This window comes from Thermobia domestica, chromosome 1 (genome assembly GCF_964235325.1).
Source record: "Thermobia domestica chromosome 1, izTheDome1.hap1.1, whole genome shotgun sequence".
NCBI lineage: Eukaryota > Metazoa > Arthropoda > Insecta > Zygentoma > Lepismatidae > Thermobia > Thermobia domestica.
The window spans coordinates 344,849,644-344,921,732 of NC_137454.1; the positions used below are offsets into that span (position 1 = coordinate 344,849,644).

At 35.4% G+C, this 72,089-nt stretch overlaps 2 protein-coding genes across 2 annotated transcripts; both read right to left on the bottom strand.

Annotated features, from left to right (window-relative positions):
* Nucleotides 1-4,903: 4,903 nt before the first annotated feature.
* Nucleotides 4,904-14,365, bottom strand: LOC145681435 (uncharacterized). The gene is made up of 2 exons (XM_081753082.1): nt 13,933-14,365; nt 4,904-5,187 (listed from the first exon to the last, which is right to left on the bottom strand). Exons 1-2 carry the CDS (start codon nt 14,363-14,365, stop codon nt 4,904-4,906), a joined length of 717 nt encoding a protein of 238 aa, XP_081609208.1.
* A 40,598-nt stretch (nt 14,366-54,963) lies between these two features.
* Nucleotides 54,964-58,698, bottom strand: LOC145681444 (uncharacterized). Its single transcript, XM_081753090.1, has 2 exons — nt 58,275-58,698; nt 54,964-55,250 (listed from the first exon to the last, which is right to left on the bottom strand). Exons 1-2 carry the CDS (start codon nt 58,696-58,698, stop codon nt 54,964-54,966), a joined length of 711 nt encoding a protein of 236 aa, XP_081609216.1.
* Between the last annotated feature and the right edge of the window lie 13,391 nt (nt 58,699-72,089).

A 72,089-nucleotide genomic window follows, 5' to 3' on the forward strand; every position in this document is an offset into this window, starting at 1 on the left:
TTACCACAACAGACGGCAATTTAATTCCACGGCCACATACGAATTATCTGAATTCAAGCCCAGTACAGAGCCATCTTTCGTGTCACCATCCACAATCAGAAATAAACTTTTGGTACTGTTTATAGCAGATTTATTCTGAAATGAAATGTGTCAACTCCTAATTAAGGTGGATCACTAGGTCTTCTCGGTGCTATGCTAAACGCTGCTTGAATACTGCGGCGTTGCCAGATAGTGTCGTGTGTTTAGTGATGCCAGGTAATAAAGGAAGTAATCATAGCATTATACTTTGATGCTTACTGAAGAAATTAGTTTTCGACCTTATCGCAATTCGCAGTTAAGTTCCACTTCTCGAACTGCAACACTAGAATCCAGGAATTTTCTTATTGTGACTACCACAGAAAACGTACAACTTTGGCAACAACGCATTATGGCGTTCTGCGCAAGTTTCTTCTCAAAATCTATTTCCTTAAATTAAGATTAATATTTAAATAAAATGTGAAACATAACACGAAAAACGATCAAACAATATATCTATTTCGTAATAAGACCGTTACTTTAAAATACTTTACACATACAAATAAACATTTCATAAAAGTGAGCACTTCTAGTAAAATTTAACAGCAAGTGCCATCTTGTGTGCTCATTGTAAAACGAATCAAGTATTTTCTTTTATTTGTTACCTTTTTCGATATCAGAAGACACAACCAAATGAATCAGTGTCTTGTGTTGTAGCTGAAACATACCTTTATCTTATAGTACAATATTTATAATATGTAACATTTCATTACGCAGTAGTTAAGGAAATGAGCTAAAATATATACTGACTTCCTGGTAGTGATCCACCTTAAAGAAAACCTCTTTTTTTGATCATTAGTAGAATGTTTCAGGACAGTTTTAGACGTGCTAAACAATAACTCAAACTTAAAAATGACCAAAGAATGGTTAAATACTAATTTATTTTTATTTATTTATTTATTTTTGCAATTCAAAGGTTGGTTGATTAATTTGAGTTTAACGTACTTTCTCAGCATCGAAGCTATATAAGACGTGGATCTACAATTTAATGGAATTCGAACCATATAAGTAGGGTTGCCAATTTAGCCACTTTGTGGCCAGATCTGGCCATTTTAAGAACCTGGCTAGCCACAAATTTTCAAAAAAGCCACTAGTGGTTTTCCTAGCCATAAGATTTTTGATTCTAGCCATTTCCTAAATTCAGTCATTTTTTCATATATTTTGAATATCAATTTTCTATTTTCTGAAGTTTGATTCATTCCCCAAGTGGTAGAATTCTAAACCCACTGCTATAGAATTGATCCCCTAAAAGGTAGCATTGCTGGATATATTGATTCCTCCCCTCTTATCTTGTTACACACTAGAGAATAAGTTCAAAACCTGTAAGTTACCAGTAGACGTTGAGAAAAATCTTCTGAGAAGTGTAGGAAAAAAAGTCGTTAAAGAAATTCAGAATAGACTTCCTAATTATACATAGACATCCTTAGAAAATGACGCTTTTCAGTATCAGTATCAAACGAGCAAAACAGTCTTTTACTAACTTTGTATTTCACTTTGGGATTTGAAGATAGTATCGATAAAACTGAAAATCAGTGGCGAACATAAATTTTATGAAATGACTAAATAAGTCTTCAACTGAAGAATTTTTGCAAGAAGTAGTAAATCAGTATATAGATGCTTGAGAAGAGTGCATTTTCAGAATTAGTTACTTTGGCTTTCTTTCATACTACGCTTCCATATTCGAAAGCGGAAGTGAAGTATGTATTCAACCACGTGAATATAGAGAAATATAGACTCAGTAACAGGTTGAAAATAAAAACGCTTTCTTCAATTTCAAGAGTGAGATTTGGGATCACCGTGCGAAAAAGTGTTATTTTCTTATGAAATTTTCAAAGAATTTTGCAACTAACTGAAACAACCAAGCAACTAAGACAAAAGAACTTTTACCTCAACCTGAAGAAGATAAAGACGGTGATGACATATATTTCTGTTAGGAGAGGAGCTGTTTTGATTTTATGTTATTATAGGAAAATAATTTATTTAACTTTGCCTCAGCGCGGAAGCTTTTTTTTGGTCCATTTTCATCTATTGATTTTAGCCACATTTTCTAGTTGTATTGGCAACGCTAGACATGAGCTGGAACTAACTAGAACCCTGGTCAATCACGAGGATTATAAACAGGACCTTGTTGGAAATGAATTATAGAACTGAAAGTAAACCTATATTATTTTTTTTTAAAAAAAAGTACTATTACGAAAAAGCAGTAGTTTATTTGCACATTGGAATCTTACAAAAAGCATATCTTTCGGTAACAGTTTCGAAACTAGTGAATAAGAATCTAAGCTAACAAATACACGTTCATTTACGTATTAAATAACGCGAAAATGACTAGATGGTTCATATTTTTATGATTGTATATACAATGAATGTGAGTTCTTTAAATAAACAGTAATAGTTTGTTCTTCGAGAAATGTCCAACGTCGGTTGACAGGCAGTGGTGCTCCAGCGCTTCAGTTGTGCTTTCATTCTGTACAAACATATCCTAAACGTATAACGATAAGTCACCAGTTGAATATTCCTGATTGTAGATGGACTCAAATTACATCAGATGACCTGAAACAAACAAGATAAAACTTTGAAAATAAATAGTTGCTAAATTTATTAATTTTGCTAAGTTTTGGTGTTCGAAAAATGTGCTTGTAACTCAAATGGGATAAGGAAACTTAGATAGTAGCAGAAATTTTGAAAAGATTGATTAGATAACGAAACTTAGATAGTAGCAGAAATTTAGGAAAGGGAAATGAAAAATGAAATCTTTGAGTTTTACGTCCCACGTTTATGCCGCTTAGGCTAAAGGAGACGGTGATGATGATTAATGAATAAAATGGTGCAATGAAGAAAGTGGGAGGAAACGGAAGAACCCCGAGAAAACCCACGCACACGTGTTTGTCAAGCACAAAGTTCACTTGGTAGGGGCTGAAATCGAACCCGGGACCCCAAACACCAGAGGTGAACGCTCTACCACTGAGCCACCGCAGCTCCCCAAATTTAGGAAAGGGATTAGATAACCAAACTTAGTAGCAGAAATTTAGAAAAGGGATTAGATAACCAAACTTCGATAGTAGCAGAAATTTAGAAAAGAGTTATTAGATAGCCAAATTTAGATAGTAGCAGAAATTTAGAGAAGAGTGTTTACGTAATCTAGATTTTAAGAGGAGGGTAATGAGTTTCGGAGGACAGCACGATAGCTTCTTGAAATTGGAATTTGGAAAACAATTTTCTTCTCTTACAAAGGTATTTTTACAAAAGTATTACAATAATAATGTGTGTGCAACTAAACCTTTAACTTAAATATTGGGTTGGTGCTATTGAAATTACTATTTTACGTTTATTAGGAAACCACCCTTTGTAACGTAATCAATGGATGGACGGATATCATGAGTACGATACCACAAACTCCATATATGTTCAGAAAACAGGCTGGGATTACCCATCATTTAGGAACCAGTGTGTTCTTGAAACAAGCTCGTCTGAAAGTGAACCTCGGAGGAAACACACAATTGCGAATGTTTTTCCTTTACAAACTCGAACTGAAACATCCTACCATTATATTTTTAAAAATATATCAATAGGGTTGTTTTAAAAGCTTCCTCTCCGAGAAGGTGTTTTAGCAGGCATGGTAAATATGTTGTGGTTGATCCATCTCATCCTTCTCTATCGAGTGCAAACCATCTTTACTCAACATTACAATACTGAGCTCCATTAAAGTTATTTTAACATTATCTGCAAGTATCCAACAATGGTTAGCAAAGATGATGTTCTCATGTTTAAATAAAACATATAACCCTTTTTGCTCAAAGGATGGTACAGACTCTCCGTAGGTTGCAGTATAGAACCTTTCCTCACTCGGAATCTCGGTCACTTTGCAGAACTTCTGTTCATCGGGCGAGGTAGAGTGTGGTTGAAGAATTCTTTATATCGTTGATATCAGACTTCTACCGTCGTTGTCTAAGCGATGACAAAAATGTGTCACTCCTGCCGGAGACTACTTTGACAAAACAGATATTATAGTTTTCGCAGCTTTTTGGCATTTGAAAGTGATTTATATCAGTCTGTCCTTTAAATCGCATCAACTCAATAGACACTCCAGATATGAATTATTCTTATTAGACATTAATAGTACTGTTTATTATAAAAGTATTAATCACTCTTGACAATAGCGGAATTCCGACAGCTTTATGCATGATCGGTGGGATACTATGTAAGAAATTTTAGGCTACTCAAAGTACTTACGATACAGGCTAAAGATCATTATATATGTCACAACACAAACATAAGCCAAGATTGGTTGTATCAAAGACATGCATGACACTAGATCAAAGAGCGAAATTGACGTAATGAAACATGTAGCGTTTCCAAAGGGGAGTATTTAATACAAGAAACAAGAAGTAAATTAGAAAATTATGCTATGTAGCCTTAACACAACACTTAAGGGAATCGTCACAATACTACACAAGGATCACTCAAGGCTATCTCCGATATTCTCAAGTTTACACTAGATAAAAAGTATTTGAACTTATTTTTTATTATCTCTTTCTCAATAAAAGACCTGAAGCTTTTTACTATGGGAAGGTACAGTCTTTTATATCGGAGAAACATCAAACGGTGTGTAGAAGTGACTATCTACGAATCTATAAATACACAGTTCTTGTGTATGTGGTATCCCTAATATTAATTCTCAACCAGTTCTACTCCAGCTCTTAATTTCCAATTTGCCATTTACCTTTTTGAACCATAAGAAAGAAATTTGTCACTTTTCTCCAGAAATATTGATTAAGGTTAAGAGGCTAGAACCTACTAATACGATATAATTACAATTCACTTACGTTTAGTGACCTTGTACTGATGACGCCCATGCGTTAGGCTCGTTGAAACTCTTCTCGATGTGTCCGTAGCTATCGACGTGTGAGTATGCATATGGTTGCTGGTATCTATTCTGACTGAAGAGCCTCGTTAGTCCATTAATAGCTGCTAATACTAAAGCAACCTTTCCTACCAAGAGACCTTTGAAGGCGAGGAATTTTACAGCCACCAATCCAAGAGTGATCAAAGTGGTGTAGAGGCCGCCGAACAGGAGAAGAGATGCTCCCAATTTCTTCTTTTCGTCACCACCTGGAGAATAAAATAACAAAATTGTTAAATTATGAAGTAACAATGTTCATTTATTTTAATAAACTGGAAACAATAGCTTGAAACCAGACATTAACTGTGCTAAACAATGTAGTTAGAACTATTGTTTCTCCACTTCTTCTATCCAATTTAGTTTGTTCCGCAGACCCTAGGATTTGATATTTAGGAGTCCACCCGGCTTGAGTGTATAATTGGATACAATAAAAAAATTCGTATGAATAAAGACAAGCCAAATGTTAGAACATCTTGCCGGAAAAATGACAGGTTCGCCACACTTCCGAATAAGTGGATTGAATGATTTCGGTATTGTAAGTGATATTTGAAACCTAATCTGAGGTAGGGGGAGCTTGGATTTTAGCTCTTTCCTAGTCTTCAGAAGGCTCTTAGATCCCGAATAGATCCTGTGACGTTGTGATCATACCGTGCGATTCGATACCTTACAGTGTCTGGACATCTATTATCAAAGGAGGATGTAAGCTTGCCTTGCAGCTCCGGGTGCAGTTTCACATGCTGGGTGAATTCCTTCCAACAGTAGATGTAATTGGTAGGTGAAATGGCCTCCAATTGGCCATATCCCATTACTCATCTATGAAAAGCTTTAAACGTAACGTATCTGGAATCTTGAACAAAACAATTACTATTTAGGTCACAACTACGGAGTGAATTTAAACGGTAAGGAACTTTCCTTTGCTATTGAGTACTGAGCCAACTCCATGCGGATAAACGTGCAAAATAAGTTTCCCACCTCCTAAGATCCTGATATATATTACTCTACAAATTGTTTGATGTATGCAAAGGTCTCATTTCCTCACAACTCTTACACATTTCAGGCATGCTCACAGGCGTAACGTATGAACAGTCTCTCTCCTTTTTTAAATATATAGATCCTATTATCCGTATGATACTAGATTGATTGATTCATTGATTGTTTATTCAGCAGCAGTACTCTGAGATATAGTTCTTATGTACTCTCATTGGAACACGAACAAATGTCTCTCAGACTATAACTGAGAACAATATTCATATACCCAGAAGGAAGCTCGTATTATATATCTGTGACGACGAGAACGACAAGAGTATAAAATTCCCCATTGTCTAAATTTCCTTTTTAATCCGTTGGATAAACTTTCTAAAATAAGACAGGTCACTTGGTTACTTAAATTATGGCCCTTAGTTTTTTATATTAAAGATATAAAACTCAGAAGGAGTGAAATCCAAATACTCGTATTGGGGGACCACTGAGCCTCAATCTGAGGCAAAAATCACTAAGTTTTAGTCCTCCTGGAAAACATGGTCATTCTTTTAGCTCTCCTCAAACTTTGTGTTTGTGTCCCTGTCATATTAGATCAAGTTAAAAAGTGATAAAATAGAAGACCACGGAGATACGTCTTTCAGGATTCCTATTTTGATCTGGAGCCACGCAAATTTATGTCTGAGAACATCGTGTTCATAGGTTTTATCGAAATTTTTCCGTATTCTCCTACTTTCCCGTTCCACCAATTATTTGATAATCATTCAGTTTCATTAATGATTCCTCTATTCTACAAGCACCAGCCATAGACTTCGGACGTAAAATTGAAAGAAACTTCAGTGTTTCAAAATGAACCCATCGAACAGAATTATTATTACTGTTATTGTTTACTTCTCACGCTGTGGAACCGAAAATATATACAGGAAGACTAATTAGGTTTTTGTTATTGAACATTCCCGTGATCAGCAGACTAGTTTCCATCAAGAATAACGAGAAGCACTCCGAAATGTATATCCGTGAAATGTCCCTAACATTCCAATGTGCTATGGGCAATTTAATCTCTGAAAATAAAGTTGACTTACCAAAATCAAATTAGATCTAGATAATTAACAAATCATACGTTGGAAAGGATGAGCGAACAAAGATGGCAGAGGACTTGCTTGCTTCTTTTGTCAGGTCAGCAATCTTTCGATTGGGTGACGCAGTTTTCTGTACTTTCCTATCCTAACCTACACATTTTATTCCTATATACTTTTACTTCCCTACATCTTGTATTATTTGGCCCCTATATTTCAGTCGTGGCCCTGCTCTAGGTATTTTTCCTTCTGGTATTCTCTCCATAGCTAATAGGGTTAGTCCTCCATGTACTGCACAATATAATGAATACATTTCTTCTTTTTGAAATATTCTGCAGTATACTTTTTCTCAGGGCCGTAATTTGTGAGGGGCAGAGGGGCAACTGCCTCCCAGAGAAGCTCCCCGCCGTTCGAGAGAGGTCCATTGTAAGACAAAATTTTCTTACTCCATATATGATACGAGCATGAAATTATAAATGAAGTATCAAACAGGTTCACTACATTACATAAACAAAACAGAACACAAAAGGTAAATAAAACAAAATTGAATCATGGGCCTATTTCAGTAAAAAATTTCTACTATTACAGGCACGTAGCCAAGGAAGGTTCCGGGGGGTCAAGACCCCCCCTTCGAGACCAGAAGTGAAAAAAATTAGGGAAGGATAAAACAAAATGAAATGAGAAAAAGAAGGATCAGCGTTAAAAATAAACTACAGGAAGCTTTTGGTTACTCTTTCTTATGAGGAAATTTGTATTACTTGCAATACATACAAACAAAGAAACATCCTATATATAAATATGTAGTTAAAAACCGTGAAACGAGAACCATATTCATACTAACATAAGTAGAAAGTTTACACATTGTAAGTACATCTCGTCCATACGCGGGGGTACGATGGCTCAATGGGTAAGCGCTTATCACTGGCGCATGAGTCGCTGTTTCGATCCCCGGCCAAGTAATTTTGTGGCAGACAACATCGTGTACTTGGGTTTACTCGTGATACTCTCGTTTCTTCCTACATTCTCATTCTACCAATTCTTCCATCATTCTACCAATGCTTTAATTAGTATCCCTTAGCCTAAAGGACATAATCGTGAGATTTTAAAGTGAAATATGTAATTTCATTTTTCGTCGGTACGTCCATTAGGCTTATACCACACGATAACTCTTGAACGGAAGCGAATTTCTGAATTCTTTTCGCTATGGTTAGCTAGAGCTGTTATTTCGGTTGAGTTCGTTAACGGACATCTTAACTAATAACGGGGACTTACGTATTTCCGTTAATTCCACGATAACTCCTGAACGAAAGTGAACTTTTGAATCTTATTTTCTTGCAATAAATAGCTAGAATGACTATCTTGGTTGGGTTAGTTAGCGGAATAAATCCGTTAACATCTTAATGATTAACGGCTACTTACGTAGTTCGTTACTCTACACAATGACTCTTGAACGAAAGCGTCAGCGTCTTCATTTGTAACATTGATTTCAACTGTAGCTATACATATCCCACATAACAAAGGTGATTGAACTTACATATTTTGCCGTTAGATGTCAGCAGCAAACATCCTCCAGCTATTGATATTTACCGGATAAATTTGGAACTACTACTGTGTGAAATTTTTTCCCTGTCTATAAGAGTTTATTACTATTACGTAGTTTTAAAAGAAATCTTTATTATTAGCACATACAGAATTTACAACGTAACTAATCAACCGCCTCACGATTTACTTTATTATGTTTTAATATTAACGTTTAATAACAGTTCTGTTTTTTTGTATTTTATCTCAATAGGAGTTATAATATTTAATGAAATTTAATATTAATTTAATGTGACACGATAATGTCCTTTAAGATAAAGGAGACGGATGATAAACTAAAGTGAATCATTGTGAAATTAATTTTTTGTGCTCTCCCAAAGGAAATCGAATCGCGTACGTGTTAGTCACTAGGCCAGCGGGGAACGGTAGAACATTTTACATTTGGAAACATGGTGAATCCCAAACTACAACTTTGATGGTGCATAATTTGGGAACCAAATGTATACACACAAGAATTCTTCATATGATTTGATTTGATTTTGTTTTTAGCGTCCCTTTCAGCAGCGAGACAATATGAGACGTGAACCTACCATTTAATGTGAAGTTCGAACCACATGAGCTCCTGTCGGGCATCGAAGAAGGTTCTCCCACGCCAAAGGCGCGCATGCTAACTGCTTAGCCAGAAGGGAACTCAAAATATTTCATATGCGTACTAAGCTCAACAAAGTCTACCACTATTTCAAGCAGTGATGACTTAAGCAAATTTCCTTCCGGGGTCACGTACAATACACGGAGGTTGAAAGGATTACTGCGAAAGTATTGATAATAAACCTTGAGACCGATAGGAGACATGTCCCTGAGGAAAGCGGGTACCCATTGGAATAAATAAATGATTCCAAGTTTGTTCATGTCAGAAAATGATATATTTCATTGTAACGTCCAATGATGATGCCCTTTAGATTTAGGGTTGAGTTGAATTGATTTTGCGTTTAACGTCCCTTTCAGCAGCGACGAGACCTACTGATTAACGTGGAATCCGAACCATTTGAGCTCCCGCTGGGAATCGAGCCCGGGTCTCCCACGCCCTTTAGACTTAGGGACACGATGATTAAAGCAAACGAATGATGGAATAATTTGGTGGAATGAGAAAGTGGGAAGAAACGAGAGTGCTCCGAGAAAACCCACGGACACGATATTGCCCACCACAAACTAACTTGGCCGTGGATCGAACCAGGAATCCCACGCTACTAAGATAAGTTATTTACCACTGAGCCACTATACTCCCTTTGGTCACGTGAGATTGTCTCTCATGGGTCTCGTATAATATATACAGTACAACCTTTAGTGAAATTATTTATTACATGGGTCTAGACTAAAGGACGAATATGGGCTTATCGCACAGAAATTCAAACTGGCGTGAAAGCCTTCAAAATAGGATCGTCTTAAAGGATCTGATGCATTAGACGTTTATTTTAATTCATTATCAGGATACATTATAGGTTTAGGCGAGACGAGCTTTACACTAAATATAAAATAATAATAGCCTAAAATTAAGAGCATAATGAAATAATAATAATAATAATAATAATAATAATAATAATAATAATAATAATAATAATAATAATAATAATATTAATAATAATAATAATAATAATAATGGCGAGGGGAAAGGTAGTCGATGTTCCGAACTCAGAAGCAACCGGCGTACAAAACTGTGGAACACAGCCTCTGTTACCCCTTAATACATATTTAAACATTATGAAATCATGAAATGAAATCCTTCAGTTTTAACGTCCCACGATTACTTCGGTTAGGTTAAGGGAGACGATGATTAAAACACTGAATGATGATGGAAGAGTTGGTGAAATAAACTATGGGAAAAAACGGGAGTACCCCGAGAAAACCCATGGAGACGATGTTGTCCACCACAAATTTACTGGGATGGGGATCGAACAAGGAACCCAACGCACCAGAGGTAAGAGGTCTAGCTCTGAGCCACCGTTCCTCCCTATTTAAATAAAGTCAAATAGAAAGTGGAAATAAAATACTACATACAAGGCAAGCTCAGTTGATTCGAACATGTTCCTGGCAATGTTTGGTCAATAAAATTGCGATATCTACTCCTTGGACAATGAGCTACTTGCCTCCAAAATTTCATTTAGATCTGGCCAATAGTGACCGAGAATTAACGTTACACATGTAAGGCAAGATTGTTTCTGGCCGAGCTCGTTCACCAAATATAGAGATCTTTTATTGCTTAGACGATGGGCTAGCTCCCCACCAAATTTGGTTCAGATCCGGCCAGTAGTTACCTAGAAATAAGGTACCACACACACACACACACACAGACACATACCTGGAGTGAAAATAAAAGCTCATTATGCTTAACCATGGAGATAATAATAATACTCTTGTGTTACAATTTCGCAATAATGTATCATGGCCGAAACTGTAATATAAACTTATTTCCCCGGTTTTGATCAGATTTTGATTTTTCACTTATAAGTGACCGTGTCTTTGTCAATCCCGCTATTGTAGCCTATCACAACCTATTTCCTACTGTGACCAAATTTAATATCACCTTGCCGGCGGCCTCTATAATTACTTTGTATTTTGTAATTAGCTTTACGATTATTGTTGCTTATCGTTTATCAAAATAGTGAAATCATACCAAGCTCAGTTTCCACATTAGCCGTCATTTTGTATTGTTTCGATATGCATTTTTTTAAAAAAATATCAATATGCAGAATTCCCTAATTAGTTTTCAAAAATAGATTCTTCATTTATTTAAGTGTGGACTCCCTCGTTCGATCCCCGACCAAATAAGTTTATGGTGGACAACAGTGTCCGAGGGTTCTTTCGAGGTACTTTCGTTTCATTTTACTAATTCTTCTAATTCATTCACTTGCTTTAATCATTGTCTCCCTTAGCGTAAAGGGCATATTCGAGGGACGTTAAGCTGAAAAAGATTTCATTCCGTTTATTTAAAATTTTGTTAAATATTCTTTGCTGTAACAGACAATAAGTATGGAAATTGCAATATTTATCTAAATAAGAAGTTCCAAATAATCTTTTTAAAATATTTTTTTCACTATTAGATCCTAATTACATTCATGTTTTTCACATCCCTTTGCGAGCCTCATGTATTCTTCTGGCTAGCTCCTAAAACTCCCGATCCCCCAGATTGAAAAAACTACTTTTCTGATTCAAAATATTTGATCTTAAAACGAAGAACTCTAGAAAAAAAGCGAGAAACGATTTTTTTAAAGATATATTCAAGCATTCCGGGACGGATGTAATCATAATCTTCCGGTAACCCTCTATTGAATCCAATAGTGGTGGAAATTTTTGACTTTTGCTTTCGACAATGACTATCATAAAGTAAAAACAGTAATACGTACATCGTTAAACGGTTTCTCGATATGAATTTTAGTGTCTCAAGAATAAGTTCAATCGCTCTGATGTTTGTATTGAAATTGAGGATATTGAAAATCTATAAATTCCTGTTCCAATATTGACCCTTGCCCCTCCCCCCCCCCCCAATACAGTAAAAGTGGTAATAGACAGTGAGAAACTGAGTGACAAGAATAGATTCAATTTCACCTTTACTCTTTAGATTCAAATAGGAAATTGCAAAAATCTCTTTTTTTCCGGTATTAATATTGTAATTTCATAGATCGAAAACTGTAAGAAATGTCAAGAAATTATTTTTAATATACAGGATGGCCCAAAAGTAGGTATACACCCCTGCATTGATCAAGTATAACATTCTAGTTCATGTGTTTATTTGATTCGGCTATTCCGAGCTTATGGTATAAGTAAAAAAAGATAATAAAAACAAATAATAAGAAACTAAGTCTATCTGATAGATAACAATAAGGAATGATATAAAATACAATGAACTGATCAGTACGGTACTGTATACCTCCCTTTCAGCCACCCCATGTAGTTTCAGCATCCCAAGTATTGTTGTCCATGAGAGAACAAATATGATAATTCTCGTCTCGTGGGTTTCGAGACGCGAATCGAGAAAAGACGAGAAATTTCATAAGTCTCATGCGCAACACTTATTCACCCAAGTCTCAGATTTGGAACATTGTTTTTATGTTTTGTATCTCATAGTTAAAAAAAAAGAACTGTGTTGATTGATTGACCGTACTAATAATATAAAGAACAATTATTAAACTTTTTGCTTGGGTGTGTTGTAGAACACCCTGTATAACGTAAAAATAACACTTATCATTTCTTATTTCGTAAGCTTACATAAGAGTTACAATAATATACTAATATACTGTTCTTCAACTTAAATAAGAGCTGTATTGTGTAAAGTATAAAAAATATATGTATATTTAAAATTTTATCAGTGATTTTGATCTTTTAAGCCACCACTAAAAAACTGACAGTGTCGTTAACTGATCTTATATGTACTTAGTTTCCACTTAAATTTTGTTCTCAGCACCACGTTTTGCTTTAAAATAACTTTTCCTGAACACTAAATCTCGATATAAATATCTTAACTTCATTTTTGGAGTACCTTGTAGATAGAAAAAAGTGTGACGTTATGGAGCAAATTTTAACTTGAAATTTAGACTTAGTGGGTTAGAAGGAATTTAAGAACCCCATTTCCGTGACTTCTAGAGAAAAAAAGTTAAAATTTGTTGGATAGTACAGTAAATATGGTTTAAATGCTACTAAATCAGATCCTTCCTGAACCTTTTGTGATGTGGAAAGGATTCTGGAAACTCCTCGATTAAATTAAGTTTAAAAAAAAAAAAGAATAAATCTTGCACATACAGATAAATTTACAAAACGGACCTAGACGGGAAGGAATTCAAGGATTGACAATAGACAATATTTTTAAAGAAAATTCGAGACGAGATAGTGGCGGATTTACTTGGAGCCGGGGAGTCTAGGCCCCCCAGTTGCCTGAGTGACAAAAATAACTTAAGCTATTATTTATGTTTTTTGAAAGCTTACTATAAACTCATGATATACATATCATTGTCTGGGTTCCAGCTGCTTCCCAGTTTTCACCTTCTAGATCCGCCCCTGAGACGAGAAAGCCTTATTTCTAGTCTCGTCTCAACGGCAATTATAATCCTAACTTTAGATTAATTTTCTCTTTTACCGTCTATTGAAACCGGAGCTGAGTGCTTTATGACTTCTAGTTATAAAATTTGACTCCAATAGTTTGGAAGACATACGCACTGTCTTACAATGTGAAACGAAAGACACTTTCTACAAAGTTTGGTTTCGTCATAAGAGTTTGATTTCACATTGCACCTCATACTCAGATACAAAAAACTTTATCACGTTCAAATTCGTATAATCACAAGAACACTTAAGTAGTTTAATACTTACGTCCTTCAACTGCATTGTCGTCACTTTCAACGGACACAGAAACCAATCCGTTTTCTTTCGGACTCTTCTTGAGAACAAGACTTCCTCCAGGGAACATATTCAACCTCAGAGACAGGGACCTCATGAACCTGGGGACCATATCAATCAACAAACTAGCCCAGTCTTGGTCAACAATGGCCCTCGCAGTTGCTGTTTCCGTGTCCAAATCGGTATTGTATTCCACAGATACTCCATCAGTCAACCGTAAAGACTTGTATTTCACCAAATGATACATATCAGCAAGTGCTCTTAACTTGATACATTGGGCATCTAAATCTGATAAGCAGTCAATCATTGTTTTCTCGGATATTTCTGGAACTATCTCTTCATGGTTTGCTGATACTAAAGTAAGCACAGCTACAGAAAGAACCACTAATATTCTTGTAGAACACATTGCACCCGAGATGCTTCCTCTGTACCGTAAGAAGAAATGCTTATGAAAATTATTCCGGACGCTCTTTTTATACAGAAAAAAATATCTCAATGATTATAAATTTAATATTAGTTATAAAGAGAATAGTAAAAAAAATGTAACTAGGGCAGACATTAACCTCTTTGTTATTTGTCTACGTGCTACAAAATAAGTTGATTCTTTTGTGCTTGAAATACAGACAGTGTCTGGAATGCAGAACTTCAGCTCAAGTTCATTGCTATATGTCCATAAGTGTGACAGACCATATAATAATGCAAATGATGTTTATTCTATTTAGATAGTAACAAAAAATTCTTTTTTAAAGTATTCATTAAACATTTTACTGATAAACGAAGTGGTTAATCATAAGGAAATATATGTTTGCTCCACTTGCCAGTCATAGATAAATATTAACTTTCCCGCCTAAGTAGGGGGATACATATTTTGTTTGTTGTGGCATGGCGCATCTGAGGTAGAGAATTGATTTTGATGCAAAAGATCTTTGTTCGATCCTGTTCTAAGGTTGATAACATTTTTCTTTTGTTCAAATAAAGGAGATTTTATTACGACATTACGACTATTATGGATGAGTAAAAATGCTTAGATTTAACACATTTTATTACAAAATGCACTTGCTGTAAAAAATGATTGCAGAATATTTAAAACATTGCAGAAAATTTCAATACCTCCATAAGAAAGGAAGAAAGAAACTTTAAAAATTGAAATTTCACCTGCATTTTTCATTAAGAAGTCACAATTTTGGTGCCATTCTTATTAGGAACGGAAGATATGAATTCCCGGATTAAATCAAATCGGAAGACAGAAGAAAGTTTAAGAATTGTGCCAAATACGAAAGTTCCCGCATAAGACATGAAACTTTGCACCCTTACGTAATGTAGACATCATACTTGTGGGATTTATGTGGGTCTTGCATTCATTGAATTTCTCATTCCACTAATTTTTCATCATCCACTTTAATTTTTCTTTCATGTCTTTATCCTATAGGATAAGTGTACAACCATCATCACCATCATAGGCTTTCTGCCATTATTAAGTCACTTGACACAAAATACTTCTTTTTCATGCTATTGTAAACTTCTATTAAACCTAGTTAATTTCTCTAATTTTCTTCACACTCACATTTCGACACTTTCATTCTTTTTTGTTCATTTTTGTCTAGTGGTTATGTTTCTATTATATAGGATATACCTAGGCAATACTCGATACCAAATATTTTATTATAAATCTTTCAATAGGCTCTTTATTCAAGAACCTCCTACATATTTTAATTCTTAAATCCTTCTTTCTAAATTACAGGGTTCGAAAAGAGAACATGACAGGTAAAACATATAGTAGCTCTAATACATTATAATGTTCTTAGATTCTTAAAATAACTGTATCTGAACTAACTTACGTAACTTAAAATTAACTGCCGAGAGAACTTTGATAAAATCATGCAAGTCAAACCATTGACAGTGTAATAATACACTCATACAAAATGTACAAGGATGAACTAAAACCAACATTGCCCCACTACCTGCAGCTTATGCCGGGTAAGGTTTCCATCAAGAGTGCCAAAATCAACGGCATCAGGAAACTTCTGCCTTATGTCCCTGGCGAGCACAAACACTTGTATGAATTGATCATAAATTGTCCTACAGTTCAGCAGGTCGAGCCAGAAGTCCAAGATTGATATTATTTATTTTATTTTATTTGAGAAGAACAAACCTTAACACAATATGCAATACACTGCTTTTAGTAAATTAATATAATCAACAAACATATTTTTTTTCATTTGGAGTTGTTTTTACACCTACTATAGATTTTTAACTGGGCAAGAAACGTCTTAACACAGACTTGTGTATGCAAAGAGCAACAAAATAATCGAAAGATAAAGATTACATGCATACAGGAATTTGTCTATAATTTACGTGCAAGAAGGGCTTCAATTCACAGCGGGGAAAAAAAAAAAATTATTACCATGCGAATACAATAAGCGGGAAAAAAAGTTTCCCTACGCAGCATTCGATTAATGTAACTTTTATCTCCATAAAAAATGGGTTTATTTTGATTTTACAGTTTCAAAACTGCATTTTTTATTTTTCTGAAAACAAGGAACGGACTTGATGTCATACGGACATCCGAAACAAACCTAGCCCATTAGATAAAAATAATAAAGATACGTTGATGCACCCAAAAAAAAAAAAGAAAGAAAAGAAAGAAAAGAAAAGAAAAAAATAGGTGCCATGGACAACGGAGTAAGTCCTTGCGGCCCATTAACCCTTTTAAAATAAAGAAAATCATAGACTCACAGTGAAATAGCTATTTTGTATCAACACTGTTCATTGGAAAGTTATGGTTTATAGTTCATTCTCTTCAGTACGAAACAACATTTCCAAAGGTACTATGTATTGGGGCCCATAACGTACTTAACAGGGAAAATTGGAAGAATGTTGGGAGAATTTCCTCCAGAAATCCCTCCCATCAACTTTGGACCGCTCTGGAGTGCCCGCGGTTAAAAGCACACAATCCAAATGTATCTCGAAAAATACTATTAAGGATAAGAAATGTGTGTATTAAGGTTTATATTGATAGATGGATTAAATATGAGGGAAAAGCTTGTATACTAATACATGCTTTCCCTTCATACTTGTTCTGTCTATCATTACAAAACTTGGCTATAAACCATGATTTTTCAATGAACAGTGTCGATGTAATAGCTATTTCACTGTGAGTCTATGATTTTCTTTACATTAACAGGGTTTCAAGTGATTCTCCTGCTTTTAAGTGATTGTAAAGAATATTTGCTTCGAAGATCGTACTTCTCAAATTTCGGTTATATCCCTGTTTCTTTATATGTTAAAAAGCACACATACTTATTTTAATTATTTTCGATTCCGTTTACATATTGTTTACTATTAGAACCCTATATTATCGCTTCATATTCCACTTCAGACCTTACATAGGCAATGTATAATGTTTTCAGGACATTAATGTTAGAAAAATCACTTCCTAATCTCATCACAAAACTAAGGTTCCCAAAGTTCTCTCCAACTACTCTGTTGACATGAATATCGAATGATAGATTTGACTGCAGAGTGACTCCAAGTACAGTTAAATAAGCCACGTAATTGCAGTTTGATTAATAGTATACACTTTGTGGTTCATTTTGGTGGTGTATGATACTGTTTTTCATTTTTTAATAATATAACATTCAAGTAGTTTCAGCTAATGTTTAGAGATCTTTCAAGTTGAAAACCTCCTAGATTAGACAAGAGTGTAACGCCATCAATTTAGAAAAGTATCAGTGTCACGTGTACAACAGGTGCAGAACTCTGTTTTGTATGGAGTAATATTATCTTATGGTTAATATTGAAATCGAAAATGGTGGTAGATTTCTACCACTTGTAATGGCCCGTTCTGCGTCATTAGAAAATTTTGTCTTTTTCTGCTTTGTGCCTGTTTTATATTAATCTGTACCTCTCTTTCGTTAACACGTTATGTTAGCCGTTACTATCTCCTTGCGTCGTGGTATACTTAATTTTTATCTTCCTGTTGTCTTTGTTATTATTTCCTGTGTTATACTTTATATGTACTAATTTTCTGTTTGTCGTGTTATGTACTACGCATTCTTGTTTTCAGCATACATGCAATCAATTAGTGTTAAAGAATGATTGTTTTGATTATCTATTGTATGTTGGACTTCCAACATATGCTATGCATGACGGAAGTCTTATAGAACGGTTTTGTCTTCCATCCGTCTGCCGACAGGCATCAGAGCAAAAACGGTAATAGATATCGAGATGTGGTTTTTTGCAATCGATTCAGTGTCCCAGGAACAGGTTCCATTTTCTCCGTTACCCTTCTATTGAAATCGGAAGTGGTTCAAATTGGCTATTTCCGGTTTGAATATTTATCGTTGTAGAACGGAAACGGTGACAGATAGCGCGAAGCAGTTTTTTTTTTTTGTTTTTTTGTTGCATGTAATTCAGTGTCTCGAGAGAATATACCATCACAACCCGCAATGCTCTGCCAAAACTGGAAGTGGTTGAAATTTACTTTTTCCAATTTCAATACAGATTTCCATAGAGGGAAAACAGTAACAGATATCGAGATACAGTTTTTTGCAGTTGATTCAGCTTCCCAAAAGTTGATTCTACCTCCTCCCTTAAGCATCTATTCAATCCAAAAGTGGTTCAAATTAACGGTTCCTAGATTCAATCTTTATCACTATAGAACTAAACCAGTAAGGCATAGCGAATAAGGGCTTTCTGATATGGATTCAGCGTTTGAAAAACAGGTTTTATCTTCTATCTTATTAATCTATTTGAAGCAGCAGTTATGGATGTATTACTTCAAGTTTGAGCATTGAGTTCCCATAGTGTGGAAGTCTTCCCTAGTTTCACACTGTAAAACGAAACTCACTTGTTTCTTTTCCTTCGGGAAAATTGTATTAAGATATATAGATTACTGTGAGAATTTTTAAAAGATAAAATAAAGCAAATTCCATATAGAAACCCACTTTTTAAGACATTTTACGTAGAAAATATAATAGAATGGTAGTTTCTTCAACTGAATTCGTCAAACTTAGTCTGAATTCTCCGAATTTAGTTCGAGATGCATGCATTTATGTATACCATTAGCAATAAGTATTTCTACGTCACTACAGTAGCCAGATTCTTTCCAAATTATATACAACGAAGTTAATGATGAATTTTGCCGTGTATAAAGTTGTAAATGAGTCTCTTTTCAAAATGTATAATCTCGTAATTGTCATTATGCTCGTATGCTTTATATATGTGCGTCACCATTACATAAGCCTACATCTGATTCATAATCGTCGCCCTATAGTTTAGATGTGTTTAGTTAATGAACTTTTATGATGGATTTAATATGTAGATACACATTAGATGAATTTACAAAGAATGATGAAGCTTATTATGTACTTGCGACACGTAAACGAACAATATTCAAGAATGATCTGTATTTGTATTGATGTTCTTTGGCTAGTTGATTGTATCAGATAAATGATCTAAAAGGTGTATGTCAGGATAGTCAGAATAAAGGTTCTCAGGATAAGAAGTCATACTAATTTGACATTGTGTTCCTTTGTTTGACTTTGACTGAAACTAATTGTTCCATTATGAAAGAACTTGGGCTTCGTTATTTTACCAATATGATTCACATAGTTAGACGGTGTAACAAAGGGTAGAGTTACCTAATTTTCCGAGGATATATCTAGGATATGAAATTCCTTTAGCCTTAGACAACACGAAACATTTAAATAAAAATTATCTTGATGGTTGACTTACTGTACCTTCGCAAATCGATTTGCGTAAATCGGCGTGTGAAATCTTACACTTCAGGTTTTAGTAGAAATATTAAAATCTATTATCATTTGTAACGTTAAAGACGGAAATGGTTGATCTTCGCCACTTCTTGTTTGAATATAGGGTTAAGAGAGATCATGGTACCTGTTCTTAGAACACTAAATCGATTCCAGAAAGCAGTTTCTCGTTATCTTTCATAGTTTTTCCTGCATATAATCAATATCGATATTGGAAGTTCGGTAAATTCTGGATTTGTAGAAACTTAAGGATGGACATGAAGTGTATCTTTTGGACACTTAATCGATAGAAGAAAACAGCTTCTCTTTCTATATTTACCATTTTTGGTCTATAGTGATCAACGTTAAAATAGAAAATGGTTGATATCTACCATTTTTGACCCGGGTTCGATTCCCGGCGGGAGCTCATGTGGTTCGGATTCCACGTTAATCAGTAGGTCCACGTTTCATATAGCCTCGCTGATGAAAAGGGACGTTAAACTCAAAATCAACTCAACTACCATTTTTGAGCAGGATGACTCAGTGGTAGAGCGCTTACATCTGGTGCGATTATGTCTCTTGTTCGATCTCCTGCAACGTAAGTTTGTAGACAACATTGTGTCCGTTGGTTTTCTCGGGATACTCCTGTTTTCTCCCACGTTCTCATTCCACCAAATCTTCCATTATCATTCAGTTGCTTTAATCATTTGTCTTCCTTAGCCAAGAGGATATAATCGTGCTACGTTAATCTGGAAGACTTGATTTCATTTTCTACCATTTGTATGGATCATCTGCATCAACGAGCTCGATGCCTAATTTTTTGAATCTCTACATCGTGACCAAAATTAATGCTGATCCATCAAGTAGTCTTTTTTTCTTTTATTTATTGACGAACGGAGAAACAAACAGAATAAACAAATAAAGAAGTTTTGGTAAGCGAAACTCTTTAAAAATCCTTCAAAGGTTTTGTGCATTTAAACAAGATTATACCTTTTAAGCATTGCTTTACAACTACTATTACAGTTAAGAGTCTTCATCCCGGCGAAATTAAAATACCGCTAATTTTACAGTAATTATGTGATGTCTTCAAATAGATAGAAGATAATCGAAATGTGGAACAAGAGCGCCCTAGACAATATTATTTTGCGTGAGATACCGTTATCATAAGTCACCTAGTGGCTTTCCGTTTTCAGCTGTTTAGAAACGCGAAAATAAATGCCGATTTTCAAAATGGCTCGAAATCGAAAGCAGATAAGTGAGTCGTGATTACGGTTTCTCATGTAAAATAATGTTGTCTAGGGCGCTCTTGTTCCATATTTTAGATATCACATACTTACTGAAAATTTAGCGGTATTTTAATTTCGCCGGGATGAAGACTCTTAATATAATTAAAATATTAACATGAGTAAATTATACCTACTATTAATAGGTAGTCTCTTATTGGTGTTGAATGTCTATATCTTGTTTTATTTATTTTTGAGTTAATTGATATATGTAGGGTATCATTTTTCTATTTTTCTTTGAAATTAATTGGAATTTTAATCATGTAATTTTGCTGATTTCGTCTTCTATTCTCGTTAAATATCTCTTGTGTTTTCAAAATGATCTTGAATTATAAAGTATATAATTTTAATAGTATGTACGTTTGATTATTAACTATTAAAATCTTAGATAAAAAAAAGAATTTCTATACAAAATAATGGCCATTTAAGTGGATTTGGAGAAGAAATCCATAAAATCATACCAATAAAATATCAGTTTTCAAAGAAAACAGGAAAAAGTATTTCCCCGGATAAACCAATGGACTGAAAACATAAAGGTGACGCAACACAGGTATGCGGCATCGACTGTTAAATTATGCAGAGCACATTCTGAGATCAGTCCATACATTGTAACATACAAAACACAGTCGGTGAACTCTCGGCGTACAAAGCTCTCGGCCGGTAGTTACCGAAAATTAAAGTACCATATTCAACTCGAGCCGAACTTGTCACTGGCCGAGCTCCACTACAAAAATATAGCAGAATCTATTCCTAAGACTACTGATTCCCGAGCTTTTTTCCTAACGACACATTTTATTTCAAGTGTATGACATCGCGATACACTTGTCATATATATATATAGGTATAGGATTTTCTTCAAATTGAAAAGGCTGGGGTGGCAAACACTGAACATTATCCTGCAAACCTCAAAAATGTCTGATTTTGTTTAATTGTAAAAAAAGCTCCCGCACCTACATTGATGCTGTTTTAGCATTAAAAGAAAATTCGTCTTCTTAAACAGTCTGCATTTGGCACTGAATATTCTATACAGTACATTAGTAAAATGGTTTTAAATTTGTGAATTACTGTTAATGAACTTGCTGTTGAGAAATTTGTCACTTTTGCAACTGTGGTGATGCTATTGCATCACTTTCACAGCTCGCTCGGCCACCATATTTGAGCGAGGCACATCCAGCATAGAACGTTCTTTTACCTAGTGGGTGGAAAAACACTTTAAAGCTTTAGGACACTTTAGGTCGGAGATAGCAGCATGCAATTCATTGTATGAGTCCTCTGTATAATGCTAAATTGAAAAACATACCTTTGTCCATCTAGTTGGGATGAAGTCGCAAGTACGTTGTAGCTGATCTCTTCATTTTGGAAGGAGAAAAAAGGCAACCAGCATAGATTGCACGTGAATCCCACCTAGCATTGTTAAGGGAAGATACCTTCTGCCAGTTCAACTGAGGCCAATTGTTCTCCTCGCGGTAGAAATTATACCCTTCATAAAGTTAAAATAAAAACCGGAAATCATTTCTCCATCCTGGGTTTTCACGTGGTGGTATCTTTCCTGTGCCAGAATAGTTTTCTTGTAAGTCCTCGTACCGAGCCAAAACATCTTCAATGAATTGATAGTTGAAACTGGACGACCGTGAGTTTGCTGGGAATACTGAATCCATCCAGTGTCGCAGAACCAGGTCAAGAATATGGTGCTGACATTCTATAAAATGAGGCTAATCGAAACCCATTTGTTTGAAATGTCTTTGGAGTCTAACAACAACACCACTTTTGTGCCCTATATTCAATGCTGTGATGTCAGAAATGATCATTTTAATACTCTTCCATGCATTATATTCATCCAACAAGGCTTGCAGTAAGATATAGATATTCTCGGCGGATCTGCTTTCACAAACCAAAACTCCAAAGCGAAGACTTCTTCCACAATTCTGCGCTTGATAATCTTTTCTTCTTATTCTCGTCCCATCAAAATACAACCGGAATTTCTTTAAGCTGGTTCTTCACTGTTTCAGCTTCCTTGATCATTCGACGCAAAATCCCCGATTGTGAAGGTGTTGGTACATTTATTTCTTCTTCAGCCAAGTTCTGAAAAACTTTCGCTGCTTTTCTTGTGGACAGAGACAGTTTTGACACGAGTTTGGCTGCAGATTTTGTTGCTTGATACTTACATTTCATAGGGGGAGGCTCTTCTGAAAATTCAGAGTCACTACTGACTTTACCTTTTTCAGTATCACTGATACTCACATGTTGCACTTGGCTTGTACACAGACCAATTGAGCTACTTCGCCTTTTCGAATGGATCGTTGATATAGAGGCAACTTTCTCTGTAGTGTATCTGACTCGGCCACCAGATTCAAGTTCTTTTCTATACAATTCTTTGTCTTCACTGCAAAGCCAGTTTCCTTTTTTTTTTTTTTTTTTTTTTTTTTTTTTTTTTTTTTTGTAATATCGAAGACACTAGTGAGAGATTTTTCAAATACCTCAATCCTCCTTTTTACGAACAACTGTATCAGCTTGGCAACTTTTGCTGAAATTTGCTGCATAGTAAGCAAAGGAAAAATCAGCTTCTCCCAAAGTCTTTACAGTTCTTAAGAGATTATCTTTATTCTATCCGACTGCCCTTTCAGTTCATTTCACAACCCCAAATATCCATCAACTATGTCTCCGTTTGTAAGCATTTTACACATTTCACTCATGTTCGTTTTCATTTCAGCTGGGACGGCGTTTTCTATATGTCGCAAAGTTCTGTGTCCACTTTTTTTTTTTTTTTTTTTTTTTCCAGCTGATTCAACTGCTGATTTTGATCTTTTGGTTTTGAATGACATTTTTAATTTAAAAATAGAAGAGATTGCAATTAGAAAGACAATTGAGGGAAGCACTGTTGCAAATACTATAAAAGCAAAGATTACTAAAGTTTTATCACCGGCAAATCAACCTACTAGGTTCGTAACACCAATAAAACTGATTTGCAAAGTGTTTAATGTGCATGGTATAAATTAAAATTTGGAAAGTAACTTGTATCTATGTTGCTTACTTATAACTTACAACAAAATAAAATGTGTTATTTACATAGGAATATGAATTTCTGCGTGTCTGATGGGTTGATGTGCAGACAAAGATCTGTACATTTTGGTTGTAAATATACAATAAATAGATTACATTACCACAATTTATATTATACCAATGTCTATTAAACCTTTCCTAGACGCCAGACTTCTTTCCATTATCATGTTTTGCGATATCTTTTTTTACTTACCTCGCATATGACAATAGATTAGGTGCGGGACGTATATATATATTAAAAATAACATAGTAGTGGAAAGCTATGAGATTATATAAAGAACGACTATATATTACTCAACAATGATGCTTCCGCTAGAGGCACTGACTGGTGCAATCTGTCTTAAAATTGGTTTTGGCTAATTATGAAATGACTCATGATTTTTAAATTTCGTAACTCACTGGTTGGAAACCACTGGGCCAATGTTTGAGGTGGGTCTGCCTTTTTTTCGATTGAAAAAAATGTTACAATTTTGCTAATATGATAGGTTAGGTTTGGCCCAATTCATCTACTTATTAACCAACCACCATCTTACACAATGGGCTTCTTGCATACCAAAAGTTCTTTCAGATTCGGTCAGTAGTTACCGAGAAATAAAGTAACAAACACACACACACACACACACACTTGGAGTGAAATTGTAAGAACCCATACACTTACGTTAGGAGCTAATAATGAGGTTCTCAGGAATAATTATATATAATCAAATATAACAGAATAAAACAGAAGCTGAAGAGATTAGAACCAAAGTGCTCCATATTCACTGGATCTAGGTTAGATAATAGGTATATCGTTTACCAGAAGGCGAAATCATCAGTGTCAAAGTGGGAAGGAAAGAAGGGACGTGGGAGACGAGTCAAGAAGAACATCCACACCAGATGATACAAAACATGAGTACTTCGCTTTTGGCTTCCATGCTATTTACATGGGTGGATACCTTTCCAGATCACAATTAACTCTAGATATTTACTGTATCTTCCTGTTGAATCCTATTGAGTGCCACTAATTATAAATTACTCTTTTATTGCAGCAAGGTTTGATTTAGTTAATCGGCCAATACAGTTAGTACCATAAAGATTTCTTCACTATAGGCGTAATACTAAACTGTTTTTATGACCATGTTTACACAGCATACTTTTTCTGTTCTTTTTTCTCATTACACTTCACTTCACTTTGCCATTAACATGTTTTTTTCTATCGTAGACTCATAACCTCGTTAAACGCTTCATCGTGCCGGTACATCCAACACAATTACTTCACCTGTTAATTTCATAGGAAATGGAATATTATAGTTTCTTGCAATGCAATACGAATTTCTATAGCTTATTTTGAAAACTTCTGATAAAATAATGTCACTCTCCTTTTCCACCCAATAATGTTTTGGTGGGAGAAATTTATTCAAAAAATAAGAAATAGAGGGAATTTCAATCTCTCACTCCGCGGGATTTTGCAAACTACTGTTTGCTGTTTTATTCTGCCTGTAAAATTGTCTTTTATCTGGAAACGTTTCACATGCAGTGTTAAAATGTTGGTTGAAATGCCCGTAAATGAATTTTTACTTACAAAGTTTGGATGTAGCTAGAACTACCAGAACGAATCTCCCCCCCCCCTCACGTAGTTAAATTACTCTTTTTCAAAGAACTAACGATTATGTCACTAACAAAATGTGCTCATGCTTGATAAATTTCTAAGTAATCCATTTGTACTAATATGAGGATGCTCAATCAAATGGAATTAGTTTTAAACTTATCTCTCAATGGAGCCCCGAGAAAAATGACCTCAAATTTGGCGTTTTTGAAGTACAGCTTATGCTAATGGTAAAAGTCCCCACGTTTAAATACATTTCTAATTGGACTTTTTCATACTGATCTGAGGATGCTAAATGCAATGAAAACATGTTCAAACTTATCCGTCCATAAAGTCACGAGAAAAATAACTTCAAAGTTCGAGTCTTTGAGGTGCCTGCTAACTTTGGCCTTAGGAACAGAAGTAGGGATGCGCACGAGACAAGATTTGTGGCTGTCTCGACTCGAAAATGTGTTGTAAAAGTGATGTCTCGACTCGAAAAACGTATATTTTTCTATTGGAAGAGCTGTGTCTCGACTCGAATTTCCTCAGGAAAATTCTGTCTCGACTCGACTCGTGCGCATCCCTAAACAGAAGTACTTTTTCCGCGAGGCTTTCACCCATAATCATAATCATCATCATAGGCAATCTGCCATTACTGTCAAGTCACTTGCCGCAACTGAGATTGTTCTGTGCTCCACGGTATTCCACTAACCTCTACTTCTTCACGTATGATTTTTCTGTTTTAACATCGTCCATCAATTGTAACCTCCTTAGCCCCTTCCCCTCTCTTCCCTTCCATCATACCCTCCAGCACGTCCGCGATTATGCAGTTCCTTCGTAGCCAATGTTCCAATCAGTTTCTTTTCTCAATATTATCTAAAACTATTATTTTCTCCTTTACTATTTTCAACACCTCATTCGTTTCCCGCTCGACCCAGCTAATTCTTCTCATTTTCCTCTACACTTACAATTTCGAAAGCTTCCAGTCATTTTTCATTTTTGTGTAATGTCCATGTTTCTGACTCATACAGAACAATACTCCACACGAAGCATTTTATGACTTTTTCTCAACTCTTTATTCTAGGTCTCACAAAAGACTTTTCTTCCTCCTAAAGGGTTCTTTCGCCATTCATATCTTTGCTTTTATTTTACGTTCACACTTCATATCACTAGTAATAATACCTAAGTATCAAAAAGAACTAATTACCTGTTCTATTTTCTCCCCCTCTTATTTCTATATTCAACAACTTCGTTCCAATCATCAATGGCTTTTGTTTTTCTAATATATATATTTTCATCCCATATTCTTCACAGCCCTTTATCAAGTTTTCTAACATCTTATTGATTTTATTTTCAGATTCCGCCACAAGTGCCATGGACAGATGAATCTAAAATTCAGCATTTTTAAACTTGAATAAATCGCACTTAGAAATTTATTCGTGATTAGGTATTTATTACTAGTAGCATGGTCGTTAGTTCTTTTGTAAGAAATGCCAATTATGCTGCAATTTAGGTTATAGTAATTTCCAACGAAGTGCAATAATAACACCTAGACACACCAGAACTGTTTCAGAGACAATCTTAGCTATGCCAAACAACTACATTCCCAAGGTGATTATACCAAGTAACAAAGGAAGCAAAACCCATTAGGGGTTGGAGTCCCTCCAAAGAGGATGGACATTTTTAACAGTTCTCAAAGTTCCTGTATATGTGTTCTTGTTGGATTAAATAGTAAAATTATTACAATTAGTTAGAAGAGCGTAGAGACAAATGTCTGGGCTGGAGTAAATTGAAAAAGGAAACAGGTAGAGCTCTCACCAAAGGTGCATGGAGTCTCTGTTTCGATCCCAGGTGTGTTAGTTTGTGGTGCCCAACATCGTGTTCATTGTTTTCCTTCAGGCACAGCCATTAGATACTTATTATTCTCTTTTGTTAATAATCCACAATCCCTTCTGCTCTATTGATCAGTGCACGCACCTTTAGTCTACTGGGTAACTGGTTCGATTTCTGGTGGCAAAGCATTTAATTTTGAACGCATTATGGTTGCTCGGATTCTATCTTAAACTGCAGATCCACACCTTATATAGTCTTGATGCTGGAAAAATCTATTAAACTTCAATAAAGAAAAGAGAGACATTAATCACCTGTTGGGACGCTAAAATAACAACTTAAGTATTACATTTATTTTAAGTAAGTTAATTGGTTTCATTATTTTGGCAGAAGTGTATGTGTGTATGTGAGCGGGGAAAGAGAAGGTTGGAAGAGAAGAAGTTGGCTTCTAAAAGAAGTTCTCGGTTAATTATTTTCGAAATCAGAAACCCTATGTAAAGAATTCAGAACTAGACTAGCTTTGTGTCGCTATATTGATAAAACATAACACTTCTGAATGGTCTTCTTGCCCTTAAAACTATAAAATACACATTATTATTACTTTAGTTTCCTGGACAACATGTTTTCAGTCTATCATTATTATTTTTAAATATCGCATTTGAAATGCTAATCCATGTTTGTTTACGACTGTTACTAACATTCTTTAACTGAAGATTTGAACGAAACGTTAATTTCCATATACGTGCTCTATTAAATAGAAGAACTGATTTGAAGAAAGCATTTGACATGGTCTGCTAATTGTATAATTACATAGCATTTCCTGTAGATAATAAAAATATGAGTGCGTTAACTTCTTTTCTTTTTACTTATAATACCATAAATGCTGTCTTGTAATCTATTGTAGAAAGGAAGGAAGTATTTGTTATAAACGTGTATTTACCACATTGTTGACATTAATTTCTGAAGTTTCATGACGTATATTTTTTCATGTTTCTGATAGTTAAGAGGAAAACAGCATTAAAGGAAGTGAGTTTTGTTGCAGATTGTGAGACTGTGATAGACTTTCAAACTATAGAGGTCAAATACTCTAACCAAAAGTTACTCCTTTCATGGTTATATGGTTAATGTACGCGTCCCTGGCGCGGAAGACCCGAGTTTCATTCACGATGGATGCTAAAGTGATTCGGATTCTACGTTAAGCTATACTTACACGCTTCCTTTAACCCTCCGTTATAAAGGTAAAGTCGTGTACCGCCACTGCAAAGGTGGGGTGTATTGCACCCCATCACCTGAAATAGCTTTGGCTATTATTTTAGAACACTTCTTAATGAGTTGGGATATAATATTGCTTTTATATGATTTTACTATTATATTATTGATTTTTTATCTTTATTTGGCTAACCCGTGGTGTCATCTAGTAGTTACAACTGTAAGTAATACTTCTGGGGTATGGTACACCCCACCTTTGCAATGGAAGGTTAATCTCGCCGCCAAGTTCCAAACCAACCCATTAAACTAATTAGAAGTAATAGTGAAAACTCCGCGATGGAATCTACTATTTGTGAGTTGAATCTATCCATATCAATATACATCTATATCTATCTAAGTTATCTGTCTATAATATGCAGGGTGAGTCCAAATTATTTGAAATCATTTTATTTTGAAATCTGAGAGGAAAATGTGAAATTTATTAATGGGGATGGTGATAAAGAGAGAGCTCCAACGCATGAGCTTAGAAATCCAAAGGTGTAATTCTGTCTTGTTTGGTTTGAATATTATGGACACTGAAAATTTGAAAATTTTTATTGTTTCTGACAGAATCTCTTATTCTTGTTAGTGATCTACGATGTCTCTGACAAAAGAACAGAAGATAGAAATCAAATAGTATCCCAAAAATGCAGTTCTAGAGACATTACAGAAGACTACAGTAGACAGCACCCAGACATCCAGTATCGTGTACCACGGTCGCGTACGTGATCACCAAATTCTGAGAAATAGGCATTGTGAAAGAAGGGCACGTAATAGACGATCAAAGTCTGCCACGAATGAGAACACCGCGTCGTCGGTTCTTGGAGAGTTGGGAACACAATACTCGTCGTTTCACTGGAAAGTGGTAATAACCAGTTCTCCATTGCACGGATATTACATACTGATTGCTGGCATACAATAAGCTGCAAATGTAACATGAACTAAAGATAATGACCCAGATCGACTTGTGTGCTTTCCTACACGTAGGTTACTAACTAATAAGAACTGAATCCCTCGTTTACATGTGGCATAATGTCCAGCGATAAGGTTATTTCTGTTTGAATGTGAAGGGGATTATCGGTACTGATGTGACAATAATCCGAAGTAACATAGGCAACACCGGGATCATTGGTGCATTTTTCATCGGTACTACCTTAATACGTTGGGCTCTTCCCCATTATGACGTTGCGTTCATCAATGCCACAACACGCAACTCATGTCAAAGTGGACCGATCACCAAAGTTCCGTGAAATATCCGCGTAGATTACCTGACCTGATACGCCTTGATTTCTATCTGAATTTCATGGTGATGCTGAGGAAAGACATTCAGTACGCACATGACCACATTTCACCTTACGTTCTTTTGGGTGTGCGGTCCTAGTGGATATATCAAAGTTTGCTACCCTAGAGACCTAGAACATGTGCTGTAGCTGAGTGTTAGTACACGATTTTCAAACTTTGTGTCCATAATATACAAACTATATAAAATATGGAGGAAACAGTTACAACATTTGAACTTCTGACGCTACGCCGGTGTTATTTAATATGCAAAAGCTTCCCATCCTATTTTATATTTCGAAATTGCACTCAAAATGGCGGCCATGGTTTTCATGCCTCTGTAATTTGACACTAAATCCATACGAAAGAAACAGTTTCTTGCTTTCTACTGACGCTTTTTGTCAGTGGTAATCAACATTGGTATTGAAAATGGAAATAGTTTTACTATTTTCAGTTTCCATAGAGAGATAAAAGCCTATAACGATGAAACCACCAGTTCATATATTTATATATAACTAAGGCTACTGATTTAGCAAAATCCATTTTTCACACGACATCATGATATTACCTTTTATTATATTATGTGACACATTAAACTTTTACACTCTTTAAAAATTGTATATGCAGTGTACACAAGATGAATCCTTTATTATATATATTAATTCTGCGTTGCTATGACAACTAGAAAAGAAATTACATCTATATTTTTTCTTCATAATCTTCTTATTCCTTTCTAGAGCTGCTTGTGCATAATTTAAAAGTACTTCTGCACACAAATACAAATTAAGATATAATAAAGGGTGATGAAATACAAGTATTGTTATAAGCCTCCTAGGGACTCCTAGAGATTTTTTTTCTAAGAAGGAACCCTAAAACAACCAACCCATAAGGACAGCCGCAAAAGTACTCACACTTTGTTGCACACGAGCACGTAACACTGCATATAATATAATGATTATTTGTTCACACATCCTTATTGACAACAATAAATTAAAGTGAAGTAAATGTAAAGACTAAATGTAAAGAACTGTAAGATTAAACTTAGTCTTACGATAGCAAATTGGTATTAGAAGGCTGTTTTCTGTTAACAATTACGTTTTTTTTTTTTCTGTGTGGGTATCACTTTTGAAACCAAAAGTTGTTAATTTTTACGACGTCCGATTTTAGTAGATGCTTATGGAGGAAATGGCGTAAGTTCTTTGAATATCGAGTCGATATTAAATAAATGTTTCTTATTGTCTTTTACGTTTTTTTTTTTTTTTTTTTTTTTTTTTTTTTTTTTTTTTTTTTAGCGGTCAACACAGAAACTGAAAATTGTAGATTTCTGTAACTTCCTGTTACAATAGAAGAAATAAAGCCGAGATGAACACTACTTTTATTCATATTTTTTTTTTTTTTTTTTTTTTTTAATATTATGTACCTTGTTTCTCGCATTTGTTATATGATGATTAGTGTTAAAACAGGACGTAGCGGTGGATATCATTCACTTCTGGTTTCAGTAGAGTCATAAGAGCAGAGACTGGGGGCATTACAAAGAACAAAAGGTTGAAAATAGGATTGTGCCAGATAGACGCCGGAAGATATGCTACATTCACAATTGTTTTACCTACAAACAAGGACATGTTGTCACGTAGAATAACATGAACTATCGGGGCCGCGGTGGCTCAGTGGTAGAGCATTCACCTCTGGTGCTTGGGGTCCCGGGTTCGATCCCGCAAAGTGAACTTTGTGGTGGACAAACACCGTGTATGTGGGTTTTCTCGAGGTTCTCCCGTTTCCTACCACTTTCTTCCTTCCAACATTTCGTTCATTACTCATAATCAGCGTCTCCTTTAGCCTAACCGGCATAACGTGGAACGTAAAACTCCATTTCATTTCATCTTTAGCATGAACTATAGGATGGCACACTAGAAACTGGGATAATCCATACGATATACCCTGCGAGTACTTGTCACAGTCGTTTGGATTAATGTAGTAAGTCCCATGAGCGCTGCGTCACTATTTTCAAATATTTTGGAATCATAGACATGAAGTTCTGATGAAAATTAAGTTGGATTCCTAAGAAATAAAGGGATGAACTGATGTGAGCACTGACTTTTTTTATTTATATTGAGTGGCAAAGACTGTAAAACGCCAATTGTCCGATAAAGTGCTTTGTGGTTGTCCTATTAACAAAATGAAGTCACAGTCCAGTAAGAAGTTTACTACCCTTCAGAAGGGTGATTACCCAGTTCAGTTTGAATGGCGAGTTGCATAAAAAGGGGGCTGAGGGATCAGCCCATCGTAAGACGACAAAATCGAAAGTATCTAGCCGCTGGGAGATTCCAAAGAAGCGACAGGTGGATGGTGCCAAACATGTTAAAATCCTTGTTGAAGGTCCACTTTCATCATATAATCGATAAGTGTGGCTATTCTTTTGCATATTTGTGACTCGTGGAAGGGTAAAGCGTGAGGAGCGTTTATAATGTGGCCCCCACTAAGAACAGTCATATATCACTTGATAATCATCTTCGCCTTTGGGCACACAGAATAATGGAAAACTATTCTCTTTGATTTCTGGGTGCACTTCTTCCAAGATTCCAGCTTGAGTCACAGCTAAAACTCTCACTGGAGTGTAAGCAAGTTGTGTACTTCGTAATTCTATTGGTGCTGTAGTATGAAGGTTGTGAATAACTTAAAACGCACAATACAAGTCACTGTGAGGTTTAACCAGAGTCCGGGGGCTTTATGCAGAGTCGTTCTGACGCGTGATTAGTGTCATGCTAAAGAGTTCGACTAATATATGTTTTCTGCAGTAGTCATGCCTTTATTATGACGCTAAGCATACGTCAAAATGACTTTGCATAAGGCGACGTGTGACTAGGAAACACTTGCAGTGTTTTGAAAAAAATGTGATTTCAGATTCACTTAGTATATCCTCTTATGATTCACTAGACACTGTTCACTATCACTAGCATTACTATCACTCTGAGTTTCATCCTGATGGGGTGATGCGTCTCCAAAGTGGCTAGTCCTCTAGTAATTCATGTAAAGGTTCATCGAAGGCCAAGTATTGGCGAACGTCAATCCCTGGCTTGTTGGTTAGGTAAAGAAATTGTAATCGCGAATCGTATGGAGGCCATGGCTAGCAGAAGATGTAGATCCTCTATCAAGTCGGGTAGCGGGTTATGGGGCTGTATAGAAGGCTGAACTGAAGTTGTCCTACACTGGGTCCGGATGCACATCTGGAATTGGTAGAGCGGCCCAGAGATCGATGATGTTTTCATCCGGTAGTGGCTGAGGTTGAGGGTTTTGTATTCTTTGTCTTCTTGGGCACCGTCTTCTTGATAGTCTGTAAGGCTGCTGTCCAGGTATAAGATCTTAGTTTGCCCTTGGCTGCAGCTGTGCGCCAATCAATTTGTATGGTAATGACAAGTAACGAATTCTTTCCAAGTAAGAGCTTTTGTCCTCTGGGGTGAGGTTCTCAATGAGAAGAAGCATTTCCAACTCTCGTGCCTCAGCGTAGTCTCGTTTACTAAGAGTATTGAAGTCAAGATGAGATTGCAAGAACGTAATGGATGTTGCGAGGTCGAACGACTGATTTGGTTGACTGATTTGGATTGTTGACCCTGGCATTCGAGCCTGGCGATGGCATCGGCTAAGGCTCGTATTACTTCGATACGATGTAACGTAGTATTTGGATGAGGGAATATCCTCTTGTTCATTTATTGGGCGAGTGATAACGTTAGCAGGTAACATTTCAGTTAAAGTAGAAAACAATTGTATTGGTATGTATAATATACTTCTTATACTCATGCATAACATAGTTTTGAAATTTTTTTAAAAAAATGGAAAGATTCTATCGAGATATACAAGAGTGATTCTGATATGGGAGTTATATTTATAATGCTGGATTGTTGTATTAGACATTTCAACAATGAGAATTGTTTAATTGAAAGTAAGCTTCACATATTTCTAATCATCAAATCTTGATGTAATTTGGGGAGAAGTTTAATGAGCATTTTATCGTTTGTTCTGGCCATTCTACTCTCTTGAACTGTGCTGAGTGAAAAAAAGCTTAGAGCAATAACCAAGTTCCCACAGGAAAAAGAGATAAATGCCAGGGAAATCCATGGATTAAATACTGAAATATGACATCAGTTTTCTCCTCTACTTGTTCTACAGGTTGTAACAAGTATCAGCGATGTTAAACACTGCCAATATCTTTATCATGAGCAATGAAAATCGGTTGAACTAAACCGATTTACCAATATACCGACGCACACTATTAATTTGTTAAAGGAAGAATAGTCTTACCTATTAGCTAAATCTCGTTAGCAAGGCTATCCATTGCTTTGGACTGATTATTTTAACAAAGAAAACACTGACCAAAGCTTAAAACCCACTGTGTTTTAAATTATAATATGTAACGGTTTCGGATATCGGATACAGCAAGGAATTAGAGAAGGAAGAGAAAGAGGGAGAGAAAGAAGAATGAAGAGGATGAGAGTGGAAAATGACAGGGTATAGAAAGTATGGGAGAAGAAACGGAGAAACTGAAGAATTTATTGAAGAAAGGAGGGGTCAGGACTTATAGCAAGAGTGGACAAAATTTATTAAGATCAATAAAGAAGAAGAATAGAAAAGGAACTAAAAATATTAATGAAGAGGAAGAAGGAGTCATCTATAGGGTATGGTGTGAGGACTGCGATTAGGACAGACAGGAAAGAGAATGAAAGAAAGAATAAAACAACATAAAGATGATGTGAGGAGGAAGAAAGATACCAATGCTATATACAAACATGTTAAGGAGACTAGGTAGAGATAAACTGATGAACTGGACAGGGGGCTTACCTATTAATGGATTATGGCAAGGAAGTTTGGATAGCGTAGACAAGAAGAAAATTTTAAAAAAAGCCCTTATAAGAACCAAAAATGGCGGAACGTGATTAGTTGGAAAGTGAACACAGAGACTTACAGGATTGGCTGAAGGCCTCAGGAAATAGAATATTTTTTTTTATAACAATGACTATATATATATGTCTGTTAAAAGAATTTAAACTTTTCATAACAATGACTATATATATATGTCTGTATTTTCATTTATATTCGATAGTGTCTGAAGAAGGATATGTTAGATATCCGAAACCGTTACATATTATAATTTAAAATACAATGGGTTTTAAGCTTTGGTCAGTGTTTCTTTTGCTAAATCTCGTATTCAACAAGTGGAGCGAAAAATATGAATAGTTACAAATATGTCAATCTCAGATCTGTACTAATATACAGTATAACTATTGAGGTTAAATGAAACGTTTTACTTTTAAGATTTCTTTATGAAATGTCTATTATCATATACAAAATATATTTAACAATAGTATATTTAAAACTAGTGACATCTGGCAATATATGAAAATATACATTCAATATTGAATTTCTTGAGCCTACAGATAGTATTGATCCCGTTTAATTAATAAAGAATTAGTACAATTGATTGCTGAAATATCCAAATGGAATACTCCAACTCTCAAACAACAAGTAATATTTGAATATTAACTAATCTTACAAATGATAAATGATCTTTAGCAGATCTATGCGAATCTATGCAAATCTGGACTTAAACGAAATTTAAATAGTAACACTTACCAATAGTTTCTATATGTCAATTAAATATGCTTTACAACTCTCCCTTACAATAGACTCAATTTGATTTAAGAGTGCTTTCACAATGTAACTATGATGTGTGTTTGAAAAATTATTACCACATTCAATTTTCAATACAAAACGTACTCAGATCTTCAGCAATATTTTAAGCCTTCAAGAGGAAGAAACTGCGAAATATACTTCTTCAGCGAAAAAAACTGTATTTTTCAACATTTCAACACATTCAAATTCATTAGGAAACGTATTATTATTAAACGTTAGCACAAACTCACTGTAACACGCCGGTCGACATAAAAGAAAAAATACTAATAATAAATTGGATAACATTTCTAATGCTCCAATTTTCCATTCAAATGTGTACTATTAAGAAATATGCACTGGAAAATCACTGTCAACCTTACAATTTGATGGTTGCTATTTCATTTCCTCTTCAAATACAATATTTAAATATAAAATGGCACAAAGTCCATTTCAATATTTCTTTTATTTATAGAACTTGTCCCTTTTGTACTATATCTTTACTATTACCTTTTGGTATAAACGTCGTTACCCTTTTTGAAGATTTTCTTCTTGGAATGGAAGCCCATTCCACTCGACGTATAACAAATTTAGTACTGTAGTTCGAAATCTTACCGCTAACCATGGGCGGCGATTAAGGGGGGGGGGCAAGAGGGGGCAGTTCCCCCCCACTTTTTTGACGTGACCCCTAATTTATATAGTTTCATTTGGAAATGTAAACAGGGTGTCCACGCAATTTGGAGAAAAAAATCTCTGACTTTTCCCTGACTTTCCATGACGAAAGTTCCAGATTTCCCTGACCCCCTGGATAACTTAAAAATATAGAAAAAAAACATAGTTGGCCATGTTCTCTTTCGCTTCTGTTTTTTTCTTTTTTTCAATTTTCTTTCCAAAGAAATGTTAATTTACAAGCATGTGCATTAGGCCGATATTGATTAGGCCTACCTATTACACAAAATGTAAAGTTACAAACGGAAGTGTACAGTATACAGAGTACTTACGATATGAAAAAAATACACATTATATGCTTATACATTATAATACCAATTACACAGCATTATAATATTGCCTATAGTAATAAACAGTTCATACATGATTTTACTGATTATTAAAAAAAAAAAACATATTATGTAACACATATTTTTGCTGGTGCAGTTGTTAAATGCAACCCATTTAGAAATTTGTTTTCATCCTTTCTCGCATAGTTTTCTTATTGATCTGAATATCCTTCTTGTTGCCTCCGCAGTTTAATTATCTTCTCTTCTTCCTCCAGCTCCTTTAGTTGTTGCTGAATCTTCTTTCTTTTCCAAATACACTTGATATTGTCTCATTGAACTTATCACTGAATTCATTGATGATCCACCTATTCTCATCACAGAATCATATATGATCCGTTGAGCCACCAGAGATTCTTCTTGTAAGTTCTCAACAATGCGTTTCCGTGAAAGAAGATAAAACACAATTACATAACTGACCATAAGTCAACAAAGTTCTTCCCATTTCCTAAGACTAAGTAATAAACTCATCAAGTCCAATGCCATCTCTGTCATTGGCTATGAATTCATTCGAGTGTTCCTTAAATTCTTCAGTCTGAGATTTCACTGTGAGCTGGAGATACTATTTCTTCCCGTTCTCAGCCACTTGTCCAGATATCCTCTTGGCACCATGCAATTCTTCTAGAACAGCGTCTACCCTTTTGAGCAAATATGCCAGGATGCAGTTACTGACTTCCTCAATATCATCATTAAGAACACCACATTTTACATAGTAACAGTAAAGAAATCAACCCTATTTCATAAATTCAGTAATTGAACAATGGATCTAAATCGATTTTTCACTGACTTTCCTTGACCAATCTGCCATTTCTCTGACTTCATCTGATACATTTTTACTTACCTGACTTTGACTTATTTTCCAGAATGTGGACATCCTGGTAATGGTTTTGTATATATTACTGTTTCATAGAAAGAAATGGTGCCATATGATATTTGCCGTTGCGTGAGTACGTATTGGTTATTTGTCTTCCCGTGGAGTTAAGAAAGCTACAGAATTGTGTTTTAATTGCAATTCAAAGCAATTAATATTGCAATTGCATATTTCTTTAAATGTCATAGCATATGCTTGCATTACATACTATATTTCATTTTCTAAAAGTAAAAACATTCATTTAATGGCATGTGTGGAATTAAAAGTATATGTGTGGAATTAAAAGTATAAGTTGTTCATTAATTCCCAGTTTCAACATCACTTCTGCAAAACAAGCGTCCTTATTCATTACTATGATTAATATTATCCCTTCTATTTATTTGTTTTGTAAATTTATTAAATAATCTGATCACACAATTTTCCAGACAGAATTTTAAGATGTTCATGAGCAAGAACTCAAATCTCTTCTTACACTTTCGTTGTTTAAGAGTATAAAGGGCTGGTACCTACCTGTATTGCTGTTATGAATTTACTTAATAAAACAGAAATACGATATACAGTATTTTAAGTGAAAACAGATAGTATCCCTTTACTTATACAACCTTTCATCAGTGTTAGAAGCAACCAGGAAATCTAACACTGATATACAATTGTTCAGATCATGTCTTCCCCCCCCCCCCCACTTTTAACTCTTAACCGCCGCCACTGCCGCTAACAGTAGATTATCGTTGATCTACAGACACGCTGGCATGACTACTCCATCTTTTCGGAAAATATTTCTTTTTTTTTTTTTTTTTTTTTTTTAACTGCTTACAATAAACATTATAACGTCGTTACTATTTCAATGAAATTTGAACTAACTATTTCTCAGACAGGAAGACAATTGTCTGGGGGGAAATGTGGTAAGTGATTGCAAACGGTAGAGCGGCATGCGTTCCTTCTCAACAGAAAGTTCATTCCAAGGGTTTCTTAAAGTTTTCTTATAGTTTCTGGATATCACTCGCCATTACTGTAATGCGTTTTCACTATCGAAACGTGTTTTTCGCTTGTGTAGCCCTACATGACTATTAACCTGCAACAATCCCCTGCGTGCATGTAACAATAGTGTTGCCCAGCAAACAAAAAGTAATGGTGGGCATTAATTTGTGCTTTAGAGAAAACTGAAAAAGGATGGAAATGCATTTTAGATAAAATTTACAGACATTTGGAATATTATTCTTACTTTCTTCAAAACCTATTGGCAACAAATTACTATAATCTAATTCAAACAATGCTCCGTCTTGGCAACGTTATACCTACACAGTTTTAAGACTTTGCAAGCAAAACGTAGCGTGTAGACAGGAAATTTGTGCAGTTTTCCGAACTAAACAAAGACGGAACACGAAGCTAAGAGATTGAGCAAATTGGCACAAAGATTTGCAACGTGTTCAGACAAGTCGTAGCGTGTAGACGGTCACTCCTCGTTCAGTTCAGGCATTTGCTACGTTTTCGTAACAATTGGGAAGAGATCGCTGATCTTCGGCAGCATTCCAGACAATTTCTCACAGAGTTTATAGAATTGTAGCTTTCCATGCCTATGGCGTGTTAAGTCAAAATAATATAGCGAGCGGGACAAGAAAAGTCAGGCTTATGATGTCCTAGCTAATAAGTACAAAGAAATCGATGTCACTGCAAACAGAGAAGCTATTGTAAAGATAATAATTCTCTTCGAAGTGTTTACAGGAAGGAATTGTCCAAAGTAAACAATCTATTCGATCTGCTGCTGGAGAAACTCAGATATACAAGCCCGTGTTGTGGTATTAAAGATTTGCTCGCAGTTTTGAGCGACCATGAAACTCCCAGGAAATCTAGGAACAACAAAGACGATGATAGTAAAGACTCGGAAAAGGTAAGAAAATCTCTCGCTATCAGTAATGGTTTCAGGTCATTTTCCCCGTGGGGTATTTCGTGCACAGACGTGGAAAAACGTGCGAAAATTTGAAATAAAAAATTAAATCGGCTTCAGAAACAATTTGAAATCGACACAAGTCAAAATACTTGTTTCCTTTGACTTGTGGTGACTGCAAAATTTCTCTGAAGTTGCTTCAATTTTTATTTATTTTTGAAACAATATTTTGAATTTTAAATGTGATCATCGACACACATTACTTTATTTACCTTAGCAATACCAGGGGGTTCTCGGAGGCCCACAATTACATTTTTAGATTTTTCTAACATTTCTAATTCGAAAATAAATCTGAAAACAAAATCATATTGTCAGGCTTCATCCGTTGGTCATACAAAGTGCTTTCTTTCTTTTTAGTGTTGGTTTTTCATTTATAATTAAATAAAGCGTTTTGGGACTCAGAGGCCCCCCTTTGGTAGTAAGGGGCTATTCACAAAATACGGTAACTATTACATTACAGTGTTTTGGTAATGAATTTTGTTTTGCTTCGAAACATATTTGGTATTACGTCATTGACGGATACTCTGTTTGCCAATGTCTGGACCATCTTGAACGTCGCATTTATTTACGACGTCTAATTATATTTCTCTTGACAAGACAAAGCGCAAACGTTGACCACAGCAATACTTCCTCCATGTTGGCTTTCGCATAACTGAGTGGTAAAACGGAGCAAAAGACTGTACTGTGTAGACACACACGACTTGCAAGGTTTTGCTTGCAACGTCTTAAAACTGCGTAAATGAATCGTTGCCAAGACGGAGCGTGTAGGCCAGCCTTTACAATACAACGAAATTAAACTAAAACCAGTTTAGAATACTCCAAGAGCATTGCCAGAACGAACTTAAAAGGAATGGAGAGACGGAAAGGGAAGGATAACTGCGATTGTTCCTACATGTAAAAATAAATCTTTGCATCCGCATCTTCTTCTCTTTCTCGCAAAAATTCACAAATGTCATCTTTCTATGACTTACGGTTCCCGAGATATGGCTCCTTAAATCTCCCGAAATCAGAACCATATTTTGGCCAATATCCCGGGAACGATCACTACATTAGAGGATGATAAACATTTTGGTAGCGATATTAACTGGTGGCCACTGGCCAAACCAGTAACTAGTTGAAAAGTGGCCACCGGTCACTATTTGGTAACAAAATGTTCACCATTCTCTTAAGGTATTGATCAAAACCAATATGATCTCTCTGCGACTAACAGTTCCAGAGATATGGCTCCTTAAATCTTCGGAAATTGGCCACTTTTTGGCCAATATCTCGGGAATGGTAAGAGTGACGCAAAAAAATCCATCATTTTCACAGATAGTTTTTGATGCTCTATCGAATGGAAGACTCAAACTCGAAAGAAAATCGCAAATGACAGATAGACACACACACACACACACATAGAGAATTCAGTAAGGAACTTTTCAAATTCGTTGAAAAATCTGATAAAGCATCTAGCGAAAGAGCTATGGTAATAAGTATTTCATAATACCTCAATGTCCATAATTTTACATAAAAATAAGTAATTTGCCCTGACCTGATTACAAATATGACATTTATAAAAAAGCAGCAATAATTAAGCAATAGAAACACGCGATAAATGAGAGGTAATTATTGTGAAAGAATTCGTGGAATGAAAATGCAGGAGAAAACGGGAAAACCCAAAAAATTAATGGACACGATTTTATCCAATCCACTATAGATTTTCATGTTCTGCAATCGAACAAGAAACCGTTCACACCCGAAATGAACAGCTTATCATTGAGTCATCATGACCTCACTTTGGAGATGTGATTCCAATAGATGTCTCGATCGAGTAGATAGTTCGTTTGTCGAATCATTATACAAAGCTGCTGACGCTCAAGAATGTAATTTGTAGACATTTCTTTGACCGGAAATTGTAAATACGTTTTCTTAGGTCAGTTATAATCAACTGGCGAGTCGTTTTCCTACAGAGTTCGCCAAGAAATTTTTGATGGGTTACCCTTAAGGTATTTTTAAATAAATTTATTGTCGTTATTATTTGTAAGGAAGAAGGAACTAGCAAAAAGGGAATAGCAATGTTCAAAGGACTGGTCACTACAGTTCTAAGTTAGTTGTAATAACATGCAAAATGCATGAATAAAGAAAACTCGATTCGAGACATCAAGTAGATTTGATTTATGAGTCATAAACAATATTAGTCGTATTGTAGATAACGAAATGATTCAGACAGTTTTCTAATGGTGGAGGAATTCAGAATTAGAATCTTCCCATGGCAAAGTAAAGAAACTTATAGCCGTATGATAGACATACTATAGTGGCAGGGTACTGCACCAAGAAATAGTACAAGTAATTTCAATTCATATCTGATAAAGTCTAGGCATTAATATGTGAGATTATTTACTGGATGCCCTTCATATTTTCGTATTTCACATTACAGCATTTAGCATACGTTTTAAGATCGGTTCTACAAGACCTACATTATTATTATTATTATTATTATTATTATTATTATTATTATTATTATTATTATTATTATTATTATTATTATTATTATTATTATTATTAAGTATTCTGCCTTTTGAGCAGGTCCTGTGACTAATGAGGATTTTTTTTAAATTTTAGATTTAGGCCTGAAAATGTTTCTTCCACTTTTCTCGATCTTCAGCTTCCTCTTTTAAATTCCAATATTTTCTCCTATCTTTCAAATCATAGATCAGCTCTGTTCTTCTTCCTATTCCTCGCTTTCCTTCTATCTTACCTTCTTTGGCGGTGTGAGGAAGACAACTTCTTCGCAAGATCTGTCCAAGCCAATTGGCCTTTCTACGAAGGATCGTGGCTAGAAGTGTCTTCTTCTCTTCTATCCGTTTTAAAACATCTTCCTTTGTTGCTCTCTCTGTCTGTTTTATCTTCTCCATCTTCCAACAACACCACATTTCGAAGCTCTCTAAATATTTCTTCTTTAACTTCCGTAATGTCCAAGTTTCTGCACCATACAGTCCAATACTCCATATATAGCACTTGATCAACTTCTTCGTAAGCCCAATATTGAGACTGCTAGTTAAGGGGATGTCTATCCATCATCAGAGGCTTCAGAATCTCCATAAGGTAACATGTAAAATTTAATTTATAAATATCTTACAAAATATTGCACCTAGAAACTTGCAATTTTCTATACGAATGCCAAAGAGCAATACAAAGGAGATGGTTATCTCAATTTTAAACTTAATGACTTAGATTAATTGCAATAATTACTTCCGTTACGACGCAATCACTACTGCAGGTAAAAAATCAAAAGACCACTTTCATATCTCATAAACTACTACAGGTGACATTCTTTAAAAGAACACATGCTGGGAAGGGATGCATTGTGGCAATTTGAAAAGCGAAACTCATGTCCACCACCTCCATTTTCATAATCATTTACGCCTTGAGCAGTCTCCCTTCCCACCCCCACCTCCACTTCCCTACTGAGTTCCTACAACTTTACGACGGCAACTATCTGAATTTGCCTTTTCGGTGGAAGCTGGGTGACTCACGTGTCAACAAAATATTTCGTAGAACAAAGACAATGATCTTTGACCCCTCAGTATCGAACACACGTTTCCAATTGCTTTTCTGCATCTTTTGTTGCTTGAAACGGACGGATTCTTCTTCCAAGCCACTCACAACTATACAACCAAGAAGAGTCTAAATGTTTCTTATATACCTACTTTTTTTTTTTTAAGGATAGATTTCATTTCATTTTATATTATTTAGCATAGAAAACAGATAGTGCGATGTTTCTGTGGTTAGAACAGTTTAATTGTATGCAGGGGTGGCAAAAACTAAGTTTTCCTTTTTGGCTTTTATATAACTAGAATTTGTTTTACCTATTCCTTTATATTTATCATATCCGTGTGTGCATGTGTGTGAAAAAAGAAAGAAAGAGAAAAACTAAAAAACTGCTTGATGGATCATCACCAAATTTGGTCAAAATATAGTCGAGAGTTAGAAATTTGCTATTAAAACCATCTACTCAAACCGGAAGTGGTTTAAATAAACCATTTCTGGTTTGATCTTTGATCACCATAGATCGAAAACGGTAATATGTAGTGAGATCCGGTTTTCTGCTTCGTAAGAATATATTTAATCTCTATTATTAACTCTCTACTAAAACCGAAAATGGTTCAAATCAACTATATACCCCTAATTTCTGGTTTCAATAAATGTTGATCTACATAGAGCGAAAACGGTAAAAAAAAAAAAAAAAGATGAAAGCGGTTTCCTCCAATCGAGCAGCTCTCAAGCGTCTTAAATGTACCTTTCATCTTCTCTTTTGATCTTCAATTGAAACCTGAAGTCGTATAAATTAATAACTTCCGGTTTCAATAGTGATATCCATAGAACAGGAATGGTAAAAGCGAGACGCGCTATTTGGCTTTCTATTCAGCGTTTTAAGAACAACTACCATCGTCTATCTTAAGCCTCTATTCAAACCAAAAGAGGTGGTAATCAACTACTTCCATTTTTAACGTTGATGGCTATAGAATAAAAACTGTAATAGATAACAAGCTGTTTTCTGCAATCAATTGGGCGTTCCAAGAATATATTTCGTCTTAGGTTTAATCTCTCTACTAAAACCGGAAGTGGTAGAAATTTACTACAATATCCAGTTTCAATATTAATTGTGAAAATATCGTACCATAGAAACCAAACTTCTTTGCGTGGTGTACAGGTGACACTGTTACTTGTTTCTAAACTATTTTCTTTATTTTGTGGATAGTTGTGGTTTCTATTTTTTAAACAATAAAATAAGTCAAACTTGAGGTCATACGTAAACTAATTTCACAAATGATTTACCAGTAGAGCACTAGTCTGCCCATTACTCACTGTTCAAGATTGAATAATTCAAACCGAGTAGCGCGTCTGAACAAAGGATTGAGTCATGGAAACTAATATATAAGATTATTTGCATGAAGTCAATGCGTGCCGTGGAAAATCAGCGTCCGGGGCGAGAGTATACGATGACATATATTCCAAGTAAATAACAAGAGATTATTTAGTTCCCATAGTAACAGTTAAGAAATGGATAAGAGAATAAGATAGATTGGATTAGAGCCTAAGTTAAAATAAAACGGGAAGTATAAAACCTTCCATCTTGCTATTTTGTGACAACCAATTAGGTTACATAATCTCTAATAAAATTCGTAAGAGCTTGCACACTTTTGTAATGAAAGTCTTGATTCTGAGGGATAAGAACTAGTTGACCTTTGATCTCGAGTTAGATCGATTTGCGATCACTTCTTGACATTGAGACTGAGCTCAGTCGATTTAGCATCCTCAAATTGCAGTTATTCATTTAAAAAAGTAGGGGCCATGGCTACAACACATTAACTTCATTTAGATTACATATGGATAGAAATAAGTTTTTCTTAGCCCATTTTTATGTGACAGTGGGATTATGAAGGACGGAACCTACAGTTTAAAATAGATTACAAACCACTACTCGGTTTGAATGCGAGAGAAATTGTCCTCTAGCTGGGCTCAAACCTGGGACCCCTTATTACCAAAGTGACAATTCTACAGACTCATCCACGAAGAACACCTGATCAAGGTATATTGTACTGATCTTGCATGTACTGTACTTGTGAATATTTTAAGTCACTTTAGAAAAAAAAAAACCTGCACAAGTGATCTTTTCTTGTTGAATGCTTCTTTAGCTATGGCAATTCTTGACCTGATATCTTTGATGCAGTAAGAGGCCTCTCGTCAAATACTTCCCAGATACTTGAAATTATCGACCTCTCCAAGTTCTCTTTGTTCTACTCTGATCCTTAAGGGCGTGTTTCCACGGGATATTCTCATGACTTTCGACTTTTCGATGTTAATTTCCATTCCATACAGTTTTCCAGTGTCAACTATTTTGTCAATCATCTCTTGTAGCCCTCCTTCGGTCTTAGTTATTATAACCGTATTATCTGCATACCAGAGTTGGCGTGGGTCAATGAATACTTGACCCACGACCCACTGACCCACCACCCACCGTGACCCACGACCCACTGACCCACCACCCACCGTGACCCACTTTGACCCACGACCCACCGTGACCCACTCTGACCCACCACCCACCGTGACCCACCACCCACGGTGACCCACTCTAACCCACCACCCACCGTGACCCACCACCCACCATGAACTACTATCATCCACTGTGACCTACTCTGACTCACCAAAATCCATCGTCATCAACTCTGAACACGATCCACGGCCTCTTCTTTACTGACCAAAGAGTTTACACTTGTAATAAAATAAGACTGTGAAATTGTCACTAATCGAAGTTTGAATTTCTAGTCAATCGCTCAAGCACCACTCTGCTACAATAACGGTGGATCTGACCTTTACGATATAAAATGGTAAAGTGTTTGTCAGTGAGGAAATTGAAACAGTTCAAGGTGAGGGGAAATTAGTGTGAGCCTAAAATATACTTGTACTAAGAGAGTATTCTTGCAAGTGTTAATTTCTGAACGCATTCCACTAGAAACTTCTATTCGCAGGAAAATATCCCTGTACAATATGGAAAAGGTTATGGTTTCTCAGTTCACAGTATTTTTCTCACAAAAGACTTGAAAAATCAGTTGTTCATAGTGTATAAAGGTGCTCGGGTACCCTATGTGAGAGCATCTCCATAAAGTATGCTCATAATTGTAATTTATGTAATCACTAAAACACCACATTAAATTTAAATTACAAATATGCATAATTGCAATTATTATGAATATTTATTCAAAGTAGTTTATCTAAAGCAAAGAAGAGAGTTACTAAAAAGTAGATACAAAGTTGAATAACACAAATAAGCCATTAGTAATACAAGTATACATTTTCCGTAACTCGTAATTTTCCACCTTAAAACAAATCTGAAATCGGATTTATTTCCTGTTGGTAACGTTTTGGCAGTAAATCATCCGCAGTGAAATGATGTCCACCTTTCAGCCAAGAAATAACTAGCTCGTCTATTTTGAGCTTGTCTAGCGGTGGGTCATTAACATTGATGAGCAACAAGTTAGACAATGTTTGAGCACAATCTATTTCTAATATCAGTCATCTGTAAATTCATAAGGGGAAATCCCCGTTCGCACTCTGTCGTTCAAATTGATAATATATCTACCCGATTTCTGCAACTTCTCATCGACAATCTACTTGTTAGACTTAAGTCTGATAACGATTTTTCTCGGTCAGTTTTGAAATACTCAGCAAGAAGTATCATCTCTCTATCACCATACATCTTTTCCATATCGACCATGTCAGTTGGCAATGTCGACCCATGGAGAACAGAAACTTCATCTACCACGCCTTTGATAGGGAATCTTGTGAATAAATTATCAATTAAAGCCTGATAAACTGATGATTTCTTATTTGTTATAAATTTAATTTTTGTAATTACACATGAAGGTTTTGATACCATTACCAAGTTCCCTCCCCCGTCTAGAAAGCGAAAGGGAACGAGGTTTCTGGAAAGTATTCAGAGGTGAATGGGAATTTCCCTCCTTCTTCAACTTCAGTTACGACATTGCTGTTTGCCATGTGCCAAATAACGATGAATTTCAATTCAATTATCATAGTATAATTATTTCCTTGTTGAATTATCAATACTTTTCAGTGGAAAAAAAGGATGAAATTTCAAAGTTCCAAATCAAAGTAAGTAGACCAACGTAAAGGGGAAAAAAAGTGTAAAATTTTCCATACAATTATGCGTACAATCCAAACTTCAAATTTCCGTGTGATTAAGCTCACAGTACAAATTTTATGCCTATTTTTCTCACAACTTTATGGGTTGATTCCCTGTGCTGTGAGCGCTCCATATAATAAACATAAGCTTCAGCAATTATTATAGCTGAAAGCATGGATATAACAGTTATGAAGCCAAGCACTGTATTTTTTTGTTTCTGATTTTTTTCTTATATAACATCGATCGTTTTCGATCCTTTTTACAAACCAACTCACTACCAATTTTCCATATATAGAAAGTGCCTCCCCCCACACACATAAAGGAGAATTTTAAAAAATGCTAGGACACATTCTGTTTATTTTCAATAAAGAGTTAATACACTGAATTTCAGCTCCGTAAGTTTAACGGCTTGCGAGATACTCATTTTTTTTCGCAAAAATTCGGATCCTCACTACCTCCTTAGGATATTATGCATTATAATAAAAGCAATATAACATCCCAATTTGGATTAAGGCCTAACTATATACCAAAAGTAATTTCATTTGAGTTTGCAATTTGACCGTGATGATCAGGCACACATAGTTACATTCAATTTTTTATAAATAATTTATATATTACAGTAATTCAAAAATGTATTTTTTCCAGTAGTTAGCTCTAAAAACCCACAGGTCTCGAAAGCCAAGTTGTAGTGTAAGTCCTATTCCTATTATTACTATTAAAAATATCAATATCCAAAAGTGCCCGGTTTTCTTTTCACTTGGTTAGATATACTCACCTTAGGTAAGTAGACAGAAACAAGTGGAAAAGAAAGGGAAATGAAGGTCTTGAAAGTAAAACGGAGACAAATTTACCAGTCTTCAGAAGATACTCTCTACAATGCAGTGAGCAGAGAGGGTCGGTAGATCATACTGAGTCGGTGGGTCGCAGTGGGTCACGGTGGGTGGTGGGTCACAGTGGGTCATCGTGGGTGGTGGGTCGCAGTGGGTCACAGTGGGTCATGGTGGGTGGTGGGTCGCAGTGGGTCACGGTGGGTGGTGGGTCACAGTGGGTCACATGCTGTTGACCCACGACCCACTCAGAAAACTTGACCCACTTGACCCACTGACCCACCGACCCACTGACCCACTCCAACTCTGCTGCATACCTGATCTTGTTAATGATCTGCCCTCCAATCTTGAAATCTCCAATTCCCATTAATGCTTTCTTCATCAACCATTCACTGTAAATGTTGAATAATTGGGCGACAAACTACATTCTTGTCTGACTCCTCTTCCAATCTCCACACCATTGGTTTCTCCTTCATTTCAAGCATAGCTTCACTCGTTGTCCTGAGTACAGGTTTTGAATGAGTTGTCGATCTCTCCAGTTGACTCCGAATTCTCTAAGAATTTCAGAAGTTTCGCTCAATTGACTCGGTCGAAAGCTTTTCGCCAGTCGATGAAGTACAAACACAACTCTTCCTTTACACCAAAAATTCTTTCTCATATAATTCTCATCAATCCAATAGCACCTCCGGTGCCTTTTCCTTTCCGGAATCCTAATTGATCTTCTAACCTCTTATCTATCTTACTTTCCAGCTACCTGTTCAGTATGCGTGCAATAACCTTTCCAGTGTGGGAAATCAGGCTAATTGTGATCGCTGTACTTCTTTGCTTCCTTTTTCTTGGGCAGTGCAATCATTGTAACATCAGGAAAATCTTTTAGCCATTCTCCACTCAGGTAGATCTTGTTAATAAGTGAAGTCAGTACTTTTATTGCGTTGTCTCCTTATCCCTTGAGCAAATCTACTGGTATGTCGTCTTCTCCAGTGACCTTTCTCCTTCACATGTCTTTGATTGCTTGTACTATTTCACTTTTCAATATATTGGGTCTTTTTTCATCATCATCCACCTCTTCCTCTGCTTCGATCGCAATATCTTTGGGGCGGTTCTTCTGATCATACAGATCTTTTATATATTCCTCCCAAATTCTAAGGATTCTTTGATGGTCAGTGGTTACATTACCTTGTTGATTTTCGATGCCGAACGTTCGTATACTTTTGTTAGCTTTCCCTCCTAATTCTTGTGCTTTCTGGTACATCAGATGATATCTGCCGCACCGTTGAAGTTCCATTATTTCTTCACATATCTGTTCCATGAACTTTTCTTTGACTTTGTCCGTCTCTTTTCTCAATTTATTATTCAGCCTTCTGTATTCCTTGATGTCCGTGTTTTCCGCCCTTCTGCGTTCCTTCATCTTCTTAAGCATTGCTTCAGTTATTCATGATTTCCTCGGTGTTCTTTCCACCCTGTCAATGCTATTCTGGAGTGTGCCAAGTAGAATCTGTTTAACTTTTCCTCAACTATTCTCTATATTGTCAACCACATCGCCCATTGCTCAGAATTTTTCTTTCAATTTCTTCTTTAACATCATCGCCGATATTTCTTAGTCGCTCTAAGTTCCATTTTCGATTTCTCTTCCTACATAGGTCAACAATAATGAATTGAATTGCATAGACTGCTTCATTGCGTTTCAATAACTATTTAACCTGCAAAATATTCAAAGAAAAGTATTTTAAATTTGAAAGACATTGATACAGAAACTCACTGAAGGACTCTTAATAGTGTGATGCCAGCTTTAATTTCTTTGGAGGAGGGGGAGTAAGGAGAGGGCTGAAAAAAATGGGACAGCAATTTCTTGAATTCCGAACAGGGTAAGTTTGACCTACATTATAATACACGTCACTGGGGGAGGGTGCTCACTCTCCTTCCCTAATCTGTAGAGCGCTTACCCTTAGTGTGTGGGGTCCCTGGTTTGATCTCCGGGTAAGTCAGTTTGTGATGCACAACATTGTGTTCGTCTGTTTTCTCGGGTATTTCCATTTCCTCCAACTTACTCATTCCACCAATTCTTCCATCATTCATTTGCTTTAATCATCGTCTCTCTTAGCCTAAAGAACATTACGTGGGACGTTAAACTAAAAAATATCTTTCCGTCATCTGGCGTTGGCACTGATTCTTAACTTTTATACAATTCAGTGCATCTCAAAAGTATTAGGCTATAAAAAGTAGAAGAGCACCGCGAAGGATACGCAGCTATGAAACTTAAACTAGGGAAAATTCAAGAATAAGAGATAAAAAGACCGTAATATATAATAAAGAGGGTAAAAATGTTGTACCACAAGAACTTCAATAGTGCAGTTTATACAAAACAGTAATGATAGTTTATATAAAATTGTTTATACAAAAAATTAAGTAACTCACTCCATGGCCTATGGAACCCGGAGGTTCATTGCCGCGTTTACAAAAAGCTCTCCACTGACCTCTATTCTTAGCCAACTGGATCCAGTTTCTACTTTGTATTTCTCTTTCTGCGAGATCCATCTTAATATTGTCTTCCCATCTGCATCTAGGTCTTCCTAATGGTCGTTTTCAGATTGGCCTTCCAGTCAAGACTTTGAAAGCGTTTCTACTTTCTTCCATTCTAACTACATGATCTGCCCACCTAAGCCTCCTAGACTTGATGCCCCTAACAATGTTTGGTGAACCGTATAAATTATGTAGTTCCTCGTTATGAAGTTTCCGCCATTCCCCATTCCCTTTACTCTTGGGTCCGAATATTCGTCTCAGGATCTTGTTCTCAAATACTTTCAGTTTCTACAGTTTCTACAATTAAAAAAATAAGAGAGAAATTCAAATAGTACACTATTCGTAAAGTAGAGTACATTCTTAATAATTATACTTACAAAAACTGCGAACTCAAATGGAACATACATTTTTTTTTTTTTTTTTTTTTTTTTTTTGTAAATGATTAGCTATACACTCAAATTATATGTTCATAAGAGGGACAGTTCTTTCTCCGAGAGTTTATTCTGTACTGAGACAAAGTAGATCATTTGAACACCTGTATCTCTCGATCTTCCAAACTCTAATCATGTTTATCTAACTTGCACGTTATCCTACGAGTTTTGTTCATTGAAACATTGCACTGGATGTTGATTGTTTTCCTCATTCAAGTTCTGATAAAATACTCCAGGAGCTCTCGTATTTCATCGGAGTCATGATTGTGCCGCCTCTGCACTACACCAAATTGTGCACTTATGGGACCTACTACTAAAAATAATAGACATTCTGTTTCACCCGACTTCGATCCGATATTTGTTTATAAGCTATGGCTGTTTTTGCGTTTTCCCAATAAATTTTCGGCTGCCCATAGTGCCAAAGGAAATATATCTACATCCACGTTGGTCAATACTTTTTGTTTTATCTTGGTGTCAGGAGTCACCTTCCAAACGCTGTTATTGTTAATTTGAAACACCCTGTATATGTTACCCAATGAGAACATTTAATTATATATTAAACAAAACAAAGAGATACATAAGTTTGCGAAAATTATATTTATTGATTCATGAATATGCGTATACAATGAATGGTTACTATGTTACACTGAAGATTTTCTGATTGTGTGACTTTCGTTCCTCCACTTATATTTAAATAAATAACTGTTAGTGATAATTTAACAATGAAAATGAGTCATTTCTGGAAGTCAACCGAAGGTCTTTCTAAATAAGTTATCTAAACTCTCATACATTCCCACACGATGTTTGCACGTACCATTGATAGGTGTTCGACCAGTCTTATCCCAAGTTGTTAGCGCTTCTTCAACCTATAAAGAAAATATGTAAGTAACAATTTGAAGAAGGCAATGTTAAAGTGCACGTTGAAGATAAAATATGAATGAACCCTAAGTTATTCATAAGTCATATTGGACATATTCCTTTTGGCCAAACGTTTCATTTTTCATGAGCCCACACCTGTTAATTTTATGATTCTTTTCTGTAAGGCTAGCTCTATAGCTACACTATTATTCTCAGCCTAATATTTCTTAGTTAGGGAGAAGTAAAGATGAAAACATTGCCTATAACCTTTGTTTACACCATAGGAAAAGAAATCTGAGACATGTCTATTGTAGTATCCTTGAAATCAAATCAGAGATTCATCTTTAACCAACGAAAGTTCTTAATTTAATATATGTAGATTCATAAAAATGTAACCAAAACTACATATTGACTACTGCTTCTTTCCATGATAGACAGGAGTCCCTCGTGGTAAAATCCTAAGGCTCTTAGATTTTGAGTGGGATGTCCAGATTCGATCCACGGGCAAATATATCTGCTTTGGATCTAATATTAGACTGGAATTGTATGTTTCAAGTAGACATCAATCAATACCAATTGTGGCGATAGAGAGTTCAAGACACACACACTGAATCAAAAAACAGCAGAGTAGAATTATTTATTTATGTACAGTCTTATTTAAAAATAAATAAATCTTAGCTTAAACTAACTTGTTTTGAAAGGATGTATTTTGATATTCACACTTAGAAAATTCGGACACTTCTAACTTCAAATAAAGAATTCAGTTACATAGAGAAAATTAAAATTTTGTTTGGTTTAATTCGAATTGTGGTTAGGGTATAGGGGTTTTAAAGACAGGAGAATGGCAGTGGCGGATCTAGAAGGTAAATCTGGGGGCAGCCAGAACAAAGTGTATGATAGGTAGTCTATATCATGAGTTTACCATAAACTTTTAAAAATATATAAATAATAGCTTATGAAAATAATATTTGACATTAAAAACTGGGGATCCTCGTTCCCTGGCCCCGGGCCACATCCACCACTACGTTGCTATATATTTCAAAAGCAAAACTGGACTGAGGAGGCTTGCTTGTGAGAAATTCACATAATGTTGGACCAACATTCAAAATTCTCTCTGCTGGACATTAAATTTTGACTTCATGAACCAATGTTTTATTTCTTTTCCCCTGGTTTAATGCTCACGTTATTCCTAGTATCAATCAGTATAATTGGTTGGATTGAAGTTTAGCGCCCTTTTCAGCACCAAGGCTATTTGAGACGTGGACTGAAAGCGTAAGGTGAAAATCACCGTAATGAATTGAAATTTTTTCAAGACTATTCCATCGGAAGTCAAACCTGGAACTCTGTGACTAAAACTGAGGGCGCTAGCGACTAGACCAGCAGGGAGAACAAGTAGTGTCAATTCATTAACAAAATAAATTTTGCTTTGAAATTCGAAAAAAAAAAAAAACTAAGATGCAGCAGAGAGAATTTTAAAATCATTGAATAAACTAGTATTTTTAATATGCAACATTTAATATTTTCCTCATCCAATCTAAACGTACTCTTAAAATGTGAAACATGTCCACGAAATGTAGAGTGCTTGATCGGAACTGCTCAGCATGTCACAGTTTGAATAGTTATCGATGATAATGCTCTGAGAGGATGAGACGAAGTATTTCTTTGTAGTAGAGCTGTGTGAATTGTTAATCCTTATTCCTAATCATCTTCAAATATTTTTGTCTTATTCTTCAATGCAATCCTGTAACATAATAATAGTTTGGGGTGGGATAATTAAGACGTCCACCTACCAGCACCATCGATTCTCATAACTTTATAGAGAAAGGCGTTTGAGGTAGCTGTGTTCCATTTGTCAGATATCAACTCTAAGATGCATGCAAATATATCGAAAAATCCAAGCAAACTTGCGCGCACAGGATCTTCTAAGCTTCCTCTTAACATTGATACGAATGTTTCCCAGTAAATGGACGGCGCGGGTTGTGATTTCAGATAAAGAGTAGTTTTTATTTCCCATTTACTCTCATTACAAAACAGCTCAAACTAATGCCTCAGAAAACCTTACGAGGGTAGAGGCAATCGGTGCATGGTACTGATTTTCTCACTTTCAGCACTAGACGTAGTGAAGAAAATAGCTTTATCTACATAAAAGAGTCCGTAGGACATCTCAGTCTGTTCAAAGTAAATAAATGTTATATGAGTAATGAGACAGCGACCATTTTGAGAGCATCTGCGAAATGTTTCGGACACCTTGATTGATTAATTCAGCGTCCTTCATTGCATACTCTATAGGGGAATGAGTTGACATTACTCATACACTTCCATTTACTCTAAATCTATCTGAAATGTGTGGACTTTATTATTATTATTATTATTATTATTATTATTATTATTATTATTATTATTATTATTATTATTATTATTATTATTATTATTATATCTAGTTTAAACTAGCTTCAGCTTACTAATCTGACTACAGACTCTAACACGTACACTCATGTCCAAAACTATTGTCGCATGTCTATAAATATGTTGTTGTAAGAATATAATTTGATAACGAATTCGTCCGGTATTTCTTATAATGTTAGCATGTGTATAATCGGCAAAGACATGTATGTGGAAAATTTCATGTCAAAAGAGCAGTAAATTAGAACAATAAAACGAAAATAAGACTTTCTGGTCTATTTAGCAATATTTTGTTTTACTCATTCTAATTTTCGTATTTATAATTCTTTCCCTATGAAATTTACTACAAATATACATTTCCCGATTATACACATAGTATCAGTATTAAAAGTACCCTGCAAAATTATTATCAAATTATATTCTTACAAGAAGACAGTGATAGATATGCGACAATCATTTTGGACATGAGTGTACATATTGTTTGAAGACTTCCAAAGAACTTTCTGACCATATGACAGATGTCTAGTATTACTGATTTTTGTAGATTTGTTAGGAAATGTTTAGCATTTATCTGTTCAATTTGTGTCAAGTACATTTAAGAAGAGTTGCTGTAGTTCAGATAATGATTGATCTTACTATCATTATACACAGTGCTTATTATTATTTGCGTCATACTTGTTATAATTTTTAGTAAACTTAAACCTTTAGTAACCTTTAGTGCTGCTCTTACCTATCATGCCGGTGAAGAAGGCGCCCACTGACTCTTGGAAACTCGATCTGCAAAGCTTTTCTCAAGAGGTGTGGAGTAAGTGTCAATGTGATAATATCCTGGGTTATACTTGGGTTGGTTAAACAATCTTGCAAGCCCATTGATTGCTGCTAATACAAGAGCAACCTTTCCTACCAAGAGACCCTTGAAGGCAAGGAATTTGACAGTCACTAACCCAAGAGTGATCAAAGTGGTGTAGAGAGCACCAAACATAAGCAAGGAAGCTCCGAGTTTCTTCTTTTCGTCACCACCTAGAAAATAAGAATAACGTATTTATAGATACATTTTGCTACGTTAAATATTGCTTTTTCATAAGGACGTTGGATTGAAAAGAGAAGTTAAAACTACAAAGATTCGTTAGATGCAATTGTCTAGGATCCAGGCACCACGTCCTTCTTTATTGTATTACTGCTGGTTACTCTAATTATAATCTACTAGTATGTGATGGAACATACATATTAAAGAACCTTGTGACATTATGAATCATGTATAAACATACAATTCTCCAGTAATCTAACGCCTGCATTTCTCCATCTAATACACACCATTAACCAGAAAGTTAGTTTACGTTAGTTTCGTGATATATATATATATATATATATATATATATATATATATATATATATATATATATATATATATATATATATATATATATATATATATATATATATATATATATATATATAATGGAAATTAAATATGTACTTGAATCTCTGATGTATGCTAGACAAGGGCGCCGATTCCTCTGTAAATTTTTTTGGGGGGGCTTCCAGATGCAGAAGGGATATATGAGGATTTTAAGACAAATTGCATTCAAACTATGCCAAATATCGTATATTCATAAATACAATGTGAGGGGGCCCACATGACCTTTGGGGTGTCCCGGGCCCCCTCGGTACCCCAGGATCAGCGTCCTTGATGCTAGAATATAAAGACTGTTTTACGGGCACATAAAGACTGACATGATATAATTTTTACTTCTTGCACTTTGTATCTACAGGGTGTTTCAAAACAACACCGACAACGTTTGGGAGGTGATTCTTGACATCAAGATAAAACGAAAAGTATAGGGTTCAAAAATGCTTCCTATCGGAGTATTAGGCTGCTGGAAACATGAAAAAAAGAACTTTAAAGGTCATAGCTCCAATACTATGGGACTTACCGTTGTTGGGTCAAGACTTCACTTAGGAACTAGTATGTGTCCCTTCCAAATATTCATGTTTCAGAGTCCTGCGGTACTTTCGCAACAACATAGTTTCTAAGTGAAGTTTTGACCCGACTACGGTAGGTCCCATGGTTTTGGAGCCATGGACATTTAAACTTCATTTTTGCATGTTTTCTGCAGCCTGTAACTCCGAAAGGAAGCATTTGTGCACCCAGATTAGTCTATAGAGCGTACTTTTCGTCTTATCTTGGAGTCAGGAATCACTTTCTAAACGTTGTTGATGTTGTTTTGAAACCATGTATATATGTCTTGTATTTCTTTTGTAATATTAACGAACTTATTAATTTTGGCCTTATAATTATACTTTTACAATAAAAATTGATTTCACGATAATTTAATCATTTCTTTTAGTGGCTCTGTAAGAAAAAAAAATCCGTTTTCAAATTCGTTTTGTCTGTCTTTATCATAGTATTTGAGATGTCCATAGTGTCTCGCACCAAAGAAAAAATAGAAAAACATACTAAACTTGGCAACTACCTGTATTTTATCTCTAAGACCGTCGTCTCATGAGATGAGACAGATCTCTCTTCCGATAGAAACAAATACACTTTTCCAAGTCGAGACATCACTTTCACGAAGTGGTGTATTTGGGGGGGGGGGGCTTCTGGGCTTTGGCCCCCCGAAATCTTACTTACTATAGTAAAGTATATGAAATATCTTGCAGAATTTTCACATTTTCAGGCAAAGCCCCCCGGAAACAAAATCGTAAATACGCCATTTCACGACATGTTTTTAAAGACGAGACAGCTGCAAGTGTGACTCACAGAAAAAAATCTCAGTGACGTTGCCAGGAATCAATTTTGAAGAACTTCAACTGTATTTCGAACAACGGAGAAGGCCTATTGAAAAGTGATGAAATAGGAACTCATCAACGTTGATTTACTCGGTTGTTTTTTTTTAAGTTTGTTTTTAATACATAACATATTTTTCAGAAGCATTGCTAGAAATCTACTTTGCGTGGTCTTCCACTAGTAATAAGTGAAGACATTTTTTCAGGTTCCCATATGCAATCTATAAGTTTATAGGTATGCCATTATTTGTCGTTAAAACAATTTGCTTTGGAAGAAAATCGTCTAGGTTTGCCTAAAATTTACCTAGAAATCCATTTATTTACTAGTTGAACTCTATTTTTCTTACGGGAGAAAATAGGCTTATGGGAAATATGTAAGATTTGGCTATAAAGCACTTCCATTCTCCTTTAGTATGAGTATTTTAATCAAAATGTAATCGCGATAACTCAGTTCGACCTAAGTGATACATATATTGACTCATTTCTCTCGTTATTTAACCGTTTCCGTAACATTTCCTCTTCTTCTACTGTTGTAAGTCTGTCGTGGGACGTAGTTTTGATTTACCTTCCTAAATTTGTTCATTTCCTCACTTACATTGTGTGACCTATGTTAAAAGTCTACGTTACGAATAATGGAAAATATTTTGCGAGGTAGTGCAATAATAATAATAATAATAATAATAATAATAATAATAATAATAATAATAATAATAATAATAAAGATACTATTTAAGTGTAAAGAGCCAGGTTCAGTTATACAATGCTCATATCTGGCGCAGGGTTCCTGCTTTAATCCCAGCTTCTACCAAACTGGCTTTGTGATGGACAAATATCGTATTCGTACGTTTTCTTAGCATTCTCCTGTTTTTTTTTTTTTTTTTTTCACTTTCGTCTTTTCACTATTATTACGGTATCTATCTCATAACCACGATATATAATCGTGGGACGTTAAAGCGAAAACTAATAAATAAATAAATACATAAATAAATAAATAAATATGTATGCCCTCTTACTATAATACTTAAATGAAAGGGATATGATAAAAGCCCACTTCAAGGCAGGTACTATGTTCAAATATCAGTTAGCTTAGTTGTTCGGCCGTAAAGCGATCACAAGCAAGATTACATTTTTTTTATTAATAAATAAATATTGTACTTCCACCATGAAAAGTCTCCAGATACAAGAGAATATTAGGGTACCAAAAACTAATTCAAAATAAATCTCAATTATTCAGACCATGATATCTACTGTACTTACGTCCTTCAACTACATCTCTATCTGCCTCAATGGACATGTCTACGAAGCCATTTTCCTTGTGGCTTCTGGACACAACGAAGTTCCCACCAGGGAAGAGGTTGACCTTTAGAGATAGATTATCTATCAACCGGGGAACGAACCCAAAAACAAGACTACCCCAATCTTGATCTACAAGGGCTCTTGCAGTGTCTTCTCGAGTCTCCTTATCTCCAGAATATTCAATACTCACTCCATCAGCAACTTCAAACGATTTGCTCTTCAACAGTTGATACACATTTGCAAGAGTTCTCAGCTTCATACACTGAAAGTCACCTTCCTCTAAACAATCCGCCATTTGCTTCTCCGATACCTCATCTTTGGGTTCTTCTTGTGCGGAAACTAGCAAAATTACTGTCACAAATATCAAACCTTTTGTAAATGCCATATTGTGTGTTTGTTGTTTTAAAAAAAAAGAATGTGTTTGTAATGATGGCACAGAACTAACTGACGCAAATTCGACATATTACGGTCATTTTTATACTTGGGAATTTCGTGTCATATTTTCAATATGATGAACAGATGATATGCATATAATTAACGTTCAAAAGTAGGTTTCTTCTTAAGTCTTCTTATGTTTTTTTAATGGTCACAATAAATAATCGTCCATTTACATTTTATGATGTGTAGAAAATGCGTCTGGCATTTCTTTTTTTGTTCCTAGTTTACATATACAGTACATTACAGTGTACATTTTAATATTTACATGTTAAGTGTGCATGATACTTGTTAGGTCTATTTCCGACATTAGAAGACTAAAAGAACTTGGACCTCAGCAAAAGAGATGACGTCAATGGTGGTGGTGAAGCGGTAAACTCTGATGTAAAGGTCAACGACTTGAATCTTGATGGTCTGAAATTAAAGATTATATTTCTTTTTGTGTTACGTTGTTTTATTCCAATAGCTATGAAATAATTGATGGACTGAACAACCAATCTTACAAACAATTTTCAAATAAAAGCTATGAAATAATTGATGGACTGTACAACCAATCATACAAACAATTAGCGAATAAAATTATGAAAATAGACTACACAACCAATTTTGCAAACAATTTGCGAATAAAAACTATGAAATAATTGATGGACTAAGCAACCAATCTTAGAAACAATTAGCGAATACAATCTATGGAAATGGACTGAGGAACCGCTCTTACAAACAATTAGCGGATAAAAGCTATGAAATAATTGATGGACTGAACAACCAAACTTAAAAATAATTAGCAAATAAAAACTATGACATAATTAAAGGACTGAATAACTAATCTCACAAGCAGTTAGCGATTAAAAACTTAATATAATTGATGGACTGAACAACAAATCTTACGAACAACTAGCGAATAAAAACTTTAAAAAAATTGGACTGAAAAATCAATCTTAGAAACAATTAGCAAATAGGAACTATGAAATAATTGATTGATTTGAATAACCAATCTTACAGACAATTAGCAAATAAAAAAAACTATAAAATAATTGATGGAATGAACAAGCAATCTTACAAACAATTAGCAAATAGAAACTATGAAATAATTGATTAATTTGAACAACCAATCTTACAAACAATTAAGGAATAAGAACTATAAAGTAATTGATGGATGGAACAACGAATTTTACAAACAATTATTCCCAACTGACCTGTTATTGAAAATGTATTAATTATGTAATATCTTAAACCAGGAATTCTGAACCTTGATATCACTATAAGCCGTAAGTACCACTATAAGCCACAGGTTGAGAATCCCTGTCTTAAACTGATTTGTTTTTTCCCTGGATAACTGATATCCACCTTGAAAATATTCTCCGTTTGGAACATCCTCCGTCGATGTTTGCACCATCGAACATTGAGATACAAGTTCAAGATTTCCACTAAAATCATAAATACATATATTTTTTTCCTTCTCTTCTTTAGTAACTTAATATTTTCTTTACCGTTATAATAGCTTTGTGTTTCTGTGATGCTAGTGTATTATGAACGAGTTCCCCTATTGAATATGGTTATTCAGTTCTTGTGAAAATATACTCTGTATCGTACGGCCACCAACGCCAATAAGTTCTCTGTGATTGGCTCACCTCTTGTTCTAATTTGAAGATGCTTGATATAAAATATGGTATTAACAAAATAATAACTGTCTCTAGAAGTTTTGATTTCCACTTTGTGATTTATTGTATTTATTCACTGAGAAAAAAAATGTAGGTGGCATACTTAAAAACGTAGGTTACATTCGTAATTCCTGTAGTTTCTGGACTTAACGTACAACCGTATATAGCATCCTGCAGCAAACGTATAGCTGAAAAAGTATGTATTATACGTACTCTCTACATAAGTGCAATGACGTCATTCGTGTGACGTCATCTACAGTAACAAGTATATACGGAGGTAATATCTAGCTTTGTGACGTCAGGATCGTATGTAGCATGTGGGTTAATAATGACGACACTCACTGACTATCAGGACGGAGCATAATTTCAAGAAGTATGCAATATACGTTCTGTACGTGTGTTTCTTGCGTTCAACCCCGAGACAGCATCTATATTGTACTTGTGCCCCGTACGTACGACTAGATACAGTGTACGTATTGTACCTATGTATTATACAGATTTTCCTTATGTCGCACACAGCTTGTCCCGATACAACATACAGAATATCCGTATGCACCATACAGAGTGCACATATGCAGCTTACAGACTGTCTGCATGCGGCATATAGATTACACGTATGTCGCGTACAGGCTGGCCATATGTAATGTATGGATTGGATGTATGTAGCTTATAGATTGTCCATATGAAATATACGGATTTTACCTGTATCTCATACGTATTGCCTTGTTGTAATATATGAATTGGACATATTCAGGATCTAGATTGTACGTATAGTGCACCATTATTGAAGTGCTGCAACATACTGAGAAATGCATGATACATTCTTACTGTAATGTTGCCACATATTTTTTTTCTCTGTATGGAAACAAAAATAGCTTAAAATATGGTTGATCTCCTTTGTGCCAATAATAATAAAATTAAAAATACTACACTTTTCAATCTTAGTTTGGATCAGTGAAACTGTCCAGAGAAATGTATTTATCTGCAGGGTGTAAGTTTGGACTTCCTGCTAATTCTTTGGAAAGCTACTGCAAAGCCAAGTGTTGAAAAGTGGCACAAGAGTTAATTTTAAAATTATTGGCACAAAGGAGGGTAACCATATGTTAAACTATTTTAGTTTTCATACAGAGTAAATCAATATGTGACAATATTACTGTAAGAATTTATCATACCTTTTGCAATAACTTAGTTGCAGCACTTCAATAATAATGCAAAATGCACAGCCATGTACAATCCTATGTTCAAACTCAAAAAAGACTTACGTACAGTCATTTATTAAGCCGTTATCATCCATTGCTTGTACAGTCACGAAAGAAAATATTCTTCAGTTGACAAAATTTGTTTTCCTAAAAACTCAACAATAAATTAACCTATCAGAGTACCGACTTTGGCAGGTTGTCAAGTTATAACTATTCGAAGAATAACAACAAAAAGATCCAAATTAATTAATTTGTTGCCGAGCTATTGGCAAAAGAAAATTTGTCAACTGTCAAATACTTTCTTTTCCGTGTGTACTATATAAAGACGACTTTACCTCATTCTTTTCCTTAATAATATCCTCTTCCAGAATGCAGAAGTTGTTACCACAAGAGGCGTGAATAGGATTTTCCAGAAATAACTTCTCTGCACATTTTAATTAACAGATAAGTTATTTTTTAAATGACGCTATAATTAAAAACATGGTGTCAGCTGAAAACGTTTTCCCTCACAAGATGATTCCTAAACAGTACTCGCCATTAAAAATGCAACTTCAAGGAGACAGGGTAGCTACGCCAAAGTTCCCAAGCCGATATCTAATAGTAAGTGTCGAATATGCTTAACCCTTAACATACCAAGCGGGGTACTCTAGGGACCCCAGAGAGTGATATTTGGTGATACTGTCGCAATTATAAGAATCAATTTATTCTCGATTTTTATATGTATCCTGCAACCCTTTGAGATATCAATTACATGATTAGATCAACGATGCGTTTCTTTAAAAAATACAAAAAATAAAAACACACTTCAAAATGTAAAAACTCCATTGTTAAACCTGTGTTTCAGATTTACGAACACAAAAGTATGAAATTGTATGAAGAACTGAATAGTGTTCAAATATACATAATATTTGACGTCAACAATGTTCATTTAACTTAAGTATGCTTCTAGACATCCAAAAAATAATAGTTGGAGTAACCCTCTGCAATACTATGTTGAGAAATTAAAATAATACTTGGGGTCCCCAGAAGACTCCAGCTTGGTAAACAACTTTGACGACTTAGGCTTGGTACGTTAAGGGTTAAACTTACCGCTGTATTCGCTGTGTGACAACGTGGTGATAGCAGAGCAGAACTGACCCAACATTGATAACCAGAACGACTGTAACACAGCGAGACATCGAGAGGATGTTCTCTTCTGGTATGGTAAGCCATGCGTCTTACGATCCAATGCCACAGCTCATCAACTGTAGCTGGCGGAGTTCACAGGTATGAGAAGCTGTGCAGCCATCGACCAAACATATTTATCCTTCCCTGCTCTACACATTCTGCAAATTTGAACTTTCCTGGATGTATCCTTCTTAGTTCAACATTTTAAGTAACGAGCAGTGTAATAGTCTCATACATTATTTAAAGAAAGAGCGAGGATTCTCAGAATTACTCGGAAGTTTCTAGTCTACAATTATATACATATATATGTAGATAGATAGATAGATATAGATATAGCTATATAGATAGATAGATGTACAATAATTTAAAACGGTTATATCAAAGTTTGCATTCAGAGCACAAAAAGAAGTATAGCTCTCGGAACATTGATTTTAGTCAGATAATACCACTAGTAAACTCAACCACACTCAGTACCGTTAGTTGCTTGGTATTGTCTATGAGGCAAAGATCATCGTATCTCATTGCGTGTAGATTTTTGTATTTGTTTAACACTAAAAATTGTTTGTCGCTAATCGAACCCAGTAACATATATATACCGACAGGACGTACGTTAGTCACAAGGTTACATGAGTGAAACACTAAATTATTCGATTGACACTTGCGGCCTTGTCAACACTAGAGAAAGGTACAAAGAGATTAAATAAATACGAAACATAGTACATACAAAATATAGCGATGTATGAAGTCTCCTTTTCATACGATTTGGAGAAAGGATACATCTGTAGAGAGCAACATAAATGATTTCTCTGGATAATTTGGATTAGTCCAGAATTCGAACAAAAGTAATTTTGAAATTCGTTAAGTCCAACATTTTTTCTTTCTTTCTTCGGATTCTAAATAAAGTTGACTACTGAAAAGCTGAGTTACAGATTTTATGTTAAAACATATTCACTATACCATTGCCTTATTCACAGAACAATACATTAGTTATTAATGTATGACTGAAATAATAGTGCTTCGTGCAGATTTACTTTATCCAATCGGAATTGCACAATGATAAAAAAAAATGTTGCAAGGTATAATGTTCTTATTTACAGAGAAAAAGAGTTGAAAGGACTTAACGCTAACAAACATTTTCTTTAAACAGACATACATTTATTCTAATTTATGGAAGAAAGAAATAATTTGCGGAGCAGTATATTTATTAAGGTTACATATTTGTACAAAAGAATGTAAATACAATCGGGTCTGTCTTCAGAAAGGACGTGCTTTTAGCCACAAATTACACTGCTTCTTTTCGCTGTCTTTCATGCAGAATCCTGGTTTTGTTTTGATGCATGAAATACCTAAAACAAAAATCCAAAAATATTTAAAATGTTACATTTTAAAATATTTAACATTTTTTAGATTAAATGGACGAAATCTGTTCGGTCAGGTATGGACTTTTGGGTTTCTGGTAGAAAAATGATGAATTTTAAAAAAAAGTGTTTGTTGATGCTGAACAACTCGAAATGTATTACTATGCAAAAGTAAGTGGGTACCCACTGGCGTTCGAGGTACCATGGGGTACCTAATATGTCTGCATTTTTAGATATGTGGAAATATATGTCTAAAATGTAAAGAACTGATATCTGTTTAGTACAGAAAACCGCAACTCGGTAAGCCTTATGGATACCGAGGTATGGGAAAATAAAGGACAACACCATAGAAGTGTGAGTTTTGCGTACTAGATTGTGCAGTTTCGAAAACGTAATTACTGAGGGCTAACAACCACCTCAAAAGTAGTTTCAATTCAATACACTACACACACGTCCTTATGGGGGTTTTCGGGTACTATGGCATTCGCAGACCTCCCATTTCTAAACATTCTAAAATATATCTTAATAAACTTATAAAGAACGTTACAGGTGTGTGTTTACCGAAACCGCAAGTCGGTACGTTTAACAGTTACCGAAATATGGTGAAATAAATAGGAACACCATAGGTATGTGGGGCTTCCATACTTGACAGTAGTTTAGAAAATTAATGAAAATATGACTAATGACTATCAAGATATTGTCAAATAAAGGGAGGACCCACACAGTTATGGGGTTTTCGTGTTAGGTGGTAAAATTTCCGAAACCGATCATGAAATCTGAATAAGCACCAGTAGCAATTTCATCCTAAAGTAACTGGGTATTTCCATGGGGTTTTAGAACATCATGAGTCTAAAAAGATTAAGTTTTAAAAGCTTTGGAAAATATAATTTGACATTTGTAAAGAGTATTAGAAAAGAGAATAGAGTTACCCAAAACTTCCAGCCAGTACATCTTACAGCTAGAGAGACACCGTGAAATAAAAGAGTATTAGATCTTGAAATTTCATAAAACAACTTTTGATCTTAAAAGTTAAATAAGATGGTACTTATATAGGTTAAGTGAGTACCTCACACTCGTCAGGGCAATTCCGATCGAAAGATTAATTCAGCTCGAAGTTTTCTTCGGGTAAATCCAAGCGTGATAATTCCTAGCGTACAAAAAGAATGAAAATTCTTTGTCAATATCTAATATAGCAACCGAGATATAAGTAATTATGTATTTTACTACGTCGTAAAAATGGAGACCCACATGGATTTGTACTGTTGAGTCTTTGCTGTAAGAAGAAGAAATTTCAGAAAACTACCGTATATACCTTAATAGACAATTAAATGGGTGGAGGCACGGTGGCTTAGTGGTAGAGTGCGTACCTTTGGTGTATTGGGTCCCTGGTTTGATCCGTGTCCAAGTCAGTTTGTAGTCGACATTGTATTCGTGGGTATTCTCGGGGTACTCCCGTTTCCTCCCACCTTTACTTTCCATCAATTCTATCATCAACATTCACTTGCCTTAATTTCATTTTAAAATTAAATGGGAAGTTAAGTGTGATCGTATCTCTGTGGATTAAGAGAATACTCCAGTGTAGTTTCTGCAAAACATACTAGGTACACACCCCACCACTAAGTTACTGTGTCCTCACTGATTTAATTGTATATTAAGGTATATACAGTAGGTTTTTGAATTTCTTTCTTATAGCAAAGACCCAGAAGTACAAATCCTTAAAGATCTCTATTTTTACGTCATAAAATAAATGACTCGTTATATTTTGGTTACTATATTAGATATTCACAGGGAATTTTCACTCTTTTACACAGCTCGATGAACCTTTGGAACTGCCTGAAGAAAACCTAGAACTAATCTTTCCATCGAAATTGTACTGAGGTACTCACTTAACCCATAGAAATACCATCTTATTTAATTTTACGGGACCAATAATTTTTCCGAAGTTTCAACATCTCATACTCTTTTATTTCACGGTGTTTCTCTATATGTTAGATGTACTAGCTGCAAGTTTTAGGTAAATACATATTTCTAATACTCTTTACAAATGTCAAGTTATATTTTCAAAAGCTTTTAAAATTTAATCTTGGTAGACTGTAAAATGTTCTAACACCCCATGGAAATATCTAATTACTTGAAGATGGAATTGCTACTGGTGTTTATTAACTTTCCATGACCGGTTTCGGAAATTTTATCATCTAATACGAAAATCCCATACCTGTATTGGTCCTCTCTTTATTTGACAATATCTTGATAGCCGTTAGTCATATTTGAATTCATTTTCCAAATTGTACCTTCAAGTATGCAAGCCCCACATACATATCGTGTCGCTCTTTATTTTCCCATATCTCGGTATCCGTAAGGCTTACCGAGTTGCAGTTTTCGGTAAACAAATATCAGTTCTTTACATTCTAGACACATGTATTTCCATATATCTAAAATGCAGAAATTAGGTACCGCATAGTACCCCTCTACCCCATTGGGTACCCACTTACTTTTGCATACCAGGGCAAAAACACCAGTGGTCGTTACTTTAAGGTTTAAAACATACTCTTTTGTCTCTTCTGTGAGCACCGTGAATTGGTCGGAGCTGTACCATAGTTGGAAAGAGACACTGATCCTTCCTATATATGACCATGTAGTCAGAATTCAAAATCGAATAGCCGTTGAAGGAAAAACAATATTTTAAAATCCCTTGTATTGCACCGGTAGTAGTCATCTCAAAATCGAAATGTTCCAGTGGTAGTTAGGGTTTTGTACCAGTGTTCGTCACTCAAATAACTTGACATAATTTATTCAGAAACGCACTGTTTATCAGTTTAAAATTAAGAATAGAGTATAAAGTACTAATCTTAATAACTGTGCATCACTTTTGGCACTCAAGAAAGAAAATAAAAAAGTTTTTACACACTTTTTAAAGCAATTTCAGTAAGAAAAATGTTAACTGAATTCAAAAGTTAACTGTATATTATTTTAACGTTAAGAGTACAATATTAATTACTATGTTTAATAACTATAGTGACTTTAAGCACTCAAGAATGAAAATAAACATGTTTGTACATACATTTTTAATACAATTTGAGAAACAAAATAAGTTAACCGAATTCAAAACTTAATTATATATCACCTTAAGATTAAGAATGGACTATAAAATACTGAGGTTAATAATAATGCATTACTGAAGAATGAAAACAAAAATGTTTTTAACTACCTATATTGTATTTACATGTTGTTATTTCTCATTAACATGCTTTTTGATAACGCACGATATGGGCTAGGGGTACGCACGAGAAATGATTTGAGACTGTCACCTCTCGCAAAGGTGTCGCGAAAGTTGTCTCGTCTTGAAAACTGTATCTGTTTCTATTGGAAGAGCTATGTCTCGTCTCGAATTTAGTAACAAAAATTCGTTACACATGCAGTTTTGTGTAAAAAGTGAAATGTATAAATACAGGAGAGAAAACATTGCAAACAAACATTATGTTAGTATGTTGAACATACTTTTTTGTATGTGGTGCAAAATATCTTCATCTATGGGGTTACTTTGCACCAAAGTTTATATGAAATGAAATCTTTGAGTTTTACGTTCCACGCTTTTGCCGGGTATGCTAAAGGAGACTATAATCATGAGAATGAATGAAATAATAGAATGAAAACTGTGAGAGAAAACGGGAAAACCCCGAGAAAACCACACACAGTGTTTGTCCAACACAAAGCCCATTTGGCACGTGCTGGGATCGATCCAGGAACTCCACGCAGGAGAGGTGAACGCTCCATCACTGAGCTACCACGTCCCCAAAAACACAACCTCAGAATATACTTCATATAGAGTAGAAATGAAATGAAATCTTTGAGTTTTACGTCCCACGATTATGCCGGTTAGGCTAAAGGAGACGGTGATGATGAGTAATGAATGAAATGGTGGAATGAAGAAAGTGGGAGGAAACGGGACAACCCCGAGAAAACCCACGCACACGGTGTTTGTCCACCACAAAGTTCACTTGGCGGGGACTGGGATCGAACCCAGGACCCCAAGCACCAGAGGTGAACGCTCCACCACTGAGCCACCGCGACCCCTCATATAGAGTAGAAGTAACAGGATGTAAAAAAAAAAAAAATGGCCCGTCTGGAGGACATGTAAGCTAAACACCAATACAATTGTTACAGATTTATTTACTTGCACTGCTTAGGCTGAACATCGGAACACCAATATCATTATGTCACATCCTTTCAAAACTATGCTAACTGCAACGTAGACCTGCTTTGCTTCGTAATGTCCAAATGTCCAAATAGTTGATTACTGTGCTCGAAAGCAGGCAAGTAGCATACAAATTTATGATGTTGAAGGCGTTATTTTTCACAGCTATGGAGAAAAGACATGAAAACGAAAAATAAAAAGAAATCTTTGTTTTACGTCCTACGGTTATGCTATGTATGCTGACAGTCACAAATGAGTATTGAAAATTGATGATCTTGGAATACGATTTGGTGGAATAATGAGGGGGGGGGGAATAGACATTGATTAAATATAAAATTGAAAAGAAATAAGGGCCTGACGCTCAAATATTTATCTATCTGGCAGCCATCTTGATCCCTCTAAAATATCATGAAGTAATTGATTGATTCTAAACCCAATAATAGTAATAGTAATTATAACAATAAACACAGAATATACCTAGATATAATTTACGCACCTTGAAGTGTAGAAATTAATGATTGCAATCCTCAGCATTCCAATAGTTCTTTGCTTTCTCCAAATGAAGATTCGGACATCGGTTTTCTTCTCAAGCAATAATGGGGTACAATAATCAGTTGCAGTCCAAAGCAAAGTCACTAAGTTAAGCATGAATATAAAAGATTTTGTGTTAAATATTTCAATGTAAATTTCATGAAATAGAATTCATTAGTTAGTTACATACAAACTCTTACGCATGTAAGTCAGAATCTACTTGTAATAACTTGTAAATTTAAACAAACTAAATTATACTACAGTTATAGGGACATCAAACATATATTCCATAAGATATATAGGGTGTCTCAAAAGTCCCCTGACATAAAGTAACTCGATTATTATCAGAGTTACAACAAAATGTAATTGGGAAACCGTCTCCAAATATGATGTTTCCAATGTAAGTTGAAGGAATTTTCAAAATCGGATGAGCCGTTTGGCTGTACACTCTTTATGCGTCCAATGTTAAATGAAAATGCAACGTTGCCATTTACCTGGACCCACAACATTCACTTACTGAAGTTACTGATTTTTACGCTAACATGTCGATGGCTAGCCCCCATTTCAAACAGTAACTTCATTCACATATGTTGTGGGTCCAGGTAAATGGTAACATTGCATTTTCATTCCACATTGGGCGCATAAAGAGTACAGCCCAAACGGCTCCTCCGATTTAAAAAGTGTTCACTTTAGATTGAAAACAACATATTTAGAAATGTTTTTTCCTCTTACGTTTTGTTGTAACTCTAACTGTCAGAGGACTTTCGAAACACCCTGTATACATCATACGAAGTTCCTTTCTAAATTCTACACGGGTGTAGTTTAATTGAATGTGAGATGGGTGATACACATTAGGCCGTTTGGGAATACTCTCACAGACGGCCGCCATTTTGGATTAAATTTGTTTGTTATAAACTGGTGGGTAATGTGATATATATATGGCCACGGGCTAGAATTTTCTCAGTATGTCAAATATGCAATCCGATTCCATGGAGCTTAATTTGGTGAAAAGTTATTGCCAATTGAACGTTGTATTTACCTCTTTCTTCTAGATGTAGAACCATACCGTTAGCACGTGAGGAATGCATCGAAATATTCAAACTGTGGAGCGGGAGGAGTGCCTGTACAGTGGTTACCGATTGCAAACAGAATCATCCACAATGTGACTGTGTTACATGTTGCAGTGTCACAGTAATTAACTAAATTTGAGGAGACGGGCACATTCGTGGACATACGTCGTAGCGGACGATCGTCGACAGCTACAGATGAAGCAACGCCTACGGCAGTGCTGACTTCTTTCTTGATGTGGCCCCAGAGGAGCACACGTCATTTATTAATGCAATGTGGGTTGAGTCATAGGGTCTGCGCGTGTATAAGTGCATCCGTACAAAGTGCAAATGAAGCAACATCTCCACGAGAACGATGTTGATCGCCAAGTGCAGTGAGTAATTATGGTTAACATTTTTATGCAAATACTCTTTTCAGATGAAGCTGACCTCTACGTAAATGGGAAGGTTAATAGGCAGAACATGCATAATTGGTCACCTGACAACCCCGCGTGCAAGACCCCTCCAACATGACCAGCGCAAAGAAAATTAATTATGGTGTTGGCAGACAAATGAGGAATACGTCTAATCAGTCACTTTTTCATTCCATAAAATTAACTGCGGAATAATACCTCACGCTCGTACAGGGATAGATATTGCGAGCTGCGATGCCCGAGGATGGTACATTCTCGCAGTTTTTTCAACACCATGGCGCTTTCTTCATTATGGATTCGTATTACGTCACTACTTGAACAATTCTCTAGAACATGGGTTGATCGACGAGAGGCAGTTGAATGGCTGCTCGATCACCGGACCTAACGCTGTTCAATTTCTAGCTAAGTGGAAAAGTTAAGGCTATGGTTTGTGCAGTAAATATTCATAATTTTTATCATCTAGAACAAAGTATCGTCATCGTCTGTGCACAAATTTGACCCTATATCCTACTTTGTTTCCACAGCAATTGGAAGAAGCTTCTGCAAATGTTTATTGCTCAGTAGGAACATGTGGAACATATACTATAACCAAGGGTAAAAGTGGACCTGAAAAGGTGGGGGGACGGTAAGTAGCGGCATCACTCCACACCGTTCCTCCTGCCTATCTCTGCCCATTGTACCATTTTAGGATCTGGGGGACGCCCTACATATTTTTCGAGGTGGGGAACTGCGTCCCCCGCGTTCCCCCTTGCTTTTACCCCTGACTATAACAGGGAAATGTGTTCGAAGTGGGAAAAATCAGGGGCGGTGTGTTTTATTACGATTTTGACTCGACATATCGGCTATCTAAATGTTCAAATGCAGTGAGGTGTGAAGCCTACAAGATTGCATTTCTATTTACATCATGTCTGAAAACCACTGGAAAGCTTCTTTTAGTTACGGAGAAAAAACGGAGAGACTGATCCATCCATCGTGAACAACTTTCTGGAAAAAAAATAAATAAAAATAGCCCTTACCTTGTATCAGAGAATTATACACGAAAGTGCTCAAAAACCGACTTTTAATATTAACAATTTCCAGCGGGAAAACTCCTGGACCACACACTCGAATGAGGGGTATTTCAAACTCCCGTAAGATCTGCCCCCACAGCAATCCCCTAAATCCGCCCATGCTCAAAACACGACGCTTATAAGAATTCAGACAAGACGACACATACATACATACGAAAGAAACAATTCAATACGGCACATCAAAATATAAACTAGATGAACTTCTTTGAAAACACCTCATTTTACAAACAAAAGGTAGAAAAAGGTAAAAATGTCAGTATTGTCAACTTAGAATCTACATAAGAAATAAAATCTTTTTATGTGCAAAGCTATTCGTCAATACGTATAAAAAATGCATTTATTAATGGTATTTAGCATTTATTCTTCCGTGAAGGTATATCTTGATCACTAAAAAACCAGAAACGGTATGTCTCTATCACTGGAAAAAAAACAGAAGGGTATGACATACCACTACATATAGTCTCACTTGGTTCACTGCCAATAACATTTCACCAGAATAAGTTACATGATATCTGATTGCATATTTGACATCCTCAGAACATTTTAGTGCATGGCCATGTATCACACTACCCACTTATCGTCCGTATTACAATTTCGAATCTAAGATGGCGACCGTCCGCGTGATGTAATCCGAAAGTATCCCTCTGGGCCTAATGTGTATCTCTTATCTCGCAATCAAT

What these genes read in the sequence shown, in the direction of transcription:
- LOC145681444 (XM_081753090.1), bottom strand. Translation starts at nt 58,698, where the DNA reads ATGGCATTTACAAAAGGTTTGATATTTGTGACAGTAATTTTGCTAGTT. An exon ending in TAGAGATGTAGTTGAAGGAC is followed by an intron (nt 55,251 to 58,274) that starts GTAAGTACAGTA and finishes CTTATTTTCTAG; the next exon opens with GTGGTGACGAAAAGAAGAAA.
- LOC145681435 (XM_081753082.1), bottom strand. Translation starts at nt 14,365, where the DNA reads ATGTGTTCTACAAGAATATTAGTGGTTCTTTCTGTAGCTGTGCTTACT. An exon ending in CGACAATGCAGTTGAAGGAC is followed by an intron (nt 5,188 to 13,932) that starts GTAAGTATTAAA and finishes TTTATTCTCCAG; the next exon opens with GTGGTGACGAAAAGAAGAAA.